Raw genomic sequence first — 72089 nt, forward strand, 5'->3', positions numbered from 1 at the left:
AAAACCAGTTAGTATACCTTTGGCTAGCCATTTCAAATTAAGTAAGGGGGAGTGTCCCAAGACTCAGGAAGAAATGGCTCATATGTCTAAAGTTCCATATACATCAGTAGTTGGAAGCTTAATGTATGCAATGGTCTGCACAAGGCCTGATATTGCACATGCAGTGGGAGTTGTAAGCAAGTACATGAACAATCTAAGAAAAGAACATTGGATGGCATTGAAGTGGATTCTCAGGTATTTGAGAGGTACCACAAATCAAGCATTATGCTTTGGTGGTTCAAACATTGCTCTACAGGGATATGTTGATGCGAATATGGCGGGTGATAGAGATAATAGGAGGAGCACAACAGGGTATGTGTTTACTGTAGGTAGAACAACTGTCAGTTGGGTCTCAAAATGGCAAAGTTTTTCTCTATAGGGATATCTTGATGCAGATATGGCGGGTGATAAAGATAATAGGAGGAGCACAACAGGGTATGTGTTTACTGCAGGTGGAACAATTGTCAGTTGGGTCTCAAAACTGCAAAGTGTTGTTGCACTCTCAACAACAGAAGCAGAGTATGTTACTGCTACAGAGGCTAGTAAAGAAATGATTTGGTTACAAAGGTTTCTGGATGAATTGGGTAAGAAGCAGGAGTTGGGAAAGTTATACAGTGACAGCCAGAGTGCCATACATCTTGCAAAGAACTCTGCATTTCATTCCAAGACTAAACATATACAGCTCAAGTACCATTTCATATGGTCAGCATTGAAGGATGGATAGTTGAAGCTGGAAAAGATACACACTAACCAAAATCCTGCAGATATGTTAACAAAAGTTGTAACCAAGGAGAAACTGAGAATTTGCTCAATTTCAATTGGTCTTCAAGTATGATGAAGAAGATGAGAAACAGCCAAGTCCAAAGTGGAGTCATTGTCTAGCAAATGAAGCAGCGGTGGGGTTGCTATAATCAGTCTCCAAGTGGGAGATTATTAGGTGTAGAGCCTGATTATCTTCTGTATTCAAAGGTATCGCCGCATTGGACCCCAGTTCTTAATGGGGCGGCAACGCCGGTCGTAAAATATTCGCTGCAAGGGGGGTCCCGGGGGGGCGGCTGCGACCTTTGGGAGCGCACCCCCCCCCCCCCCCCTCTCGGCGGGGGGATCGGGGGAAGCGCCCCGAAGCTAAGAATAAAATAAAACTGCCTTGTAAAATGTTGTAATTTCATAGTCAATCTAGGCCATTCATTAGGCAGAGATCTAATGGTAGAAGTTATGTTTAATTTAGGGTGTTTTTCCCTAGAAGGCAACCCTTCACTATATATGAGGGAATTGTATTGCGTCTATATGTATCTGTATTCTAAGTGAGGAAGAGAGAGGAGATTGAGAGCAAAGAGGGAATTACAGTAGATCTGCTATAGGTTGTATCTCTTCAGTTTGCTGGATAATATAAAAAGAAGGATTGGTTGTTTCTCCATGGACATAGCCAAAACTGGGTGAACCACGTATATCTGTGTCTCTTTTGTTTTATGCGTTTTCTATGTTTATATTTCTGCAATATTTTATGTGTTCCATTGCTCTATAATATATAATTCTCTAACAATTATTGGTAGTATCCTGCTGGTGGAGATTCCTAGTAGCATCCTAATAGATAGAGGGTGGTATCTTAATCTCCCCATCGGTAACAAATTCTTCTTCTTCTAGATTCGAGAATGTTCAGCATACGAGTAGGAACAATCAAGAGATAAGAAGGAATAAGAAAGGGATAGATCAAGATGTACATTGATGATTTGTGATGATGAGATACTTGAGGTGGTCATGGCATGATGACTACATGACAGATATGATCAAGGATGATACGTGATGACACTTGAAGACACAAAAATGGCATATTGATTGATGGACAGATATTGGCAGGTGGAATTCTCCCTAGTTGAGAGGGAGTGTTAATTTTTGCAACTACAGTTAAATTCCAATTTTGATAGCTTAGATGAGCAAGATGATGATTGAATTAGATTCCTCTTTTTGGGAGGACCAAAATTGACCTAAATATCACCTAATTTGGACAAGCGAAAGTTTGTTTTTGAATTTATTTATTCACTCATGTATATTGGGTTAGGTCGGCGCTAAGCACATGTTAAATTGGACAAGTTGGCCTCAACCCCAAGTGGACCATCATGAAATCCTATAAATAGAAGAGACCTCAAACTCATTTGGACACATTGGATCAATCCATCTTCTCTTCTCTTATTTTCTTAGTTTGCACAGGTTTGACAGAGGAAAGCTCACGTAAAGGGTCTGAAAGTACAGGGTCGAAGCTCGCACTGATCTAGGGTTTTCTGGATCTCAGATGTTGGCATGTAACTAAGTATTTTCTTCTTTGGATGTTGGCATAGTATTGTTCTGACAGCATCCAAGGATCCTTAGATGTTGGCACAGAGTGTTTATGGGAGCATCCGGGAGGCTAGGGCTTCCACTTCTCAGTTTGGTCCCCGAACACACGCATAGTATGGTCCTAAGAGAATATGGGCTGCCATAGGTGCTCGTACAGAAGCCTTATGAGATCATCCAGGGTTTGAGGTAGATTTGAGTTTGTTTAACCCCAGACGCCCTCGTCCAGTTCACCTGGGAGAATCTAGATCTGTTCCAGATGCAGTCTTCCATTTCTACAGAGAGCGTCCAAAATTGCAACAGATGCTCACAAAACCCCTCCTCCCTACGTCCGAGACTCAAAGATGAGATTTTAGTATTCCGAAGATTTTTCTCAGTGACAAAAGTTTTCATCATAGTAACAACAGTATCCAGTAGTTGACTATAGGTAGTGACAACACACTACAATCCTTAGAATCAAGGTTGCGATTATAAGCATGATTAGATCTGTTTCATGGATATCATAGTTATTTTTTTTCATAGATAAAGTTATGGATAATTGTATTCTCTTTTGTTAAATCAATTGATGACAAACTAAGAAGATGAATATTTGCAAGGGTTTTCCCCATAGTGGGTTTTTCCCTAGTCTCAGACCAATCCTGGTGTCTTTATGTGTGTGCATGCTTTTCTTCTATTGTTCCCTTATGCTCAGTTGCATTGATGATGATGATTTTGTTCTTTCTATATAATTGCATATGTTGATGAATAATGGTGTAGATCTAAATAATGTGATGATGATATGGGGTGAACTTAATGTATTAATGAAGAAATGCAATTATCAAAGCAAAGAACAATGTAGCCCTATGAAAAATTAACATGGGTGAACTCGGTCAAGTACTTTGGTATTGTGTCGCCCTTCTCCATTTTGATTTTTTGAGCTTGCCCTTCAGTGCCAGCTTCCTGTAGTCACTGTTGTTTTGAAATAAGTATGTCAAGGCCTTCCACATTGCATATGGAGTCTCCTTACCATGGAGGTTCGAGACAATATGATCTTGAACTCCTTCTAGGATAATCCTTCTCGCCTTTGCAACACATTTTCTCCACTCTACCAGATCTTGAGCATCAGTTGCTAGAGGCTTAGGAATATATTTGTCTATGAATTCCTTAAGCTCATTGTCTTCCAAAAATGCTTCCATCCTGTCCTGACAAGAAATATAGTTTGAACTACCCTCAAGGGCATATTCGAGTCTTAATCCATAGAACGACATCTTGCTGACTCTAAAGAGTGATATTGCAAATTTGATTTCACTTGCAAAAGAAAAACTTGTATTCTCCTCTTCTAGAGTGATTTATGCTCTGATACCATGTAGAAATTCCTTATAGATTCAAACTGCTAATTGTAATTTACTAAAACAATAGACTTGAATCTACTCTACTCATCAACAGAAACAATTAAACAATCGTGAAAGCACGAAGCATACAAGAGAAATAATTCAATCAACACATTACACAATTATTTCTTAGGGAAAGCCACAGCTAAAAACCCCTGCTATCTTTATATTGTGTTAGTCAAAAAATATGAGAAGATTACAATGCTTTTCTCAAGCTCGATAAACCTTTAAACTATCTATATCTGTCTCACAACTTCCTAGACAAGCCTAGGCCAATACTTAACCAATTTTCTACTTTCCCAAGTCTCTATTTCCTTGCATTGTTTCCTTGGGAATTGTCCCCTATTAATTAGGGAAATTCCTCAACTGTAATTGTGCAATCCTCATAGGCTTTCCTCTGACTGCATGCACAACCTGTACAATTCAGATGATTATGCAATTGATAGAAGTTAACTTAGTTAACTATTACAAGTTTTCATGTGATGTGGAATCACAATTTTATTCCTAATTTAATTCAAGGACAAAATTAAATTAGGATTTTCTTGTTGCATTTTCAACATCCTTTTCTCTTATTTTCATTTATTTATTGTATTAAATTGCCATTTATTTCTCTTTTCCTCTTGCCAATGGCAATGCCAACTTCCATAGTCAATAAATAAATAATTAACCACAAGTGATTCCCAATGTAATGTTTTTCCCTTCATTTAGCTTGGAATATGTGTCCCGTGATCTTGGTTTTATTTATTTACATGGAAACTTAGCCTGAGGTTGTTACAATATTGTTAGAAAGGTATCGATGGGCTCTACACAATCATGTACTTTATAGAATCATTTGAGCATCATAAGTACATCAAAATCTCAATTAACGTGAAGTACCTTTAACTTCACTTGATGAGAACTTGTAAGAGATATATTTTCCATATTTCTTCATAAAGAGTCTTACTACTATCTTAGGCATAATGAATGATACTTCTATTGTCTCATACAACCCATGTGACATCAATGACATCTTTTTGTCATCAATGACAACAGTATGTGCAACAATTATTGTATGCCAAATGCATTCCATAGCCACATCATTTAATTTCATAGTCTATAACACTAATACTATGGCAAGATTACTAATCCCAAGTACAAGGGGCCTATAATAGATTTCTATACCTTTCTATAGGAATGCATTTAGACATATGGCACTAGTTATTCAATACACACAAAAGCAAGCTTGTATCATTCCTTCTATAAGATACAAGACATGAAACCTTAACATAAAACATCATGGTAAATGCATTATCGTATATGATTTGAATTATTCATAACACACATTAACAAACTAATGGAATCAGTTCTTTGATGTTCGAAAAATGATCAAACTCTAGCAAGGTGCATCATACTAATCAAATGCATAAGCATCAAGGAAAAGAACTTCTTTATTTTAGGTATACAAATGTTCCACCCAACCATAGGTTCTCTTGCACTTATCCTTTCCACTAGAAAGTAGGATATCTCAATGAGGTCAATCTATTTTACGGCTACAAATTTCAAACCCAAGGGTCTCACTAGTAGGTTTTCTAGCACCCTACCTACTTTCCCCTCACAACATAAAGAGAAGGCCTTCCTTTTATGTGACATAGTCCCTTAGAATTATCTTTGTCCATGTTCTTTAGTGTGTGGATAAAGGGCCCAATTATTATTTATTAACACCAACATCACCTTTCTATATGGTTTTCATGGCTTCCTTGCTTCGTTGTTCTATCCCATACTGTGGTAAACTTCTTGAATTTCAACCATGGTTGCTCTATTTTCATACAAACTAGTAACCTTCTCCAGGATTCATTCTTTGTCTGAGCTTCACTCTATCTTTGTTCCTCTTCCTCATAATCCACTTCTCTTTTCTCTCAAATCCACTCCTCTTTCTCAATGCATAATGTGCACATATTTATTGAAAATTCCCATGGGTGTTTTCTCATCCAAGAGGCTCTGCACCCTCTTTTTATCCAGACACTTATATCCTTACTTAACCTTACATACAAAATCAATATCTTGGCCATTGGGATCAACCTAGGAAGGATTCACTCTTCCTTCCATCTAGTCACATGCATGAATCATTGCCTCCACAACCATTTGTGTCCATGCAAGATTCAACCTAGCTACCTCTAATTTCCTTCCACCACACACATGGGAATTCCAAGTTTAATGAATGAGTGCATCCATCCCCTAGTCTACCAACGGAAAGGAGGGTAAAAATAGGTTTGACCCATATTCTTAAAATTCCCATCAAGAATTATATCATCCCCATGCTTCCATTATTGTGGAATGTGTACTCTCTCACCAACTTCTTACAAGAAAGTACTCAACCCATTGTTCCATAACTAGGTGATGTGCCTCTCCCACTGACCTCATTCAATAATTTATTTTGATGATTCAATGGAGGATTTGATGGTAAATGACAAAATTATTTTAGTAAATGGCATAGGGTTACTAGGCATGTATAATTTCCCTACTCCCGCACTCTTCCCCTCTTGTACTATGGTAGCCCCATTTTTCATGTCTTGTTGTTGTAGTGTCTTCTTGTTGTAGTCAACCTTGGTTATTTTATTAGATGCATAATGTGAAACAATTACAATATTCACATAGCCATGGTATATCTTCATCATAATGTAAAATAAAGCATAATAAATCAAATATCCATGCTAAAACATAACCAACATTTAAACATAATAAAATACAATTAATCATAAGGATTGAAACTAGGGACATTACATTGAGCATATATGCGTTTGTGTGTGTATCATGATATATTACAAGTCAAATATTAGCTCATTAAGCTATCTTGAGTGATTAAGTGCTTTGAAATTCATGCAAGAGATCTAGAGGTCAATCCAATAGGATTTATTTTGCATTATTTGTATGATTTTCCATTTGGATCATTTTATTAATAAAAAAAATATTTTTTCTTCATTCTTTCAAGTAAGTTTCTAAATCAACCTGAACAAATTGCTAATATAGGAATCAACAAAAACATACATATTAACACAAAATTAATGCTAGTTACTTTGGAATTCTATTCCCAAGGATTTTACATTTTCCCAAACATATTTGTTAAGGGTGGTCTTAGGTTAATGAGCCTTTATTGGGCTCACTCGATATTTGGTTTGACATGCTTGCTAATCCTCCCTTAGGGGATGTTTTCAATGTTCCTTCCTTAATATTTGGGGTATTACTAGTGTGGATGTTAATGGAGATTTCTCTCATAATGTCAAGATCTCTTTATGGATCCTAAAGGCTAAATCCCTTAAGGGGTTCAATCTTTGCTTTCACGGTGGGAAGATCATTTAATACCAACATTACTAGAGGTGAAGTGATCCCCTATTTTTTCCACCTTCTTCATTTACTTTTGATGAGTTAGATATTTTCTAGGGATGTCTAGTTCACCTCACTAGTTTGGATCATTTTCCCCACTTTACTCAATCCTTCAATTTTTAATGGTCATGCTTCCATCAGGTGGTATGACTCTCTACAAATTTGACATGGGAAAGAAGCTCTCTCATATAATAGTTTTGATTGAGTCCACTAGCATATACACCCTTCTAGTATAAATCTATTAGTGGGTCCTTTATGTATATCTATTTATATGCACTTTGAGTTAAAAAGAACCCTCTTCATATTTTCTACAATCGTATTAAAAGTTGAATAACGAGATTCCCAATCTTGGCAAGTACCTTATCCTCCCAAAATGTCACAAGGAAGCCTAATAATCTTAATGATACAAGGATTGAAGATATTGATGTCATTCTAGGGCTAATATTAAGTATCTAATAGGAGAAGAAAAATATCTTATGTTCCCTAGAAGTAAGGCCCTTATTTTATATTTTTCACTTCTTAATTTCAATAGAGAAAAGCGTTGAAAAAAATCCCCTTTCAATGAACATAACCTTGGGCTTAATACTTTATGTTTCTTTAATCCACTCCATGAATGCATATGTTGATAGCCAAAGTCCATTAAACTTGTGAAATAGTGCTTCTTTTAACCAATGTGCATCAAGTCTCAAAATAAGGAAAATGGATTGTGATTATGAGTGTTACTCCCTCCTTGTCCACTATAAAGGTCTAAGAATTACCAATGCCCTAAGAGTTGGATCTTGTTCCAAATTCCCCTAAGGGCCACAACTATGGCTTCTTTGAGAATGCTTAAGTGATATAAGCCTTAACAACATGCTTGGAGGTTGACACCACTAAGGACTACAAGGATTATGGGTTCACTCAAAGGCACCTAGATCAAGACCCCCTTTTGTAAAAACTAGAGGGAAACCTCTACATGCTATATTTCTCAAAATCATTCAATTGCATAAAGAGTTAAGATCCTTAATGTTGGTCAAAATATAGATCAAGCGATTGATGTTCATGCACCATCTTCAAGTATATCTCAAGTTGGAATCATAGAGGCTAAGATTAGGAACCATAGCCAAACTTAGTAAGAGAAAGCATCATCTCTTCATATTCCTTTATTAAAATTATGGTCATAGCCATTCTCTAGTCTTAAAGATGATGAAGGGGTGTCATCTGATCCACTTATGTGTGCATAGGTCATGATATCATTTAATATAATCCCTCTAGGTGTAACTACACATTTTACCACTACCTCCAAGTTCCCCCATGAAAACCTCAAGGATTAGACACTCTCATGAGAATTGAGCCTTGGTCACCAATGAGAAACTCCTCATTCCTCACCAACGGATCCAACCCCTTTGGACCCAAATTATGGCCATAACTATAATGATGAGTGTCTATGGTCAAAGACATTATTCTTGGATGATGAGAGGGTGGAATTTGATCCACTTTTGTGTGCCTAAATCATGAGATCAATTAATACAATCCCTTTCGTTGTAACCACATGTCTAAGTACTACTTCTAAAGTTTTTATGGAAACCTCTAGGCATTACGGGAATTTTGAGGTCTAAAATGGGACTCCTAAGAAAAATGTACAACCAAAAGAAACCTCATAAGAACCAATAGGATTCAAGATGATTATATTAACCATGGGGGATGATTCACCATTTTTGGGGTAAAAAAATAAAAATAATAAAACTACTTTTTCTACTGGTATTTTCAACCTATCTCCCTAGGATTTTAATCAAATTTCAAGTAGGAGTACTCATTGGATGCAAAATTTAATCCATCATCTAAGGAGTACCCATGTTGTATACTTTCAATGGACCCTACTACACGAAAAATGAGAAATACATGAAAAAATGTGATTACAATAACGTTTTTCTTGTATTTCTCATTTTTCGTATAGTAAGGTCCATCGAAAGTATGCAACATGGGTAATCCTTGGATGAGGAATCAAATTTTTCATCCAACGAGTGTTTCCACTTGAAATTTGAGTAAACCCATAGGGAAATAAACTGAAAAACGAGTCGAATTTTTTTTATTTTTCTTTTTTTTCCTCATGATGTAATCTAATCTTATTTTATTATTTTCACTATTATTTTATAATTTATTTAGGAGATCCATTTTAAACCTCAAAATTCCCCTAATAGATTAAACACTCTTATGGAAATTAAACCTTGACCATTAGTTGAAAACTTATCATTACTAATGAATCTAACCTTATTTAATCATATTTACACGTTACTATCTAGTTTATTTTTTTATACATTTATATATCAATTTACATGAATATAATTATAATTTATTGTTATTACTAATACATTTTCACTAAATATATATAAATAAGAATACAAATCTAAATCAAACACAACTTAAAGTCTCAAATTTAAGCTACCATCATGAAGTGTGGATATGATTCTCTACTCAGGACTATTATCCATAGTTGGCTTGAGTAAATGTCAATGATCATGATCGAGAATCTGATTAATTCTACAATGGTTTAAGATAGTGTCCTACAATTGTTAAAGGTTAATATAAAAAAATAAATAACTTTTTAAAATTAAGTATTCAATTTTTATTTTAAAAAATGATGATATATTTTTTATTATATATATATATTACAAATATATAAAATACATATTAATTATATATTTCTTGAATTACTACCAAACTCATAAAACTAAATTAATTCAAAATATAAACCTTCATGTTAAGAGACAAAATTGGTAAATATCATAGCATTGAATTTTGGAACCACTTCTTTAAATGGAGTCTCTTAATCAAAGGATTTCAGAATCTTTCATACGAATGTGGTATTAATTCTTACATTACAAGTCAATTCGACGCAAAATATAATGATTCATTATTAAAACGTAATTATGTTTATAATAATACTTCAATCAATCATTTGTGTCGAGGGAACTCCTAATCTAAATTCTCTTCATAGCGATACATTCTTACATCTGTCATACTAATCTTGGATTAATGCTTATATAACAAGTCAATGGGAGCATACAAGGTAATAATTAATTATCAAAATATAATTATGTTTGTGTAAACAAGAATTATAATAATACTTTAATTATATTTATGTGAACTAGAATTATAATAATAATTTAATCACTTTTTTATATATTAGTGTTGTGACTGGAGAAAACATTATAAAATAAAATAAGGCACTGAAAAAGTTGTTGGTAAAGGAATTAAATATTAATAAGTAGTTGTGAATTACTTTATTTTGTAATCGTTATATTGAAGGTGAGTTTATAATAGGTAAAATGTTATGGTATAATTATAAGTTGTTATATGTTTAGTATAGAAAATGTTTGTGAATATAAAGAAGTATGGCTTGTAAGTTGTAGTCGATGGGTTACTACCGTGCTACTATAATGTACAAATTTTCTCTATGTGCTTTATCTCTTATTTTTTTTTGGTTATTTTTCTAAACTATGGAACAAATGCACTTAAAAGAATGAAACCCTTTTTCATTTTTCATGTCATGTTGTTGTAGTCAACCTTGGTTATTTTACTAGATGCATAATGTGAAACAATTACAATATTCACATAGCCATGGTATATCTTCATCATAATGTAAAATAAAGCATAATAAATACAATATCCATGCTAAAACATAACCAACATTTAAACATAATCAAACACAATTAATCATAGGGATTAAAACTAGGGACATTACATTGAGTGTGTGTGTGTGTGCGCGCGCGCGTGTGTGTGTGTGTCATGAGATAGTACAAGTCAAATATTAGCTCGGTAATCTATCTTGAGTGATTGAGTGCTTTGAGCTTCATGCAGGAAATCTAGAGGTCAATCCAATAGGATTTATTTTGAGTTATTTGTATCATTTCCCATGTGGATCATTTTATTAATAAAAAAGTGTGTTTTCTTCATTTTTTCAAGTAAGTTCCTAAATCAACCTAAACAAATTGCTAATATAGGAATAAAAAAAACATACATATTAACACAAAATTAATGCTAGTTACTTTGGAATTGTATTCCCAAGGATTTTACATTTTCCAAAACAAATTTGTTAAGGGTGGTATTAGGTTCATGAGCCTTTATTGGGCTCACTCGATATTTGGCTTGACATGCTTACTACTCCTCCCTTAGGGGATGTTTTTAATGTTCCTTCCCTAATATTTGGGGTATTACTAGTGTGGATGTTAATGTAGAAATTCTCACTGTAGATTAATCTGATTATGCAATGTACTAAAGCAAAATACTTAATCTACTTCTACAATCAAACTTGCGGAAGCTTAATCGATTTTGAGCAAGATTAAACAAAACACATATAACAGAGAAGAAGAATCAATCACACATGAAACACAGAAGAATACTCTAGGGAAAGCCTCAGCTAAAAACCACACTATCTGTATTATTATACAAGTGGAAATATCTCAGGATTACACAAAGCTTTATCTCTCACAGCTATCCAGTTCTCAATACAATCCCTCTCACTACTCATAGACAGACTAGACAACTCATATGCCTTTCCCTTTGTCCTCGAAGCCTCTTATTTCCTTGCGTTGTTTTCCCTGGGTGTTCCTGTTGTAACCTTGTGTGATACTAGTCTCACACACTGCTCCAACACATTGTAAAACTGTGCAAATCTCAAGGAATAACTTCTACATGCAAGAGATTTTCTTATAGGAAAATTCTAGCAACTGATAGTATGTTGTCCTTGCCTTTAATCTCAACTGGGCCTTTGTTTGAACTAACATGCATGCATTATTTATGAGAGAATATTCAGTTATCTGGAGTACACTAGTTTCATGCATGCATGCATTATTTATGAGAGAATATTCAGTTATCTGGAGTACACTAGTTTCATGCATGCATGCATTAACTGACTAAACTCATAATCAGTTCCACAAACCATTTGGAACTAATCTAACTGGACTTAACTTAGTTAACTGAGCTAACTAATTACAACTCATCCTTATCTCCTTAATTAAGGGATAACTTCCTCAATCAAAGGGATAATTGTTGCATGACTTCACAAAGACTTCATGTTTGAATTTCTCCAACTAATTAACTCAAGATGAATTAATTAATTATTTTTCAAACAACTAGTGAGACTAAATTCGAATTTTAATTCAAGGACAAATTAAAATTGGAATATCCTGAAATGCTATCTTTAGCAATGCTATTTTTAGCATTTCTTGTTGCTATTTTCAACACTCCCTCTCAACAAGAAAGGGATTATCTGCCACCCTGATCCTGTCTCTATGGAACTCGAATTTACACTTTGACAATACCTTAGTAAAAATGTCAACATCTTGTTCCTCGGTCAAAACCTACTGCAACAACATGATCCTCCTCACCACGCAGTCTCTGAGATGATGATACCTACTGTCAATGTGCTTGGATCTGTCATGAAATACTGGATTCTCAGAGAGTTTGATACAACTCTGATTATCACAATAGATCACAGTTGGATCCATCCTCTAATCAAACAAACCAACTAGAATTTTCCGCATCCAAATGGCCTCACATGTTGCCTGACTTGCAGCCATGTATTCAGCCTCTGCTGAGCTGAGTGAAACCGACCTCTGTTTCCTGCTGTACCAAGAAACTGCAGTTGACCCAAGGTTGAAAATTCCTCCTGATGTGCTCTTCCAATCTGATGGACTCCCTGCCCAATATACATCTGTGAAGCCTTGTAGCTTCACTCCCTCTGACCGTCTGTACCATAATCCATACTGAGATGTGCCTCTGAGGTATCTCAAAACATGCTTCGCTGCCTTCCAAAACAGCTTCATAGGCTAAACCATAGCTTGACTCAGCTGGTTCACCGCATAGCACGAATATGTTCGCGTGTTCACTAAGTACATCAGTGAACCCACAAGTTGTCGATACACAGTAGCCTCTAATACTTCTCTTGAAGTAGCATCTTCCTTCCTCCAATTACCTACAAGAGGAGTCTGCATGGGCTTACACTTCTCCATGTGGAATCTCTTGAGTATATCATTGGCATACTTGCCTTGAGACACAAACAACTCCCCATCATTTTGCCACACTTCCATACCTAGAAAGTAGTGCATGAGACCCATGTCTTTCGTCTCGAACTCTCTTCCAAGGTACTCCTTGCAAGACATGATGAACTGATCATCACCTGTTAATATCATATCATCAACATAAAGAACAATGATCAACTTCTTACCTTCTACCATGATGTGGTACAGGTTCACATCTACTTCACTCTTTGTGAAGCCCAACCTGGTGAAGTAGTTGTCGATCCTGGTGTACCAAGCACGAGGTGCTTGCTTCAGCCCATACAAAGCTCTCTTGAGTCAGCACACATGTGACTCACGATCGAAGGTCTCAAAACCTTCCGGCTGCTCTATGTACACCTCTTCCTCAATCTTGCCATTGAGGAATGCAGTCTTCACATCCATCTGATGGATCTTCCAACCCATCTGTGCTGATAGTGCCAACATCAATCTGATAGATGAGTACCTTACTACAGGAGCAAAAGTCTCATCATAATCGATCCCCTCGACCTGTGAGAAACCATGGGCAATAAATCTTGCCTTATGTTTCTCCACACTACCATCAGCAGCTTACTTTACCTTGTAAAGCCAACGGGAACTCACAACTGACTTGTCCTCGGGTCTTGGAACAACATCCCAAACACTATTCCGAACTATGGAGTCATACTTCTCCACCATAGCATCAGCCCAAATCGGATGTTGCACTGCTTCCTCAAAGGAAGATGGCTCGGTCTCAACACATTCCCCAACAAGGGCCATGTATTCAGTGTACCTATCAGGTGACCCCCTCTACCTGCGCTGAGAAGATGGTTCTCCCACATTCTCTCTCACATCCGACAACAATCTGTTAGCTTCTCTCGTGTGCTTCCGCCCATCTCTGGAAGACTCTACTTGAGTGGATGTCTCCACTCCTAGAACCTCTGCATGTGGCTACTCCACATCAGTCTGAGGCTCCTCCTCCTTAGGAACCAAAATTTCCTCCACAGCCTGTAGTTGGAGCTCCCTCTCAAGGGAAACTCGCATGGCCTTTTTCTCATCAAACTTAAGATCTCTGCAAACCACTGTCCTCCGACTAGTAGGCAAATACACCCGATAGTTGTGGGGTGTATCAGTGTACCCCACAAGTATCCCCAACTCAGCTGTCGGCTCAAGTTTCTTCCGGGCATCCTTGGTCACATGGCAATATACCGATGAGCCAAAGATCCTGAAGTGACCCACATCTGGTCTCTTCTTGGAGAAAGCTTCCTTTGGTGTCTTCATCCCAAGTATGTGATGTGGGCTTCTATTCTACAAATAGACCGCTATGTTGCATGCCTCAGCCCACAAATGAAGTGGTAGGCCTTGGTCATGCAGCATCGCCTGAGCTGCCCCCACAATTGTTCTGTTCTTCCTCTCAGCCACCCCATTCTGTTGTGGCTTATAAGGTGCTGTCAACTCCCATTTAATTCCTTCTATTGCACAGAACTCCTTAAACTCTTGAGAGACATACTCTCCACCGTTGTTGCTCCTCAAGGCCTTGATCTTCTTTCCTGATTCTTTCTCAACCAAAGCTTTGAACTCACAAAACTTTGAGAAGGTTTGATATTTCTTCTGCATGAAATAGATCCAGCATTTACGAGAAAAATCATCTATGAAAATCACATAATACCTTTGTTTCATGATGGAGGCTGTCGATAATGGTCCACACACATCTGCATGAACTCGCTCCAAGATTGCGTCAACTTGACTGTCTCGATCATGAAAGGAAGACTTCGCATACTTTCCCAAGGTACAAACTTTACATGTGTCCACTTGCTCAAGTTTACCTTTGGGAAGTCCGGTAGAAATCTGTTGCATATCTTCAAGGCCCCATGATGCAAGTGGCCCAACCTTTTATGCCATAACTCGCCAATGTCTTGGCTTTGCACCAATTCTTCTTTCGAACTCAATGCAACACAATCATCTACCTCCAACTTGTAGAGATTCTTCACTCGAATCCCAATCCTCTTGGTCTAACCTGTGGCTATGTGTCTCAGGAACGCCTTTCCTTTACTGAAGACTACATCATAACCTTTGTCTTCCAACATCGCAACCGATACGAGGTTCTTCTTCAATCCAGGCACATACTTTACATCAGTTAGGGTGAGAGGAGCTCCATGCTCCCTTTGAAACACAACCATGCCTTCACCTGAAACACGGTACTTTCCATCATCGCCCATCTCTATGCGCATCTTGAGGTCTTTCTCCTCCAAGGTACTGAATAAACTCTTATCACCGATCATGTGGAATGAGGCTCCACTGTCTAGGTACCAAACACAACCCACCATCAATGAAACCATACATGCGATGAGGGTAAAATCCAATTCGAACTGAGAGGCCAGTGCCTCACCTTCTAATCCTTTGGAGGATCCCTTCTTGGATTTCTTCAATGGAAAATTAGTTTCATAATGGCCCACCTCATGACAATTAAAGCATCTCACTTTAGATTTGTCAATCTTCTTCCCACCATGAGAAGAACTCGATTTGGAATGGGAAGCCTTCCCTTTCCCTTTCCTTGCCTTACTGGCTAAGGCTATATTTTCTTCATCATCATGCTTAGATGAAGAACCATCTCTGGTGCTCCTCCTGATCTCCTCCTGCATCAGATCCGACCACAGTCGTTCCCAATCCGATAGTTTCTCTCTTCCATTCACTAAGTCCTGGTAGTTATGCCAGCTCTTAGGAAGACCGAGGAGAGCAAGACTCACCATATCATCATCGGCTGTCATTATTCCTACACTTCCAAGCTCATCTCTGCAGGTGGTGAGCTTGTTCAGATATGTAGAAATAGTGTCTCCCTTTTCACACTTGATTTTCCAAAGCTTGTCCTTGAGCGCCAGCTTCCTTTGGTCGTTGTTGTTCTGATATAGGTCCTTCAATGTATTCCACATTAAAAATAGAGTCTCCTTCCCATGGAGACTTGAGACAATGTTGTCTTGAACTCCCTCCAGAAGAATCCTCCTCGCCTTCACCATACACTTCTTCCATTTTGCCAATTCTTAGGCATTAGCTGTTAGTGGCTTGGTGGTGGGCTCCAGTATTGTAGCAATAATGCTACAAGTCCTAGAACTCGCTTCTTTAATTTTATCAACCCGGTAGTTCGTAACAAACTTGGAAGCGACGGTGCTGTATGCACAAGTACTAGCTCTTGCCGCAGTTGTCACTTGGTCAGCTGGCACAAGTCCACTAGGAGCTTAAGCCAACTTCTATGAGCTCTTAGAAGAAGCTTTTTAATTGATGGATGAAAGCTAACTCGAAGGAAGCTAATCTAATTGCAAAAAGAAACTGAAAGCCAAAAAGAAACGCAAACCCTAGCAAACCCTAATTCTACCAGCTAGTCCTACTGACGAAAAGGAGAGCATGCAAACTACTGAAAGAGATGCCATTACTTCTAGGAAGGTAAAATGCATGTGTCTAAGTTATCACTATCTAAAGAAAACATCTTTTTGTATTTTTGATTAAGTTATTAGAATTATCATGCATGTGCTTTTAACTAGCTTTTCACTGTGCAGAGGTGGATCAAGGAGGAGAAGCGCTTGGGAAAGGTTGGGAAGGTTCAGAGAGGGTCTAAAGGGTCCCTAACACCCTTCCAGAGAGTCTCACAAAGTTTGGCTGCCAAGAAACCGTGTTTATGAGCTTCTGCAGGAAGTCTGCAGGGGTTCTACAGGATGTTCAGGATTTCTACAGGATGTTCTGAAAAGAGGATTTTGGAGAATGGATGGAGGGAAAAAGGTAGAGGAACGAGTATGGAGGTGAAATAGGGGTGTAGGGGAGTTCAAGACTTGGAGGATGGAGTTGACGAGAAGGTGTAGATGGTGAGATTTGTTCAAGGAGGGATGAAACAATGTTGCACAAGAAGATGAGAATCATGGCAAAGTAAGCGAATGAGGCAAATGTAAGGCAAGGTTTATAAGTGAAGGATGAAGCGGGTAGGTTGGATGGAGTATGGGGAGGTAAGGAAGGATAACAGGTACTCTGCAAGTGGTTTTTCAAACTGAACAAACAAAGACATGCAAGAAAACAAGGATCTAGTTATGCTACCCTAATATGATCTAGCTAACAGTAACAAGAATGGACACCAGCTTTATTTGCAAGGAAACCATGTAAAACACGAACAGTCCAAAAGATCTGAATGCATGACTAAATCCTACCACTCTATTCCAAACATAAAAAGCTACTTTAACCATCAAAAGAAATCTAAATAACGAAGAAAGATCTAAATCTAGATAGCAGATTTTATTTTAAGAACGCAGCAAAACACATAAAGATAAACAAAGGAGGTACTGGGCGCTTGAGATGGGCCCAACCCCAAGAGCTACAGCCTCCAAAGAGAGATTTAGAGCTGGTGCAAAGCTGGATTCATCTTTATTGATCAAGAAATGAAGATTTACATCAAAACTGTCCACAAGAAGGACTTGAAAATGAGCTGAAAGCAAAGCTAATCTATTGCATAAAAATCGAACTACAAACTAGCTAACTATTGGCTACAAAATGTCTAACCACTAGCTACTATCTACTGGCTAACTAGCTAACATCCACTGGCTAACCAAAAATCAGGCCCTAAGCCTTCTTATTTATACAATTTGAGGACCCAACAGTCCTCCTAAAATTTAGGGACTCGGCTGCCCAAGACTTGTAGTTAACAGCAGTCCTACTTGACTTGCTTGGCTGCCCTTGTGTTGATTGATTTGGTGGCCTTTGAACTTCGAGCTGATGTTGGAGAATTCGAGGTAAGGGCCCATAAATGAAGGGGACACCTTCCTACAAATCCTCTCCCTTGTTCTCCCACGAATTTGGCTGCCAAGTGCTCATTAAGACCTTCAATTTTGTCTCCAAGTTGACCAAAAAGGCTACACAAAGCACCCATTAGACTTGTTGGCATAATGACTAACCAAATTCACTCTATTAGCATAAATATAATCAAAAACATGCAATAAACTAATGAGAATGGTGGATTAAGTCAAATTAGGAGGTTGAATGAGCCCAAATAATTGTCCATTTTTGGGGCTCATCATCACCCCCCTACTGAAAGTGTTGCTCATCCTCTGAGCAACCAATCTCTCTACTCATCTTTGATGGCCCTGGTGGCCTCCTTGTCATGCCAAGCTTCAAATCCCTCCGATTTCTCCTTTTGCTGCCCCTTTTTCCAAACTTCCTGTAGAAACAGTTCTCTGTCTTCCTGTAGAAACAGACATCACCACTATATCCTGCTTGGATGTGGGTGATTTTCCTTTCAGCTTGGCTGTGGCTACCTTAGAGGTGCCCTCACTGACGTGGACTTGTTCAGTCCTTTCCATTCTACTCTGTAGTCTTTTCTCCCTGGGTGTTAGTGTGGTTTTGTCCCCCTCTGTTTTGGCAGCTTGGTTTAATGCCAGTGTTCCAATCACTGATGTTGTTGGATACATCTGTAGGGTTGTGCTTTTCTGGCTTGTCACCAACTTGTCATCATTTGCCTTGCCCCAAAAATATCTACACCGAATGCTTTAGCCTTGCTTGCAAAATAATCGAATGAAGTAGTTGCAGCACCTGCCTTGACTTGGGCAGCGAGTTCAGTGGCTTCAGCTTCTTTTTCTGCAAGCCTTTTTGCTTCTGCTTCAAGTTGTTTAGCAAGCTCCTGTTTTTTTTTGCGTGAATTTTCTGCAGCTATGCGCTCTTCTTCTTCAGCTTTGGCTTTCGCTTGGGCCTCGGCGAAAACTTCCTTTCTTCCATCTGTTGGAATGGCACTTAAAAGCTCATAAACTGGCAGAGAAGGTGCAGAAGGGCTGGCTGCAACATCAATAGTCTTGTTCTCTGAGATGGAAGTGTTTGCGAAAACCTCAGCTACCACAGATGCAACTTGTGTCTTTGAAACCTTAAACCATGGAATGCAATGCTGAATTTGCATTGATTACTTTGTTGTTTACGTCTGCACTTCCTTCCGCCTTAAGAACAAGGTTGCAGTCTTTCTCTGAAATAAAATCATCTGTGGAACTGGCCTTCAGGATAGTGTAACTTAATCCCATTTCCACAATTCTTTCAGTAAGCTTTGATAATGATATTTTTGATTTTCCAAACAAGTTGCTGAAAAATGAAGAGATTCCATCAAGAACATTTGAAGACCCTCCATCAGATTCGTAAACACAACAATATGATTCACATTTGCTAGCTTGGCTTCTTCAATAACGTTCAAAGCATCAGTTGTAGTAACTTTGGAACTAGGGCCATCCTCTGTGGGTCCTATTGATACCACTGCTTTACTGGCATTTCCGATGGCTTTAGCTGTGGATTCAATATCCTAAAAACTGAATTCTACTGCATTAAGACGCTTGGCATCCTCTGCAGCAATTATCTTTCTCGGGACTCCAAATTTGTCGAAGAAAAATCCATTTTCTCTGCTTTTGAAAGCTGTGTCGTACTTCCTGTAGAAGACCCACCCGTTTTCTGTAGAACGCCCTTGCATAGGTGGGTTTTTTTTTTTAAAATGGCCGAGAAAGCTTGGTGGAGGATGACAAGTTAATAGATTGTGGGAGCAGAGGACGCGTACTTCGGCTAAGAACATTGCAGGTGCAAATGAATCAGCGGGTGGTGAGAGTCAGCCGAGCCTGTTTTTCAATTACAGCGTGATTCGTGGTGAGGAAGTGAAGTGGCCAGGCATACGTGGCCACATGCAGACTGCAGTGCTATCATGAACTGCATGTTCTCTTCTGGATCAGTTGCACTAGAGTTCAAACGGCCAACACTTCCTGTTTTTTTAAATTTTCACGTGAGTCAACTGTCCACGTGTACTGCGTGACTGTCGACTGAGTTCTAGAGAAGACAATCAGCTTAACCTTGATAATTCGTGGCTTAATCCCACCATTCCATTAATTCATGCAGTTTTTAAATTAAATTTATGCAATAGAAGAATGAGTTTCAGTCACATACCTCGAAGTTGAATGGCTGTCGTGAGCTGCTGTGGCCTGTCATTGCTGCATGCATTGGTTTTTCTGATTGCATGTGGCTTGGCTGCTAATTTTTGGTTGTTTTCCTTGTGCAGGTGTCCTCTAGCCAGATGCATGCTGCAGGAGTCCATTTCCACGCTCAGATCTGCACGTTCAAGCTGCTGCTGCTGCATTGTCACAGAACCAGAACTTGTTTTCGCCATTGCTCCCAAACGGTAAACCGGATTGATCTGAAACTTGTTGAGCATGTTCCTATCATCATTATGCATCTCCCATAGCAAAATCGTGATCAATGGATGCACGGATTTCGAGAAAAATGGAAAATAGCTGAAGATTTCAGAGATCGATTTCTCGGAAACTGTGCATCGGAATCGGCTGAAACTGCCTGGGTAGGTTACTATCACTCACATGCATATTCCCATGAAACAGGTTTTGAAACAGATGCACGGATATGGAGAAAATGCAAACATGGCTGATGGTAATGGAGGCTGATTTCTTGGAAACCGTGCACCGGAACGGCATGAAACTGCTCAGGCATGTTGTCATCACCCTTGTACAATTCGCCATAAAACGGTTTGTCCAATGGATGCATGGTTTTCAAGTTATGGAAAAAACAAATTTTGTCCTATGTGTTTTTGCTTCAAGGCACTTTGCATTTTTGTTGCATCGTATGAAAAAATGAATTTTGGCTGTGATGCAGGTATGGAGATGATGGAGGAGGAGTTGGAAGATTGCATGAGGACTTCTGAACCCTTGAGGAAGCTACCATGTTCGCCAAACCACTTTTTGAAATCCATGTCTAGTTTCCCACAATTTCTACAGGAAGTTCCTGTAGAAGCATAATGAGAAGCACAATGAGGTGGAAAAAATGATGGAGAAAGGCAAGGGATGGACACACAAGTGCTTGTAGGCCTAATCAATAGATTCCCACCATCAGATTCCATTTTAGACTTGAATTTGGTTCGTCCAAAGGTTCTACAGGATGTTTCCTGTAGAAATACAGAGCTTCCTGTAGAAGGCACAAGAAAAATTCCTTTAACCTTGATTTGAGTGCTCCTCCTGTCATGAAACGTCCTTCTTGCAACCTGCAATTAGCCAATGGAATTAGTTTTATTTTTCTTTTTCTTTTTCTCTTTTGTTTTTTTTTGAAAAACAACTAGGGCACCTCATGGAGGTTTTCACCCTAATTGCCTGCCTTGGGCGCCTCCAAGGGAGGTTTTCACCCAAAGATCTTATTGCCTTTTTATTTTCTCTTCTTTCCAACCCATTGACCGCCTCATGGAGGTTTTCAATCAATGAGCCAATCTAAGGCGCCTCCGAGGAGGTTTTCACCTTAAATTTTTATTTTTTTCATCTTATTTTCATTTTTTCTCTTTTTTCTTTTTTTTTTTCTTCTACCCTACCCTACTTGAAAAACAAAATCATTTTCAAGTATAAGAATACTTCCAATGGAGCCATGTGCACATCGAGATTAGAGACAAGATGATGTGAAGGCTCGAAATGCATGCTTTGACAGGTATCTAGATCTCAGAGACCAAATGATCTGACCTTGAAGGGATCAAACATAGCTGAGGAAGAGAGTACCGCTGCAACTTAGTGACCGTCTGAAACCATATCTCAATATAGCTCTGATATCCTTGGTTCTTTTGCTGATCTGGATCATTCTTCATGTCACTTTCTATCATGACTTTCTCATCTTCCTCTTTTTGCTGATCTTTCTCTTGAATCCATGGAATATTTGATGGTAACCATGAGGGATCGTTCTTTATCTCTGCTTCTGATGTCTTCTCTTCATCAAGTGCAGCCCATGGTTCTTTGATCTCCTCTTTTGAATCTTCTTTTGCTGGATGTGATCCTTCAATGCTTTCAAGATGATCTCTTTTTTGCAATGCTTTTCCTGAGCTATGGTGAAGATCATTGAGCTCAAGAGGAGTCATTTGCACATGTTGTGCCTCAGCTTTGCAATTGGGTTGAGCTACTCCATTGTATGGCTTGGAAACGGTGGTATGGGTAGTTGAGTGGAGGTGTGAAATTGAGATGGAGACATTGTGGTTGGGTAGGCATTTGGGGTTGCCTTGGTGGAGGAGGAGGCGATGGTTGTGGATGAGCAGGTGGTGTAGGAAAATGAGCGGGATGAGAGTTGTACTGGGGCCTCCACTCCTGATAAGGTGCATTCCACTGAGGTTGTGGCTAAGCATAAGAGTGAAATGAATGAGCAACTGGTTGGGCATAATATGGATCTGTGAAGGAACAAGGAGAATATGACCAAGGAGGAGGTGTAGACCAGGAAGGATGAGCAAGGGGACCCTAAGAAGGCATGAAAGTGGCTTGATAGGGGTCATAATAGGTCTCGGATGTCCCTTGCACTTCCTGCTGATAAGATCTAGGTTCATGTGGCCTCCTTTGGTTCATATAATAGAGTGATTCAGTGGCTCCTTTAACTCTTTGATATGCAACTTTAAGTCCAGGCAAGGAAGGGCACTAATTCGTAGGATGGTATTCTTCACAGACAAAACACACTTCTAGGGAGTGCATTGGACATTCGTTCCTAGGATGCTTTCTAGTGCACCTAGGACAAAAGATTACCAAAGCCCTCTTAGCTTCCTCTTGCTTCTTTTGGATCCACAGGGTATCCAATTGCATGGAAAGAAACTGCCTCATATCACTCTTGAAATCTTCTATCTGATCTTCAAATTCATTTTTGGATAAGGTACTGCTCCCAACATTTCTGCTTGTAGCCATTTGCTCCAGAGGAATGTTTTCTTCTTCTTCTCCCCTAGAGGTTCTTCAGATATGTCTTGATGTCCACCCAGGGGTTCTTTAATCATAGCCATCGAAGAAGAGAGAATGTTGGGTGTGTGAAGCAGTGGGGGTGTTGTGCAATCATTTTTCTAACTTATCTCTACTCCTACAAGGCATGAAATGAATTTTTTTGGTTGATTTTTTTCTTTTTTCTACTTCTACCTGCAAAACTGAAATAGATTGAACTGCAACTAACTATCTTGCTAAAATGAAAATGCGGAATTGAAATGAAAGCAGGAAAGGACTAATCTATTTTGCTCAAATGAAATTGCAGGAATGAAATGCTAGGCTACGCTTGCAGAATTGAAATGCTAATCTACGCTTGCAGAAATGAAATTGCAGAATTGAAATGCTAATCTATGAAAGCGGGAAATGCTAATCTACTTTTGCATAAACGAAATTGCATAATGGAAATGAAATAAACTACTTAGCAGAAGATTGCAGTGGAAAATAGAAGAAAAGCAGCAATCACCAATACTCTGACGCTTCCCCGGCAACGGCGCCAAAAAGATGGTGGGCTCCAGTATTGTAGCAATAATGCTACAACTCCTAGAACTCCCTTCTTTAATTTTATCAACCCGGTAGTTCGTAACAAACTTGGAAGCGACGGTGCTGTATGCACAAGTACTAGCTCTTGTCGCAGCTGTCACTTGGTCAGCTGGCACAAGTCCACTAGGAGCTTAAGCCAACTTCTATGAGCTCTTAGAAGAAGCTTTTTAATTGATGGATGAAATCTAACTCGAAGGAAGCTAATCTAATTGCAAAAAGAAACTGAAAGCCAAAAAGAAACGCAAACCCTAATTCTACCAGCTAGTCCTACTGACGCAAAGGAGAGCATGCAAACTACTGAAAGAGATGCCATTACTTCTAGGAAGGTAAAATGCATGTGTCTAAGTTATCACTATCTGAAGAAAACATCTTTTTGTATTTTTGATTAAGTTATTAGAATTATCATGCATGTGCTTTTAACTAGCTTTTCACTGTGCAGAGGTGGATCAAGGAGGAGAAGCGCTTGGGAAAGGTTGGGAAGGTTCAGAGAGGGTCTAAAGGGTCCCTAACACCCTTCCAGAGAGTCTCACAAAGTTTGGCTGCCAAGAAACCGTGTTTATGAGCTTCTACAGGAAGTCTGCAGGGGTTCTACAGGATGTTCAGAGATTTCTACAGGATGTTCTGAAAAGAGGATTTTGGAGAATGGATGGAGGGAAAAAGGTGGAGGAACGAGTATGGAGGTGAAATAGGGGTGTAGGGGAGTTCAAGACTTGGAGGATGGAGTTGACGAGAAGGTGTAGATGGTGAGATTTGTTCAAGGAGGGATGAAACGATGTTGCACAAGAAGATGAGAATCATGGCAAAGTAAGCGAATGAGGCAAATGTAAGGTAAGGTTTATAAGTGAAGGATGAAGCAGGTAGGTTGGATGGAGTATGGGCAGGTAAGGAAGGATAACAGGTACTCTGCAAGTGGTTTTTCAAACTGAACAAACAAAGACATGCAAGAAAACAAGGATCTAGTTATGCTACCCTAATATGATCTAGCTAACAGTAACAAGAATGGACAACAACTTTATTTGCAAGGAAACCATGTAAAACACGTGAGCAAGAACAGTCCAAAAGATCTGAATGCATGACTAAATCCTACCACTCTATTCCAAACATAAAAAGCTACTTTAACCATCAAAAGAAATCTAAATAACAAAGAAAGGTCTAAATCTAGATAGCGGATTTTATTTTAAGAACGCAGCAAAACACATAAAGATAAACAAAGGAGGTACTGGGCGCTTGAGATGGGCCTAACCCCAAGAGCTACAGCCTCCAAAGAGAGATTTAGAGCTGGTGCAAAGCTGGATTCATCTTTATTGATCAAGAAATGAAGAGTTACATCAAAACTGTCCACAAGAAGGACTTGAAAATGAGCTGAAAGCAAAGCTAATCTATTGCATAAAAATCGAACTACAAACTAGCTAACTATTGGCTACAAAATGTCTAACCACTAGCTACTATCTACTGGCTAACTAGCTAACATCCACTGGCTAACCAAAAATCAGGCCCTAAGCCTTCTTATTTATACAATTTGAGGACCCAACAGTCCTCCTAAAATTTAGGGACTCGGCTGCCCAAGACTTGTAGTTAACAGCAGTCCTACTTGACTTGCTTGGCTGCCCTTGTGTTGATTGATTTGGTGGCCTTTGAACTCCGAGCTGATGGTGGAGAATTCGAGGTAAGGGCCCATAAATGAAGGGGACACCTTCCTACAAATCCTCTCCCTTGGTCTCCCACGAATTTGGCTGCCAAGTGCTCATTAAGACCTTCAATTTTGTCTCCAAGTTGACCAAAAAGGCTACACAAAGCACCCATTAGACTTGTTGGCATAGTGACTAACCAAATTCACTCTATTAGCATAAATATAATAAAAAACATGCAATAAACTAATGAGAATGGTGGATTAAGTCAAATTAGGAGGTTGAATGAGCTCAAATAATTGTCCATTTTTGGGGCTCATCACTTGGGGATTTCTTGATCAATGAAATCATTCAAACCATTGTCTTCTAATATCGCTTCCATGCAATCCTTCCATGCTATGTAATTTGAGCTTCCATCCAGTGCATACTCGAGTCTCAAGCCATTGAATGCTATTGGAGAACTTAGAGGTGTGATAAGAATTCGATTTTGTACCTGCAATCAAGAACTTCAAACTTCGAATTTTCCCTTCTCAGTATGCTATTCACAACTCTGATCACCTTTGCTCTGATACCATGTAGAAATTCTCACTATAGATTAATCTGATTATGCAATGTACTAAACAAAAATACTTAGTCTACTTCTACAATCAAACTTGTGAAAGCTTAATCAATTTTGAGCAAGACCAAATAGAACACATATAACAGAGAAGAAGAATCAATCGCGCATGAAACACAGAAGAATACTTTGGGGAAAGCCTCAGCTAAAAACCCCACTATCTATATTATCATACAAGTGGAAATATCTCAAGATTACACAAAGTTTTAGCTCTCACAGTTATCTAGCTCTCAGTACAATCTCTCTCACTACTCATAGACAAACTAGACAACTCATATGCCTTTCCCTCTGTCCTCCAAGGCTCCTATTTCCTTGCACTGTTTTCCCTGGGTGTTCCCGCTGTAACCTTGTGTGACACTGGTCTCACACACTACTCCAATACACTGTAAAACTGCGCAAATCTCAAGGAATACCTTCTACATGCAAGAGATTTTCTTATATGAAAATTCTAGCAACTGATAGTACACTATCCCTGCCTTTAATCCCAACTGGGCCTTTTTTTGAACTGACATGCATGAGTTGTTTATGAGAGAATATTCAGTTATCTAGAGTACACTAGTTTCATGCATGCATGCATTAACTGGCTGAACTCACAATCAGTTCCACAAATTGTTTGGAACTAATCTAACTGGACTTAACTCAATTAACTGAGCTAACTAATTACAACTCAAATGCAACTCATCATTATCTCCTTAATTAAGGGATAACTTCCTCAATCAAAGGGATAAATGTTGCATGACTTCACAAAGACTTCATGTTTGAATTTCTCCAACTAATTAACTCAAGATGAATTAATTAATTATTTTTCAAACAGATGGTGAGACTAAATTCGAATTTTAATTCTCAATTTTAATTCAAGGACAAATTAAAATTGGAATATCCTGAAATGCTATCTTTAGCAATGCTATTTTTAGCATTTCTTGTTGCAATTTTCAATAGTTAATGGAGCTTTCGCTCATAATGTGAAGATCTTTTATGGATCCTAAAGGATAAATCCCTTAAGGGGTTCAATCTTTGATTTCACGGTGGGAAGTTCATTTACTACCAACATTACTAGCGGTGAAGTGATCGCATATTTAATACCCTATTTTTTTCACCTTCTTCATTTCCTTTTGATGAGCTAGAGATTTTCTAGGGATGTCTAGCTCACCTCACTAGTTTGGATCATTTTCCCCACTTTACTCAATCCTTCAATTTGTAATCGTTAAGCTTCCATCAGGTGGCATGGCTCTCTACAAATTTGACATGGGAAAGAAGCTCTCTCAAATTATAGTTTTGATAGAGTCCACTAGGATATATCCCCTTCTAGTATAAATACATTAGTGGGTCCTTTATGTATATATATTTATATGCACTTTTAGTAAAAAAGAACCCTCTTCATATTTTCTCCAATCATATTAAAAGTTGAATAAGGACATTCCCAATCTTGGAAAGTACCTTATCCTCCCAAAATGTCACAAGGGAGTTTAATAATCTTAATGATACAAGGATTGAAGATATTGATGTCATTCTAGGGCTAATATTAAGTATCCAATAGGAGAGGAAAAATACCTTCGATTCCCTAGAAGTAAGGCCCTTATTTTATAATTTTTTACTTCTCAGTTTCAACAGAGAAAAGTGTTGAGAGAAATCCCCTTTCAATGAACATAACCTTGGGCTTAATGCTCTATGTTTCTTTAATCCACTCCATGAATGCATATGTTGATAGCCAAATTCCATTAAACTTGTGAAATAGTTCTTCTTTTGACCAATGGTGCATCAGGTCGCAAAATAAGGCAATTGGAATGTGATTATGAGTGTTACTCCCTCCTTGTCCACTATAAAGGTCTAAGAATTTCCAATGCCATAAGAGTTGGATCTTGTTCCAAATCCCACTAAGGGCCACAATTATGGCTTCTTTGAGACTGCTTGAGTGACATAAGCCTTAACGGCATGCTTGGAGGTTGACACCACAAAGGACAACAAGGATTATGGGTTCACTCAAAGGCACCTAGATCAAGACCCCCTTTTGTAAAAACTAGAGGGAAACCTCTACATGCTTTATTTCTCAAAATCCTTCAATTGCATAGCGAGTTAAGATCCTTAATGTTGGTCAAAATATAGATCAAGCGATTGATGTTCATGCAACATCTTCAAGTATATCTCAAGTTGGAATCATAGATGCTAGGATTAGGAACCATAGTCAAACTTAGCAAGAGAAAGCATCATCTCTTCATATTCCTTTATTAAAATTATGGTCATAGCCATTCTCTAGTCTTAAAGATGATTAAGGGGTGTCATCTTATCCATTTATGTGTTCATAGGTCATGATATCATTTAATAGAATCCCTCTAGGTGTAACCACACATTTTACCACTACCTCCAAGTGCCTCCATGAAAACCTCGAGGATTAGACACTCTCATGAGAATTGAGCCTTGGTCACCAATGAAAAACTCCTCATTCCTCACCAACGGACCCAACCCCTTTGGACCCAAATTATGGTCATAACTATAATGATAAGTGTCTATGGTCAAAGACATTATTCTTGGATGATAACAGGGTGAAATTTGATCCACTTCTGTGTGCCTAAATCATGAGATCAATTAATATAAGCTCTTTAGTTGTAACCACATCTCTATGATCTACTTCTAAAGTTTTTCATAGAAACCTCTAGGATTGAACACTCTTATAGAAATTGAACCTTGATCATTAGTAAAAAACTTATCATTCCTACTAATGAATCTAACCTTACTTAATCATATTTACACATTACTATATAGTTTATTTTTGTATATATTTATATATAAATTTACATAAATATAAATATAATTTATTATTATTACTAATGAATTTTAACTAAATATATATAAATATGAATAAAAATCTAAACCAAGCACAACTTAAAGTCTCAAATTTAACCTACCTCATGAAGCGTGCATATGATTCTCTACTCGGGACTATTATCCATAGTTGGCTTAAATAAATTATCATTATTAAGAATCTTATTAATTCTACAATGGTTTAAAATAATATACCATTGTTAAAGGTTAATATAAAAAAATTAAATAAGTCTTTTAAATTAATTATTCAAATTTTATTTTTAAAAATGATGATATATTTTTTCATTTCATATTTATTCAAATAAAAAATTATATATATATATATATATATAATTTATTATTATATTATTATTAATATGTATTTCTCTCTTATATATATATAAAATAAGCTCTTGAATCACTAACAAACTCATAATACTAAATTAATTCAATTTCGAAACACCTTCTTTGAAAGGAGTCTCTTAATCAAAGCATTTCAGAATCTTTCATAGGAATGTGGTATTAATTCTTACATTACAAGCCAATTGGACACAAAATATAATGATTAATTATTAAAATGTAATTATGTTTATAATAAATCAGATTTATAATAATACTTCAATCATTTGTGTCGAGGGAACTCTTAATCTAAATTCTCTTCATAGCGATACATTCTTACAAATATCATACATAATGCTTACATAACAAATCAATGGGGGAGCATACAATGTAATAATTAATTATCAAAATATAATTATGTTTGTGTAAACAAGAATTATAATAATACTTTAATTATATTTATGTGAACCAGAATTATAATAATACTTCAATCACTTCCTTATATATCAGTGTTGTGACTAGAGAACATTATAAAATAAAATAAGGCACCGAAAAGTTGTTGGTAAAGGAATTAAATGTTAACAAGTAGTTGTGAATTACTTCATTTTGTAAACGAGGTGAGTATATAAATGTGAACCAGAATTATAATAATACTTCAATCACTTCCTTATATATCATTGTTGTGACTGGAGAACATTATAAAATAAAATAAGGCACCGGAAAAGTTGTTGGTAAAGGAATTAAATGTTAACAAGTAGTTGTGAATTACTTCATTTTGTAAACGAGGTGAGTATATAATGGGTAAAATTTTATGTTATAATTATAAGTTGTTATATATTTGGTATAGAAAATGTTTGTGAGTATAAGGAAGTATGGTTATAGTTGGTGAGTTACTGCAATGTACAAATTTTTTATGTGCTTTATTTTTTATTTTTTGGCTATTTTTTCTAAGCTATGGAACAAAAGCACTCGAAAGAATGAAATTTTTTTCTTCCTAGTGATCCAGTTATAACACAACTTGATAGCCTATTAGTGGTTAGGTTTGACTACCTCAACTCTTAACCATAGTTACAATATAGACTCTTCCAGAGTCTTCTACATCATAATCATGTAGCTAGCCCCTTTTTCGTGAATAATGGGTGCTAACATGGCATCCTCTCAAATTATGGTGGTGAAAACAAGAATCTCAACTTATGAGTGACATAACTTCTACATACCACTGTGATTGACACAATTGCATCGTTGGAAAGGTCTCTATGTGTAGAATAGGTAAAAAGGGTGTCGCACTAGAGTGACAAAGTTTTACTCCCAAGAAACATCACTTGATGCTTCAAAATGCTCCAAGAAAGTTTCAAACCCCAATTTGTCTAACTAAGTCTCACCCATCAAAATAGTCTTGAGAGTTGATTCCTCCACTTTTATGCTCTAATTATAAATTGTTATATATTTAATATATAGTACCCAAATTTCTAAACAATACTGCATCATAGAGGAATATAATATAATTATAGAATAATTAAGCTAGCAAATATTTGAATTTATATAAATAAATACATAATTGATACAATTGAATTTATATAAATAAATACATAATTGAGATAATTAACTTTTAAGTGGAAAATATGCTTTTAAGATAAATTTAAAAATAAGATTCTTAATCTTTTAAAATAAATTTCAAGAAGATGTCACAGTTTGATGGGATTTTTATGCAGTAAAAAATAGTGAACTTAAAATCTTGTGTGAACTCTGAACGCGATCGAAGACCTAGCTGCCGACCCAGCTCTGTGATCCTGGCCGCAGGCCAGCCTCAGCCCTCTGTGCTGCATTGGAGGACTTCTCAGGCGACGGTGCTCCAAGGAATTTGTCAAAAGACCTACCAACTTGAGAGAGCGGAGAGTTTGGGCTTCCGGGTGCATGCCTGCGCGGCCCCGCGGATGTAGAGTTTCACCAGCAGAGACTCTCCCATGGAATCCAGCGGGGGCCCTGCCCCTCCACTCAACCCGCCTCCGGAGATTTCTGCATTCAAAGCATTGATTGCCGCAAATTCGAAGCGCCCTCCCACGGCTAGTCAGCAGAAGTTTGTCAAGAAACTAGATTCGATCCCTATGGTTGCCCTTCCTGAAGAAGAAACATGCAAAGCTGCTCTGAATCTCGCTAAGAGAGGGTTAATAGGCCAGTTTACGGGCCTCTGGCCATCCCCAAAGTCGGTAGAGGACTGGACTCAAAGAAACTGGTCTCCCTTGATTAAAGAGGGGGTCAAGAGCTATTTTGTGGGCAAAGGATTCTTCGTATTCGTCTTCGAAAACCCGGATGATAGAAGCCTCATCTTCAGAAATGGCCCTTATTTCATGGGACCGCAAGGCCTGTACCTAAACAAATGGTCTCCCGACTTTGATCCCTCCCAGGACGTCCCCTCCGCTGTCCCGGTATGGGTGCGACTTCCCCATTTTCCCCTCCACTGCTGGAACCAAAAAACCTTCCAGATCATTGGTAACGCTCTCGGAAAATACATAGATCAAGCTGCAAGAAAAGATCAGTACTCATGTGCCCGAATCTGTGTAGAAGTTGATCTAGAAGAGGGTTTGCCTGAAGCAATTAAGCTCACTGTTGCTGGGTGGACACACGTCCAGGAACTGGATTACGAACAACTCCCTTTCAAATGCAGACACTGCCACGGTCACGGTCATTTTGCAAAGCACTGCAAGAAAAAGGCAGAGGAGCAAGCAGACAAAATAAACGAGGAACAATGGACAGTAGTCCAAAAAACTGCCCATCAAAAAAAGGGAAATGGCAAAGGGCACACCTCTGGAGCTCCAGGCAGTTCCAAGAACAATCAAGAAAAGGATGCAACCCCGAACGACTCAGAAAAAACTCAGATCAACCCAGCAGGCACGATTCAGGAAAATCAGGAACATATAGAAGTCCCTCCTTCCAACAAAGAAGGGGAAGAAGCTATACAGGTTGAGGCCTCACAAGGTAGCCCCTCCAACCCATCTTATGCTGAAGTAACAAGGAAAAAACCAGTAGATAGTTCGGGTTCTTCAGAGGATGAAGCCTTTGAGCGTCCCTCCAGAAGAGCAGGCAGGAAATCCCACAAAGAATTAAGGGAAGAGGAGGCTGAAAGACTCAAAGTTCAAGGAAGCCAGTCCACCATAGAAATGTCCATTGGAAGAAACACCAGACCAAGGCCTTCAAAGGGAGGCCCTATTCCCCCCCTCAAGTAAATTATGAAGCTCGCCTCTTGGAACTGCAGAGGATTGGGGAACGCCTCCAAAGCTGAAGCAGTCATGGATCTCCTGAAAATAGAACCCTCAGACATCCTCATGCTCCAAGAGATGAAGATAGAAGGCCGAGCGCTTCTAGACATCAGCAAGTCAAAGTGGAAGAAAAGCGCAGGCAAAGCAGTAAGTTCAAGGGGATCTTCTGGAGGGCTGGCAACTCTTTGGACAGAAGATTTATTTTTGCTAAAAAAATCTCATGAAACCCAGCATTGGATCTTCACGGAGCTGACACATTGTGCAAGTAAGCTGACTATCTCTCTATTTAATCTTTATGTCCCTGTCACTTACTCTGAAAAACGAGAATGTTGGACCTCCCTCTCAGCATTTTTAGAACAGCATAATCCAAGTAATATTATCATAGCAGGTGATCTTAATATAGTCCTGAAATCAAAAGAGAAAAGGGGCGGCTCCAACAGCAGAGATCCTATGTTGCCTTTGTGGAAGAACTCTCTCAGCAATGGGATCTATTAGACTTCATTCCCATACGCGGCCTTTACACTTGGTCCAATAACAGATCTGGGCCAGATCATATCTCTGCACGCCTGGATCGATTTCTGGTCCAAGGCTCCCTTATGATGGATAAAAAGATAATCAAAACCAAAATTCTACCTAAGCTGACCTCTGACCACAAGCCGATCCAGCTTCTCCTTGAAGACGAAGAAGATCTAGGCCCTCTACCATTCCGCTTCAGCCCCTTATGGATTGAGAGAGAAGGCTTTATCGACACTGTAAAAGAAGCCTGGGCCAAATCATTCTCAGGGTCCTCAAGTTTTGTGTGGGAGCAAAAACTGAAGGCCACAAAACAAGCTCTGAAGGAGTGGATAAGGAAACCAGTCCCTACTCCAACCAGCATAAGGAAAGAAGCAGTGTATACTTTGGAGACCCTGCAAACTGATATGGAAAGCAAAGAGATTACAACGGATCTTTTGGAACAAGAAATAAAGGCCCAATGCTCAACATATCGATCCTTCCGAAAAGAAGAAGAATATTGGAGAATCAAATCCAGGAGTCTGTGGCTAAAAGCAGGGGATCGGAACACCTCCTTCTTCCACAGACAATATAGAGCCCGACTGTCCAGGAACCACATCTCAGAAATAAAGACAACAGAGGGCCATGTCAGCAAAGGCTTCACCCAAGTCAAAGTTGCTGCGGACAGCCACTTCAGAAATCTTTTTAGTGAGGGAACTCAGGCCTCTGAGGGGGAAATAGCAGAATTCCTCTCGAACATTCCTCATCTAATCAGACCTGAAGACAACGCTGCTCTCACCAGCGAGGTAACAGAGGAGGAAATCATCAAAGTTATCTGGTCCATGGAATCAGATAAGGCTCCGGGCCCAGACGGATTCACGATTCATTTCTATAAAGTCTGCTGGAACATCATCAAAATAGATCTCCAAAAAATGATAAAGGGGTTCATGAGAAAAGCTAAGATCGGTGGAGGAACCAACTCCACTTACCTAGCATTAATCCCCAAAGATTCCAATCCGGAAACATTTGCCAGATTCAGACCCATATCACTTTGTAATGCATCTTATAAAATACTGGCCAAACTGTTAGCAAACAGGATCAAGCCTCTGCTCAAGAGGCTGATCTCCAGTCCCCAAGGTGGCTTCGTGGAAGGCAGGCACATACTCGACAATGTCATTCAAGTCCAGGAGACAATCCACTCCAGCAAAAAGCGAAAAGAGAAAGGTATGTTGATTAAATTAGACATGGCGAACGCGTTTGATAGAGTTAATCGCTCTTTCCTCATCAAGGTTCTCCTCTCCTTCGGCTTCTCTCCCCATTTTGTCCAGCTTATAAATGCTTGCATCGATAACCCATGGATCGCCCCCCTTGTCAATGGTCGTCCCTCTAATTTTTTCCAAGCACGGAGAGGCATCAGGCAGGGATGCCCTCTCTCTCCTTTCCTGTATATCTTAATGGCAGATTCCCTCAGTAGAAAACTCACAGCTGAAAGAATTGCTGGCTCTCTCCCTGGTCTCAAATCCTCCTCAGATGTCATTCCTCTGAATCATGCTCTCTTTGCAGATGACTCACTTCTCCTCGGAGGTGCGTCCCCCAGAATTGCCAAAGTCTTTGATTCGGTCCTAAAAAGCTATTGCAGAGTTTCAGGTGCTCTTGTCAATGAGAGAAAGAGTGAAATCTACAGCTGGAACACAGGTCAACAAGAGCTCATTAACATCTCGAACATTCTGGGGTTCAGAGGTCATGCTAGTTGGGAGCGGATTAAATATCTCGGCCTCCCTATCACAAATGGAGTCAACAGAAGGTCGCTCTGGACAGATATCATTTGTAAAATCAAAACAAAAATAGCAGCATTGGGTGGCTACTGGTTAACCAAAGGAGGAAAAGTCATTTTAATCAAGTCTCAGTTGTCCGCGCTCCCAATCTATCAAGCCGCATTCTTATTGGCCCCCAGAAACGTCATGGAGCAGATATCTAAACTATTAAGGGACTTTTTATGGCAAGGAGGGAAAGGTAATGAAAGCAAGTTGCATTTAGCAAATTGGGACCTGGTTAGATGGCCGATCGCAGAGGGGGGTCTCCAAATTCGAGATCCCTCCCTTGTTAATCTGGCGTTGGGAGGAAAACTCCTCTGGAAAATGGCTCACGAGCCCAACCACCCGACCAGCAACACATTGCTGTCTAAATACGCCCGCAATTCGTCCTACAGAAACCTGCAATTTGATTCCTCTGTCAACAGTACGCATGTCTGGAAACTCTGTTGCAAAAGCAACATTTTTTTTAATAAATCCCTGTACAGAGTGCCGGGCAATGGCAAGCGTATTAATTTGTGGCAGGACAGAATAATGGGGAGCGATCCGTTGGAGGGGAACAAGGATATTGCCGACATCAGAGAATGGCTGATACGCGCAGGCAAAAACAGTCTATACGACCTCTCGGTTTGGGACTGCTGGGGAGAATGGGCCGGTTGGGATTTCAATGGCGTCCCAGATTGGTTAACGCCCCAAAAAAATCTTCTTGTCGAACTGTTGGAAGGCTCCACACCTGAAAACCGCCATATGAGAGACAGCTGGGCTTGGGGACTGTCAGGCACCTATACCGCAGCAGCAGGATACAAAGCTCTTCAGGATCCAAAGAACAGCAGTCACTCTCCGGCCTTCTGGAAGCTAGTCTGGGACAATCTAGCTCTCCCTAAAGTGAATTTCTTTTTCTGGACGCTGGTGCATAACAAACTTCTTACAGGAGACAATCTAGAGAAAAGGAATATTGCAGGGCCTCATAGGTGCGAGCTATGCAGAAGCAACCTTGAAACTGCCCAACACTTATTTCTGGAGTGCAATTTCGCTAAGGAAGTATGGGGGCTCACTCTTTTGGACCTGCAGATTCCAGCCTTCCCTCAAAGCACTGTTGCTGAACTGTTCGCCTCTTGGAGCAATGTCTATCCTCATAGCATCCCCACCAAATCCTTCTGGCGTAAAATTTGGACAGCAATCCCCAAATTTGTTTGCTGGCAGCTATGGTTGGCTCGTAATGACCAAATCTTTAATGGAAATAGACACTCCCCTCTTTAGGTTGCAGTTAAAGCTAAATCATTCCTCTTGGAAGCAGCCCAACAATAGTTCTTCAAAGAAGATCCACTGCTCCTTCCTGAAGAAAGGAGATGGCTTTGCCCCCTTGAGCCTTCTCCTCGTAAGCTCCTCCTCACTCCTCAAACAACAAATCCGGAATGGAGAATAAGAGATCCCGAGGAATTTTTCATAAACTGGTGGAGATCCAAAAAACTCACCACAATCTTCTTTGACGGGGCCTCCAAAGGAAACCCCGGGAACGCTGGTGCTGGAGGGGTCATTTACTCTTCGGATGGGATTTCAAGAGACTGCTTCTACTGGGGTCTAGGCCAGAAAACCAACAACCAGGCAGAGATTTTCGGTCTCCTCAAAGCTTGTCTAATAGCAAGAGAAAAGGGGGTTAAAGACCTCCAAGTCTTTGGAGATTCAGAGATACTAATAAAAAAATTAAACACGGAGGACCTCTTCAACAATGCTAGTCTCAATAAAATTCTGGGCAGATTGAAAAGAGTCCTTCAAGATTTCACCTCCTACAAGTTCTACCACATTCTTAGAAATCTGAATGGCGAAGCGGACCAGATGGCGAACAAAGGATGCTCACTCATGAAAGGGCAGCTACTTATTAACGACGATAACTTCTTTCAAATTCCTTGAAAATGTTGTAACTCAAAAGCTGAATTTGCTGGCTGTTTTCTTTGTAACTGGGGCTGCCTCGGCAAAGACCCCTCCTATCTTTTTCAAATAAATAAAACTCATAACTATTACAGTTAAAAAATAATAAATAAATTTCAAGATAAGATTCTTAGGCCTATGGCAAAGAGGTAGTCCTCTAAAGGTTAAAATGCTCTGAGCTAGAGACCATATGGTTAACAAACAAGTACCATATACGTATGCCCTTGATGAAGAACTTGGTTCGTTGATGTGGATTTAATAATTTATTTTCGATGTAATTTTAGTGTAGTTTAATTTTTATCATCGTGGGTGTAGTTTTAGTAGTTAAGTTTAACTTTTTTTAATTTAAACAAGTACTATGTATCTATGTTCTTTTATGAAGAATTTGAATTTGATTATTTTGTAGGTAGTTTTATGAAGAATTTGAGTTTTGATTATTTTGTATGTAGTTTTAGTTTAGTTTAACTTTTATTATTTTGAACGTAGTTTTAGTTTAATTTAATTTAATAAATATGTAAAAGATAAAGCCAGTGTGTAAAATAAATATATTAAATTGTGAATTGAAAAGCAGTTAGAAAAAGATAAATTTGAATTTTGATTATTTTGCATGTAGGTTTAGTTTAGTTTAATTTTTAATATTTTGAATGTAGTTTTAGTTTAGTTTAATTTAATAAATATGTAAAAGGATAAAGAGAGTGTTTAAAATAAATATATTAAACTTTGAATTGAAAAGTAGTTAGAGAAAGATAAAGAATGAAGAGATATAAAGAGACAAGACTAAATTTGGCTATGTGTATATGTGAAAAGATGGAAAGGGTTATCTTTTTCAACATTTGGTGACAAAAGAAATAAGTAGTACAGTACAATGAACTTGTACTCCAAGCAGAACTTAAAATTTAAATTACAAAATAAATATGATGTTGAGTGTTTGTTTGCAACTTGTTATGATATGTGTGTATTTTTTATGAACATAAATAATGAGTTAGTAAGATAAGAGGTCTCATATACATTTGGATTTAGTAGTATATAACAATTTCCTTAGAGCTAGTAAGCTCTTAAATGAAAGGGTAATACACCTCTAATTTTTAGAAGTTTAAGATCTCAAAATATGATGGTCTCTAAATAGGTAATAATATTGACCTTGAATATCGTAATAAACCAAACAAAATAATGGAAGAGTTCTTTGATTTGAATTTCTATTACATAGATAACATATAAGTTGATGATAAAACATGTGATAACTAGTTTCCATCATAACATTGTATGAATGAACCCTAAACTATCAAAGGTGAAAGTTTGTATAATCAAGGTTGCAATGGGTTCGATTCGTTAAAGCCGTGGACTTTGTAAATTGAGTACAATGATATGTAATAATAAGGATAGAAATATAGATAAATCTATAGGCTTAAATGATCAGGAATCACGAAAGCAATGTTTATGATGAAATTCATAGTCATAATGAAATAAATCTACTAATTCTCAATAACAAAATTCATTATACATGTTTATATTATTGTCCATGCCTCACTGCTCTTCCCTACCTTGATGCTCAAATTCTTTATGACTCTACCCTCTCTCTCAAGGATTGATTTGGACTTATTGACTCAATTCAACTGGAAACAACTTTATTCATTCCTTCATTTTTCTAATTTTCCACCTTCTTTGAAGGCTTCATCTTTATCTTATGTCTCTTCATGTAGGAACAAGCTCAATGGCTTCCTTTGGAACTCTTTAGTTTCAATTTTGGTGTTTTAGCGTCCATTTTGACCTTGTAACTTCTCTTGATTCTTTAAATCGACACATATTCTCTCACCTTCCAACATGACTCTTTATCTTCTTTTAGCATGCCTATTGTCATGCATGCTCACCATGCACACTTTTTTTCATACACTTATGCCGTGTGCCTAATTCCCAATGTGTGCTCTCCTTTGATGTGCTTTCCATCTTTAAGCATGTTCATCATGCACACTTTTGTCTTGCTCCTCTACAATCTTGATGACAATGACATCTCATGTGGTTGCTTTCTTTCTCAGACAATTGTTCACTCCTTCACATGTTCCTAGACTATGCTTTGCATTTTCTCCTTGCAATGACCATGCTTTAACTTTTGTCTATTTGTGTCACAATCACCCATTTTTTCACTTACTTGTGTTGTGCTCACTTGTCGGATGCATGCCACACTCATGGAATGTTAATTCAAAGATGCTCCAACATTGAAAAGAAAGGCTATGAGAGGTTGACCCCTAAGACAACTTCTTGTGATGATATAATTATCCTTAATTTAGTTACATATAATTAGAAAAATAACAATGAAATTTAGGAAAAATAGTGAAATTCAAGTATACAAAAGACATGTTTATAAGCATTCTCCATAATTACTATATAAGTCTTAGAAATGACAAGATGGTAAAAGATTAGAAACATAAATATTTAAAAAGTATAGAATAATCATAATCTTCGGATACTAAAATTTTTATTGATTTTGCTAAATTAAAATATTGAAATTTAAAGAAAATAATATATTTTCACACAAATTAAAATTAATTAATTAAAATAAAATTATTATTATTATAAAATATTACACAATCTCACTTTTATGGTACATAGAATCTCAACCCATTTTCAAAATTTAGTACACAAAATCTCAAATCTATATAGTAACATCAATCGAATGTTGGTTCTCATTCACATAATGAGAAGCAACATGTATTTAGTTGGTAAGGTAGTGGGTGATGGGTGGGTCTAGTCCTTGACTCCACTCAAGTTAGATGAAATGGTGTTATCCTACTTAATTTCTTTAGGCCAACCAATCATGTCTGTTGTTGTTTTCATGTAATGAAGGGTTGATTGTACGTTGAGGGAGTGGGGCCAAGCCTCATGGTAGTTTGTGATATATTTCATGACACTGTAAATTCTTTAATTCCAATGCAAAATAGTTTTATTGACTTTACCATTATTATAGCCATGAAATTCGCTTCCTAATATCACGAGAAAGGTGTGATGTAACTTTGGTTATATGGGCTCTTAATTTAATATGGAAGTCGGTTTGTACACAACGAGACAAGGTGACTTTACTTGTCTACCCATGATTTGAAACTAAAGCTAAGGTGCCATTATTTTTTAATTTTATTTTATAATATAATGTCTTAAATACCAATTTTCGTCTCATGTGGGAGGGGTAGGGTTGGGACTAGTCTTGTTGACTAGGGGGTTGGTGCTTTTTGAATGCCAATTAATATTAGAAAATTCAATGTTGATGTAATATTAGAAATGCTTGGATAGCTTTGGGTGGTGGATGAGCTGGCGTGGGCGACGGGGAGAAAAGGTAAGCCGCGTAGGAACATGGACGGCATTTAATGTTGAATTGGATATTCGTAAATAGTTGGGTACGCGTACGTACAAAGTTCGAACTCGTGACCTGTCGCCATTCAAAGCAAGCGAACATCGCATTTATTTTGATTTCGGGCTGTCACTGCCCGAGATTCGAACCCGAACCTTCTACTACTTTCGCTTATTCAATGCTCCTTTGAAATTCAAGAATTTCTTAAAAATTTAGGGATTTTGTAAAAATGTTTTTATTTTTGGGTCGAAATTTGATGGTATAATTTTCTTAAAAGATTGTAATTTTTTGTTATTTAAATTATAGTTTTCTTTTTCGATTTATTATTTAATTTTTTTTTATATAATTTAAATTTATAATTTCAATAGATTTATTAAAAATCTTTAAAATTATTTTATTATATAAATTTCGCAATTTAAACTTGCAATTCCAATAAATCACAATCTGTGAAAATTACAGTGTCCATTTTGACAACTGTATTTGAGAATCAATTTAACGATAAAATTTCCTGGCGTCCCTCCTTCCAGCAAGTACTTGCGTACCGACTGGGGAATCTTAATGCATGATGGAGGACTTTGACTAGCGGCCATCGGGAATGACAAAATTGTCAATGTGGATATTGGTGGCGCTGCGGTGGGCAGGTAACGGATGAAATCAGCGGTGAAAACGGGGTTTAGCTTAGCGGAGGTGTCGCTTCATGGAATTAACCAACCAGAGGTGGGGCCTGTTTGACGATCATGGTGATATCGAAAATTATTACGGGGTGGCCTTTATTAATCATGTCTCCAACTTTGGAGGACTTTGGTCGATCTCGTCATGAATGGAGAATTGATTGGACTATGGGCCCCTGCTAACGGCAAGGACGGTGGGCCGTTTCTCCCTCTACATTTAGTGGTGTTAGGGATGCCACCACATACAGTAACGCCCCTCCATCAAATTCTCATTAATGTTGTTTGAAAATTGTGGTTTTTATTAATAAAAGAAAAATTATGGTACAAAGATAATACAAGGGTGGAAGGACATGTGTTTTTTCTAAAGGACAAAAGAAAAGCATCTAGGCATATAAACTACTTGATTTTGCAGTTGGAGAGACTGGAAGTGGTTTATACAACTAACTTTATTCTATTTATTGGATTCTTTTTATTTTTGAGAAAATTTGATACTTATTTGCTGAGGAATAAGTTAATAAGTGGGCACATTCAATTTTTTGAATTTATTTAAAAAGAAAAATATATTAATAATTATTATTCTTTTGAAAAAATTTGATACTTATGTGTGGAGGAACAAGTTAATAAGAGGGCATATTTAATTTTTTAAGGTGTTTTTTTTTTAATTGTGGTTGTTTTATTATTTGGGAATTTTTTTTTTTTTTTTAAATATATTCTTTTCATTTTAAAGGTAATAGTTTGGTATTGTGAAATGATCTAAAAAAATTAACCCAAAGTTTTATGGTTGAAGTTTGGATTAATGAAGTGGATTAAGTTAATAAGTCAATGAAATTAATTTTTCATGAGTATTTTATCGTTTTTTTTTTAAATCTAATAAATAAATAAATTCAAATTTTTTTAGGTGTGTTTTATTGTTTTTGTTTTTCATTTGTTGAGAATTTTTTTTATCCTAATTCACTTATTTTTTAGAAAGTCTAAATTTTTTGTCATTTTAAAATGAGCCAAAATCTTTTAAGACAAAGTCTCATGGTCAAAGTTTAAGTTAATTAAGTGGAACTATAACTTCCAACAAAACTCTTGTTAAGTTTGGGGGAATTGTCACTAGAAAGACAATGGATTTGTTTACTTATCAAATTACTCTATTTAGAGATATAAGTCTATAATCAAAATGCCAAATAAGCACATTCGATGAGGTACCCATGGTATTTGTAGAGATTCATTCCATTACATTGTATGTAGAGTTATTGTGGTGCATGTGCATTGTGCGTAGAGGGATGTGGGAGGTCAAGCCACAAAATAACTACCTATGTATATGATTTCTTAATAAAAAATTGTCAAATTATGTCATTCCATTTACAACCATGTTATTCGTAGAAATTTAGCCCACAAAGTTGTTTATGGAGCTATGACAGTTCATAGGACCATAGAGATTGGTGGTGGGAGGGCTCAAGACCACCTACTTGTGGATATGGGTCCTTACCCAAACTTTCATATCAGGTCCCCTAATAAAATACCCATATTATGGGTAGAAATTCAACCCAACAAAGTACCATGCCATTGGTAGAAAATTCAACCCATGTTGTTGTATGTAGAGTTGTGGCGATGCACAAGGAGTTTCGAGGTTAACTTCCTCGAGATATAGATCCTTAACCAAAATGTTAGACTGGGGCATTCAATGAGGCCCTCATGCCATTTGATAGAAATTCAACCCATGGCATTATAAATGGTGTTGTAGTAATGCATGGGTATTATTGAGGGATTGAGTATCCCATGGATCCTTAAGGATTTCTTTGAGTTGTTACTTTGTGTGTTTGTGGAAGCTTTGTTACAATGCCATTTTCTATTCTATACAAGCTTAACCAAAATGTCAATCTTAGTCACTCAACAAGGTCCCCACATCATTAGTTATAAATTCAACCTGTGGTGATGTATATGGAGTTGTAGCAACACATGCACTTAAAAGGGACTGAACTTACTTCCTTGTAGGTATGGGCATTAACCCAAATGTGAAATTGAGAGATTCAAAAACATCCCCATGTCATTGGGTAGGAATTCAACCCATGACATTGTATGTGGAGTTATAACAATGCATAATCATTACAAGAGAATGGAACTTGAGACCAATGGATATGGGTAAAAAACCTAACACCAAAAGTTCACAATTTTGTTAATTTTCCATTCTTTTACTTAAGAAGGATTTGCAAAATCTCTTGAAGATAAAATTATTTCACTTGCAAAATAACATATAGCTTCTAGAGATTATCTGAAGCCCTAATAATTTTGAATAAACTACCAAACATTTACTATAATTGACATATGATTCATCAAGGCTTTTCAAGTTAAAGGATAAGTATGGAGCCTTCTAAGCATTGGTCACCAACATCATTGCAGAAATTTGTCCCATGGAGTTGTATGTGGAGTTGCAACAAGCCATAGGGAAAGGTGGGATCAAATTCAACACCAACTACTTATGAATATGAGTCCTTAACCAAAGTGCCAGGGAGATAACACAATACCATATAAAATAACATTGTAATGGAGCTTCCACAAAACACTCAAAATAAAAAGTTAAAGAAATTGTCAAATACCTAGAAAATGGAAAGTGACGAATTAACATCACTTAGCAATGCATTATTCCATAAAAAATTATTGTAATGTGCATGGTGTTGAGCATCACATGTAAAGTGTCAACAATGGTAAGCATTCTTAATAGTCACAAATATTGTATCAAATAGTTTTTTCCACTACACAATATGAGGAAGAATCTTTTGGAAAAACTATTTCAAGCTTGATGCTTGTTAGACAGAATCTCTTAGTATATCAATTACTAAAGCATTTATCTGTTTATACACAATTCAACTTTGCTTCTGCATGTGAGATACTCCATCATATGTTCAACATGTCGTGAAATAATTGTGGTGTAAACACAAACTAGGATAATCATATAAGCTTGCAAACCTAAACAAGTTTACCATGTTCAACCATCAAAACCCCAAAACCACTAAACATTGAGAACATCATGATCCAAACTCACATGAAAGATTAGATACATTTTCCATTTTATGATGTCCTAGTTTGAAAAATATTTCAAACAAAAAATTCTTTACAAATTAATTTCTTAAAAAATATTTACCTTCATAAATATGGCAAATCTCAACATATTTGTAACCCAAATTAAATCCCAAACAATATCAAAGGCACAATCTAACTTATAGATGAAATGTCATTTTTCAGCAGAATCGATGATACAATTTCAATCAAAATTGTGATTTTTTGATGTTTAAAATACATTTGTGAATGGATAAATAATTTAAAACCCTAAAAAACCACTAAAATTCTATATATTAAACAACTTAAACTCAAGCTTTTGAAAATCTCTTCCCAATTTTAATTAACTCAACCCAAAAAAATCTTTAAAAATATTTCATCTATTAATTAAACTAACATCGAATTTTTTTATAAACCCATTACCAAATGATCATAGAAATAACTCTTTTCAACGCTTCCTAAATCCTTTGTGACACCAATAAACTATCAATATTAAAGTCATCCAACATAATAATATCATTTGGACATTGCCCTCTAGACGATCCATTTTGAACATGGTCAAATATAAACAAATCAAATTAATTTAAATACAACTTAGTAACGCACTTTATCCTTTTTAACATTAACAATTAAGCAATATAATATTAATTTTGCATTTTCCAAAATAAAGATGGGCAGTGACTTACGGTGAATGACCTTTTGAAAGTGGAAAGCATATCGCAGTAGTGGAGTGGCCTTTGACAACGTCTATTCTTCTTATATCAAATGATAATTACTAATTTGAAAGAAGAGAGACGGGCTTAAAAAAATAATTTTTTAAAATTTATTATAATTTAGTGATTAACCATTAATAAGGATAACTATTAGTCATTAATTTTTTTTAAGAGGTAATGCACTGTGTTAAATATTAAAAAAATATTTAAAATAATTTAGGGATAATTTTTTGTGTAATTAAATTATAGATAAAAAAATAATTAAAAGTGTAATCTAATTTATAGATGAAATGATTTTTTCGCTATTATTTTTTCGGTTAATCTTAATTAAAATCAAAGAGATTTTTAAAACCTTGAGTTTAAATGGTTTAATTTGCATAATTCAAGTGCTTCAGGGGTTTTCAAGGGTGCTGAAATTATTTATGAATTCAAAAATGTATTTTAAACAACAATTTTTTTTGAAATTGTGTTGCATGATTTTGGTGAATTCCGGTGAAAAGGGCTATTTTGTCTATAAGTTAGACTAAGCCATAATTAAATGGAGTTGTCTTTAGTGCGACTTTTTGGACTTTGGTGAGGTGAAATCTTCATTTGTGTTACTGAAAAACCCTTGGGACACTTCGATTGTGTAGGGTTACCTGTCAAATTTATGATTTCAATAAATTCCTGCTCGATTTTAAAGAAATTAGAAGTCCAAAAAAAAATTAGATCTAAAAAACCTATCCCCAAAAGCTTCCAAAAAGTCTACTAAAGACAACTTGTAATTAAATTATATATGGATTCAACACCTTGAAAAAACCCTAGGGCACTTCGATTGTGCAGGGATTACCCATAAAATTTATGATTTCAATAAATTCCTACCGGATTTTAAAGAAATTAGACCGGAAAAGCTTCCAAAAAATAGCACTAAAGACAACTAGTAATTAAATTATATAATAAAAGAGAGATAAAAAGATTCTTTACATTGTAGAAAGAGAAACTCCTAATTAATCAAAAATAATAATTAAAATAAGCATAATCTAATTAATAAATAAGATGTTTTTTTTTGAATTTTTTTGTTAATTTTAATTGAAATTCCACAATTTTTTTTTTTTTTTTTTTTTTAAATTGGATTTAAGTTATTTAATTTACCGAATTTTAGTGTCCTTACGATTTCTTAAAATGTTGAATTCATTTATACATTATAAAACATATTTTAAATGACAAAAAATCACAATTTAACATATTTTAAATAAAAAATTACAATTTTTTTGAAATTGTATCCGTGTGAAAATTTATTTCATCTATTAATTAAACTTTACCATTAAAATGACCCTTTAAATTTAAATTATGGTTTTAAAAAAATAAATATCTTTTATAATTATCATTGAAACTCCCTCCTATAAAATTATATTTCTTAATAATATTTAATATTAATTCTGTACATTAACCCGAACATTACGTGGATTACACGTTAGCCTTTTACCTATTTTTAATGGTTAACAATTTACTTAAAGATAATATATAAATGTTATAACTTTTCTTGGAAAAATTATTTATCCACGTAAGTCGGGCCTAAATCGGAGTTAAAATAAATCTACGCTAATATAGCCGCAGAGACAGCAACGCCACACCGTAATACATGTGGGGGTCAACACAGTCAGCCCCTGATATTCGCTCACTGTTCGAAACACACGCAAGTCGGGTGTGAAAGTTCAATGAGAGATGATGGAGCTTCAGGTTGACTGATACTATGACGAATAAGGCTTTAAATTAAAGCTATTCTGGGGCTATTGCTCAGACAGACCAACTGACAGGAACTCTGTGCAGATAAAGGCTGGCAGGTGGTATTCAAAAATCTGGCGATAACTCAGGGAATTGAGAGGATATTGGGCGGTTCGCTGACCGTTAGAGGCCGGAGCTCGCTGCTGTACTCGCCTCGATCTCTCGCAGTGCAGAGGCAGTCAGCAATGGCTATGGCTGTATTTCGAAAATAGAGAAAATTTCGGAAATATATTCTAGTACTGAGAACAACAACAAGGGCGTTCAGAGGGTTTGGTTTTTTCCGTCAAGATCGCAGGGATTTTGAGCGATGGGCGATGCGGACAATCACAGGCGATCTTCTGTTAACAGCGCCAGCAGAGTTTGCTTCTCCTTCGCGGCATATGCCAAGAATGTAATCGATCACCTGCGCAGGTGCCAGGTTCCAATCGCACGGGGCCTCACGGATGAAGAATTCGGAAGGATCGAGGCCACTTTCGGCTTCGCATTCCCGCCGGATTTGAGATCGATTCTCCGGGAGGGGCTCCCAGTGGGAGTCGGGTTCCCAAACTGGAGATCGGGAGCCACGCAGCAGCTGAGAATGATGATGGATCTCCCCATGGCGGGGCTCTCCTACGAGGTCTCCAAGGGGAGATTCTGGTGGAAGGATTGGGGTTCGCAGCCTTACAGCAGCGACGAGGCTTTGCGAGTGGCGAAGACTTTTTTCTCCAAGGCTCCAATTATGGTGCCTATTTACAGCCATTGCTACATTCCCTGTTCTCCAAATCTGGCCGGGAACCCCGTGTTCTTTATTTACCAGAAGGATATTTATTATTGTGGCTATGATGTGGCGGATTTCTTCGAGCGGGAAGCCTTTGTGCCTCACAACTTCAAGCCTCCGGCGGATCCGGAGACCGAATCGGAGGAAATTGCAAGTGTCAGCGAATTGATCAAGGAAGTCGATAGGAAGAAGCAGAAATTTGCCATTTCAGACAACGGAATGGAGGAAAAATGGGAGGAATTCAAGAAGAATCCTGAAAAGTGGGGGAAGAGATCTTTGCCGAAGATTTGTACGAAGAAAAAGGAGATTCCTGGCAGGAAATCAGTGAGCGAGGATAGGGTTATTGAACGTCCTGAGCCTCTGATAAAAAGCGCAGGCAATTCGCCTAGGAACGGGCAGGCTATTATTTCAAGATACAGGTACTTCCATGAGAAACCGCTCTCAACAAATGTGCTCAACAGGTTCACGATTCAAGCCCCGCCCTGGGTTGCCAAGGCGGCCCGGAAAATCGATTTCTGGAGTGACCTCGTAGAAAAGAAACAGGTATTGAACATCGCACCTCCGGAAGGGCTTTTCTCCTCTGTTAAAGTCGATGTCGACCTCGCAAATTCAGCAAAGAAACAAGCAAGCTTTGATGAAAAAACTCTCCCGGAGGCCCGGAATTGCTTCAGCAGAAAATGGCTGGCAGGTTATTTAGGAGACATCGGCTCCAGGCTAAGGAATGGCGGTTGGAAAGAAGATGAGATCTCTGATATGATAAATACCCCGGCTTCTTGTTTTCAGAAAGGCTCGGACAGCCAGAATCTTGTGGAAAGCTTAGCATTTCATGTCGATTTGCTCTCCGTTTCTCTCAGAAAAGCCGGCTGGAGTGCCAAAGAAGTGTTCGAATCGCTGGATTTTGATTCAAAGGAAAGGAAGATCCCGCCTCAGCTGGCCGCAAAAATTGGCCTAATTGCAGAGTATTTGGCCAAAGCTTAAAGACAAATATCCAGAGGTCCCAGACCGCAAAAATTAGCCTAATTGCAGAGTATTTGGCCAAAGCTTAAAGAAAAATATCCAGAGGTCCCAGACTGTTTGTAAATATGAGATATTAATTAATTTTTGAAGGCGTTTTGGGATGTAATATAAATTTATTGTTAGAAATCTGTAAACCGAATCCTTCTCTTGGATTAAGGGTTTTAAATTTTGAAAAGGAAGTTTGCCTGCGTTTTCCTTCTCTCCGGTTTCTCTATATCTATTTCAGGAAAATCTGTCCTCGCCTGACATTATCGTTCAGAATGCTGGAAAATCAAGCAGATCTCTGCCATTTTTTGCTTTCAAGATTCTCACTGTTTTCATTCATCTCCTTACATCACGAACAAACAGCTGGCCGAAATGGGATTGGCAAGGTATTCGTACAGTGTACAGCCATTAGTCTTCGAACGGTGAAATTAAATCCAAATTCATTACAGGCCTCAATGAAATTTTCTGGTTTTGACGTAATCATTTCCGATTCCATTAAACTCAACAAACCTTTGTATCAGAGATCAACGACTCAAATGTACAGGAAACCTTAAAATATTTAGCAAAAAATTGGGATTTTAATTTTTCTATTCTTTTCATGAAAGAACTGTGAGTTGATTAGGAAAGCTCCAACGCAAATGAATGAATGACCATTTTTGTCATTTTGTTAGCTGATTTTTTATACCGAGAAGGGGCCCACTTATGTCGATATTTTCCGTTGCCAGCATTTAATGTAGATGTTAGCTAGCATTATTTGCACGCCAACTTTAATTTGCAGATCAGTTTAGTCGTCGTTAGTTGTCTTTACTCGATAGAGACAAATTACTAATATTCATCGATTAGGAATTTAAAGTATTTGTTTTATTATTAAAATCTATTTGCTTTAGTGAATCTATCTGATTTAAAATTTAATAAGATTTTCGGTCGATTTAAAAAATATTATTTTAAACACAATTTCATTATATACGAAATTAATTGTTGAACTTTTATGCGCGTAAAAAGGTTTTGGTAAATCTTTGAGAAATATTAAATAATAAATTTAAAATATTTCTAAGTTTCCATGGGTGTATTTTAATCCCATTAAATGGTTAAGGGAAAGCATTTCGTTATCTTTAATAATATAAAAGAACAGATATTGATTATAGAAATGAAGATTATAAGGTATTTGATGATGCTTATGATAGATTTTTCTATGGGGTTGGGAAAAAAATATAAATTATAATTATGCGTTTTTTTAAGTATTATTTTTAAAATTTAATTTATTCTAATTTTATGACGGAATTTTTTTAAACTCTAAATAGGATCCTGAAAAGCTATTATTACTTTGCTCAAAATGCATAGGGAAGTCTGTTCAATGATATTCTGAAGTTTATAAGAAGTGTAGGCATCATTGATGATTTTCAGTTTAAGAAGTGTAAAGATTATTTGAAAATTTGAAGATTTGGATTATAAGAAAATTGGTTTCTTTTTCAAATTATAATTTCTTAAGTTTAATTTGTTTGTATTTTTATTTTTATAATTTTATTTTAGGCATCATTGATGATTTTCAGTTTAATAAGTGTAAAGATTATTTAAAAATTTGAAGATTTGGATTATAAGAAAATTGGTTTCTTTTTTCAAATTATAATTTCTTAAGTTTAATTTGCTTGTACTTCTATTTTTATAATTTTAGTAAAAATATGATGGTCAAAATTTTATATGTAAAAAATTATAATTTTGGAAAAGATTATAATTTTGTTAGTAAATCTTTTCTTCTTTAACTGTTTTTTTAATACGACTCTATTATAAAAGACATCATTACCTTGATTAATATGTATATGAAAATGGACTTTTGAGTCTTTATTGGCATAATACACTATGAGAATCATGGATAATCTTAAGACTATAATACATAGTGGAGACTTTGATGTCCTAAAGGATTTTAGGATAAGAATATAGGTATTTTTCTTCAATCATAGTTCTTTTGTTTACATCTTTATTTTCATAATCTTAGTTGAGATATGACTAACAAATGTCTTTCTTCAATCATAGTTCTTTTGTTTACATCTTTATTTTCATAATCTTAGTTGAGATATGACTAACAAATGTCTTAACAAATGTCTTAGTTATTTACACTTTTAGGAAAGATTGATACAATGTTGGAATAGGTATCATCATCTTAATAACCAAAATGTATGTGAAAGTCAACTTGAGAGAAAGTCTTTTTGATCATGCCATGATACACTATGGGACCTTTCATGACCTCAAGGTTACAACACAATTTGGTGACCATAAATGATATAAGGGCTTGGATTACAAGTGTATTGGCATTTTCTTAAGTTAGTTTCTAGAGTTTTAATATGTTTGCATTTTTATTTTTATGATCTTAGTCCTAAATTTCCTAATTATATGTGGAAAACTAGTAATTTTATTTAAATTTGATTATGTCCATGCCTAAAAAAGTTTCTAGAGTTTTAATTTGTTTGCATTTTTATTTTTATGATCTTAGTCCTAAATTTCCTAATTATATGTGGAAAACTACTAATTTCATTAGTAATTTTTTTAAAATTTGATTATGTCTATCTCTAAAAATGTATTATCTCCTTGACCAAAAATGTATGTGGATGTAGATTTGAGAGACTATTTTATATTTCATGATACACTATGTGGACCATTAATGATATAAAGGCTTTGATACACTGTGAGCACAATTGATCATTTTCTCAAGTCAAAGCATAAAATTTGATTTGTTTATATTTATATTTTTATAATTTTATTCGAGGTATCACTACTAAATTGTTTAATTTATATATAGAAATTCAAGATTTTAAAATAAATTTATAATTTCTTCAATTATTTTTCTTAAAATTTAATTATAACTAAATAAAAAAAAAAACCATCACTTTCCATGTATATAAAAGCTTATTTATCATCACCTTACACGTATACAAAATTTCATTTATAACCACCTTAAATGTATATGAAAGTTCATTTAAAAATTAGTCTTATTAATCATGTCTGATATACTTTGGAATCGTCATCATCATATGAAATTTTGGATTAAAAAATATAACTTTTGTCATGATTTACTATGGAACCATTATCAACAATATGAAGATTTGGATTGATACATAGCTAAAACTCTATCCAAAACCCCCATTTTTGGCTAAAGTATGGTTGGCACAAGGATGGCTAGTTTTGACTTAGAAACTGGGGGTTAAGGAGGACATCATCTTGGAGAATAAAGATAATATTAAAAATACTATTACTCCCAAATTTAAGGGAAAATAAAGCTAAGGTATTATAAGGAGGTGATCAACCCCACTCTCACTAACCAAAATTATCTCTCTATCTTAACCAGTGCTAAGAAGAAAATGAACATTGCAAAAATAAGAACTAACTCCCATGAGATGTGAAGTGAAACCGAATGTTGGGTGTGTGTTATATTCTTTCAACAACTAGCCCCAATAGTGAAGCCAGGGTTAGCTACGGGGTCCAGGGCAGTGCCCTGGGGAATTTTTTTTTGGACCCTATATTAAGTGGGCGGACCTACCTATGGTTTTGTGCGTGGTTTTTGCACATAGTTTTGTGCATGATGGCTTTCTGCCCATTGTGTTTTGTAGATCCAGTTACGGGAACTACAGTTATGTTCTAATTGAGGGTTAATGGATTGGGGTTTATGGATGCTTTGGCATGTATATATATGCATTGTAACATTGAAAGGAATATAATGAAAAATCAATCTAGTAGCCCCAGTTTTGGGATCCAAGGGAAAATATCTATGTATATCTATTTTATGTTTTATGCTCTCACCATTGTTTATTTTCTGTTTTTAGAATTCGAATGTAAGTAAATTCTGTACGGGGTTAAACCTACATTTGGTATCATAGTTGTTTTGGCTTCAAGGAGACACATGTGTTGTTGAGGGGTTTTTCTCGGGCCTGTGGTAGACCCTGTTCAGTGGGAGATCCACAGGATCGATTCTTGTGGTGAAAGAAGATGGAAAGCAGTGGAAAAATAGAGATCGAGAAATTTAACGGTCAGAGTTTTGAGTTGTGGAAACTCAAGATGGAGGATCTGCTAGTGGATAAAGATCATTGGATTGTGATAGATCCGGGTACTAAACCAATGACAATGTCAGTTGAACACTGGGCGAAGTTGGATCAGAAGGTAAAGAGCACAATACGGTTGTATATCTCAGATTCAGTATTATTAAATGTATCAGGAGAAGCTTCGGCGAAGGCTTTGTGGGACAAGTTAGGGACTTTGTACCAATCTAAGTCTCTGGTGAATAAACTGTTCCTACAGAAAAAGCTATATAACCTGAGGATGAAGGATGGAGACTTGGTGACAGAGCATTTGAACGCCTTTAATACTGTGGTAAGCTAGTTGTTATCTGTTGATATAAAAATTTTAGATGAAGATAAGTGCATCATTTTGTTGTGTCCTTTACCAGATTCGTGGGATAGTCTGGTTGTTGCAATAGGTAGCAATGTGACTGTCTTGCAATTTGATGAAATAGTCTTATCCTTGCTATCGGAGGAGATGAGACGAAAAAATACAGAGGGTCAAAACGATGATGCCTTGTCTGTATGAGGATGGTCCCAGAACATAAACAAAAATAAATCCTCGAGTGGGAGATCTAAATCTCCAGGAAAACCTGTAAAGGTGTGCTGGAAATGTGGAAAGGAAGGGCACTTCAAAAGGATTGTAGATCTAAATCTCCTGAGAAAGGAAAGGGATTTGATGATGCTCCTTCTATAGAGGTGAAAACCACCTCAGATGAAGGCGGGGATGTGTACTTGGGTTCTTCTTCAAGTACACGCGTAGATCATGAGGCATGGTTCATTGACTCAGGTGCATCCTTTCACTTCACTCCCCACAGGGAGTGGTTCTGTGAGTATGATAAATATGATGGTGGTGATGTCTTCTTAGGGGATGACAGGAAGGCTAGAATTGTTGGTCTCAGAAAAGTCAAGTTGAAGTTGCAAGGTGGAAAGATTAGAACACTTTCGAGTGTTCTGCATATTCCTGCATTGGCCAAAAATCTTATTGTTGTAAGCAAGTTGGATGATACAGGTGTAAAAACAGTGTTCAAGAAAGCTACCTACAAGATGGTTCGGGGAGCACTGGTATTGATGTGGGGAGTTCGGATTGGAACTCTGTACAAGTTTCAGGGTAGCACTGTTATTGATGGCTTCAACAGTTCTGTGGTTCTTGAAAGTGGAGCAAAAAATCTAGTGGTCTCTGGAGAAAAGACCATGTTATGGCATAAAAGGCTTGGACATATTGGAGAGAAGGGCCTTCGAATACTTCATGGTAATGGTATGGTAGAATGTATGTCTAATTGCTCTCTGGATTTTGATTTCTGTGAAAATTGTGTATATGGGTAGAAGAATCGGATGAGTTTCCTCTTTGGTGCTAAGAGGGTGAAACATATATTAAATCTTTTGCACAATGATGTGTTTGGACCTGTGTTAGTTCCATCACTGTGTAAGTCTATGTACTATGTATCATTTATAGATGACTTCTCAAGGAATACATGGATATATTTCCTCAGGAAGAAATCTGAAGTCTTTGACAGGTTTAAAGAATTTAAGGCTCTGGTGGAAAACTAGACAGAGAAGAAGATAAAGGTGCTGAGAACAGATAACGGTGGAGAGTTTTGTAAGAAGGAATTTGAAGAGTTATGTAAGAAGTGTGATATAGCACAACAAAAGAATACTCCATACACACCTCAGAAAAATGGAGTTGCAGAAAGAATGAATAGAACGTTGATGGAAAATGCAAGAAGCATGCTCAGTGATGCTAGGTTATGACAGGAATTTTGGGCAGAGGCGGCAGAGAATGCATGTTACCTGGTCAACAGATCACCTTCATCAGTGTCGGAGGATAAGACTCCACAAGAGGTATGGACTGGTAAGAAACCCTCTCTTTCACATTTGATTGTATTTAGATGTGATGCATACGTACATGTTCCAAAGGAAGAAAGAACCAAGTCGGATAGTAAATCTAAAAGGTGCATCTTTATTGGGTATAAGGATGGTTAAAGAGGTTATAAGCTTTGGAACCTAGAAACAAAGAAGATTGTGTACAACCGCAATGTGGTGTTTAGAGAGGTGAAAGATGTTATTAAACATGAATTCCTACGAAAGGAACCTGAGAAGATATAGTTTAAGCTAATGGAGGAGGAATCAAACTCTACAACAGAAGAGGAATCAAAAGATGAAGAGCCACAAACTCTAGCTGTGAGAAGATCAGTTCGAGAAAGAAGATAGCTAGAAAGGTATAGTCCAACTACTTTCTGTTCAAAGTTTTCTTTATCTATTACTGATGATGATCCCAGAATTGTCAGGGAAGCAATAGATTCAGAGGATGGCAAACTTTGGAAAGAGGACATGTTTGATGAAATAGAATATTTGCACAAAAATGAGGCTTGGGATATGGTGCAGTTGTCGGCTAGAAGGAAACCCATTGGCAGAAAATGGGAGTTTAAGAAGAAGGCGGATGTAGAAGGCAAGGTGGAGAAATACAAAGCTCGGTTGATAGCAAAAGGTTATTCCCAGGTGTCGGGAATTGATTTTGGTGATATTTTTTCTCCTATCACCAAGGTAGCTTCTATTAGATTACTTTTATCTATTGCTGCTACTTTTGATTTTGAGGTAGAGCAGATGGATGTGAAGACATCATTTTTTCACGGGGATTTGGAAGAAGAGATCTACGTGAAACAACCTGAAGGATTTGCGGTGAAGGGTAAGAAAGAACTGGTATGCAGGTTAAAAAAGTCTTTGTATGGGTTAAAACAATCACCAAGGATGTGGTATCAGAAATTTGATACATATATACGAGGACTTGGCTTCACTAGAAGCAAAGCAAATCATTGTGTGTATTTTAAATTAATTGGTGACCATGTTATTTATTTGGTCTTGTATGTGGATGATATGTTGTTGATTGGAAATAACAAAGAAATTATCCAGGAATTGAAGACCCAATTGTCCTCCAAATTCGACATGAAATATCTTGGTGTTGCAAACTATATTTTGGGCATGGAAATTAAACAAGATTGGACAAAGAGGAAGCTCTGGTTAAACTAGAGGAAGTATGTCGAGTCAATACTGTAGAGGTTTAATATGCAGGATAGTAAACCAATCAAGGTTCCTATTCCTATAGGTGTAAAGTTATCTGCTGAACAATGTCCCAAGACACAAGAAGAGGAAGAGGACATGTCCCGTGTTCCATATGCAAGTGTATTCGGTATCCTGATGTATGCAATGGTCTGTACTAGACCAAACATTGCACATGCAATGGGAGTATTGAGAAGGTTTATATCAAAACCAGGGAAGGAACATTGGATAGCAGTGAAGCGGGTTTTCAGGTATATGCGTGGCACTAGTGATTATGGTCTGTGCTACCAAGGAAGACCGGGATTTGACAGAGTTTTAGACATTCGTGGCTTTGTTGATGCAGATTGGGCTGGAGATATGGATTAGAGAAGATCTACAAGTGAGTATGTGCTTAACCTATTTGGAGGTGCAGTCAGTTGGATGAGTAAGAGACAGTCTGTAATGGCACTTTCAACTACATAGCTAGAATACATGGCAACCACTCATGTAAGCAAGGAAGAAGTTTGGTTGCAGAGATTGTGTTCAAGTATGGGGTTAGTACAACGAGCTATAAGGATAGACTACGATAGCCAAAGTGCAATTTTATTGGCAAAGAACCCTGCTTATCATTAAAAAACAAAGCACATTGATGTTTGATGCAGGAGCATTTGGCTCAGAAATATCATTGTATTTTAGTAGACATAGGGGGTCTTGTGTTTTCAAGGAAGTTGGTTTCCTATGTATCAAATTAATGTAATTATTAAGGTTTTGAGTGATTTTAATGAGAGAAGCTAGAATAGGGATTAATTAAGTATTGTGAGGCATATTTGTAAATGTTCTCGAATGTTGGAGAACATGAGAGATTTAGGCTAGTTAAGATTCCATAGGGATTGAGAGATTTGGGAATCAATTGTAAATCTTAGATTAGGAATTAGTTGATGATTTTGTGGATTAGAGAGGATCCTTAGAGATAAAGAAGAGATTTTAGGATTTTGTTGAGAAGGTTATGGATCTAAACCAAGAATTGGTTATAGAATCCTTTTGTATAAATGTAAGCCTAAAAGGCATAGAAGAGGGTTAGCTAGCTAGGAATTAGTTCGAGAGTTAGATAGGTTTGATTGTAAGCCTACGGGAAGGAAAGGGAAAAGGCCACTGATAAGAAAATCAGGCCAGAGAGAGACAGAGACTCATGATGTAATTATTTGTTTATATATACACAGAGATTTCGATTCCTGAGTGTGTGATGTGTGTTGATTGATGGAATTATAGATTGTGTGTGAATTAGAAGTAATTCTGCATAACATAGGGTTGCAGGTGTGCAGAACCAGAGATCAAGTGTAGGGAAGAGTGTATCAGGTTTACACGTAGACAGTGTTGGAGGAAACCTTTAATGTTACAGTGAAGGTATATTGTAAGGTTCTTAAAACCTAAGGAGTTACGTAGCAGAAGCATAAAAGAGTGAAGGAATAAAGAATGAAGCTGAAGATCGAATCAGAATAATTGAAGACTAGAAGGCGAGAACAAAGACACAGGCGAAAACCCGAAAAAATGGACTATTATACAGTATAGACAAAAGAAAGTAAAGGCACGAAGAAATGAAGTAAACGTGCACAGGAGCTATTGGATCAGTCAGATCAACGGGCGAGATTGTGTGCAATAGACGGATAAGATCTTATCGCACAAATAAAGTAAGAAGTTGAGCGGCGAAGATTAAGCCACGTGTTAGCAGAAGGACGGAACGATTTTCATAAGCGGGAAGTTGTTTCTCACGCGCCCTCAAAGTTGTAAGCGATATTCCAAAATCGGACACGATAAGGTTTTATGCAACGAAATTAAACCCTTGTTGAATTCTGACCATCAGGACCATCCGTTGGGTGATTGATCGGATGCATATTGCTTCCGAAAGTGTGCACTGGTTAATTTGGAATTTGGACGCGATGAGGTTTTATACAACGAGCTTAAAACCTTATTGAGTTCCGATAATCGTGACCGTTCAATGGTTGATTGATTGGACGGTAATCGCACTCAAATGTGCGCATAGGTTAACACGCTGGGCAAACCCAATGAGTTATTCAAAGAAGTTTAACTTCTTTGAGTTCCAGCGGGTGAATGGGTTAAAGTTGGAGATCGCGCGATAGCCGTTGATCTGAAGGAAGAAATCAACGGTGCAGATTTGAAGTGAAAGGTTGAGCATCGATATATGTGCCAAGGTCATGGAATGGCAGAAAGGTTTATGTGTAATTTCTATTATATGGAATTATAATAGAAATAAAGTGGAATATACGTATTATGGTTTAAGTCGAGTTTAACCGAAGACTAATGAAGGGTATGGTTAATATGCGCGGGTGATTACCGAAGGGTTAAATTATAAGGAATAAGAATTAACTAAAGGTTATGAAGGGTCGTATAAGGTTCCGCTAAAGAGTTATTAAAGTTTAGACTTTGGAGAGCCAAATGAAATATTTCCGCTTAAGGAATTAAACTTTGATAAAGTGGGTTTTTATCAGATACTATATTTCCGCTTGTTAAACCTTGATTTGTGAAGGTTTCCCTAAGTATGGAATTTTAGAATTCCTGGGACATGTATATGACATGCATTTTATATGCATACTGTGGGTATTGTCAGCTTAGGCTGCCATCAATGTTCAGTATCACTTTGTAAGGGATATGGTTGAGGAAAAAAAGGAGTTGCTAGTAAAGGTGGACATTTTGAAGAATACTATAGATGCACTGAAAAAGTTTTTGAGCATTGAGAAGTTCTCTTGGTGTAGATAAATAATGGGCGTTGCAGGGCTGAACCAATGACTAAGCTCTCATGTGGAAAGAAAACAACAAATGGGAGAATGTTGGGTGTGTGTTATATTCTTTCCACGACTAGCCCGAGTAATGAAGTCGAGGGGTTAGAGGGGGGGAACTAAGCCTCCCTTCGTTGCCTCGGGCACAGCGGGGGGGTCACAGGGGGTTTTGAGGGGGGCGGTAGCCCCCCTCTATAGGGTCCAGGGCAGCGCCCTAGGGAAATTTCTTTTGGACCCTATATTAGGTGGGCATACCTACATATGGTTTTGTGTGTGGTTTTTGCACATGGTTTATGGCATGATGGTTTTCTTCCCATGGTATTTTGTATATTTGTTCAAGTGAACTATGGTTATGTTTTAATCCAGGGTTAATGGATGCTTTAGCATGTATATATATGTATTGTAACATTAAAAGGAATATAATGAAAAATTAATCTGGTAGTCCCTATTTTGGGATCCAAGGGAAAATTTATATGTATATCTATTTTATGTTTTATGCTCTCACCATTGTTTATTTTCTGTTTTTAGAATTCGTATACAGGTAATTTCTGTACAGGGTTAAACCTACAATCTATTCCCAAAACACCTTGGGGTGAAATAATCTATAAACTATGTGGTACTAAGAGAGTTGCAGATGAAAAACACTTTCTCTTGGATTTCCATGCTCTGAGTCATATCCATTATCATTTCAAAAACATCTACCATACTACCACACTCCTTGACTTGTTATATTAGCAAAACTATAGTGATCTAGGAACATTTATTTCCCTCCTCTTTAATCATAAAAGTAAAATATCAAAAAGTCTCAATTAATCTATTTTTTTCTTAAGGTTCAATACACTTCATTGGTCTCAATAGACGTTAATCATCATCATCATCATCACATTATTTATAGACAAACAACTTATTTGAATATTTCTTATTTATTTCTCTAAATAAAAATAAAAAATTATAACATATAAAACTCAAAGAATGGTAATCAATAGAGAACAAATCCTTAGAGATAACTCCAAAAATGTGTATAAAAAAATTGGGACTCAAATCTTCAACCTTTCTTCCAAATATTATAATGTAGATGTCAGAGTATTATCTTTTTTCCCATATAATAGTAGTAATGATTACAACCATTCAAATCTCACTAATAAATCTCTTGAAATTTAACTATGATAATGTTGAAATATGTATCATCATCTTCATAACCAAAATGTATGTGAAAGTCAACTTGAGAGAAAGTCTTTTTGATCATGTCATGATACATTATGGGACCTTTCATGAACTCAAGGGTACAACACACTTTGGGGACCATTAATGATATGAGGACTTGGATTACAAGTGTATTGGCATTTTCCTCAAGTCATAGTTTCTAGAGTTTTAATTTGTTTGTATTTTTATTTTTATGAACTTAGTCTCAATTTTCCTAATTATAACTGGAAAACTACTAATTTCATTAGTAAATTTTTTAAAATTTGATTATGGCTATGTTTAAAAATGTATCATCTCCTTGACCAAAATGTATGTGGATGTAGATTTGAGAGACTATTTTATCTTTCATGATACACTATGGGGCCCATTGATGATATAAAGGCTTTGATACACAGTGAACACAATTGATCCTTTTCCCAAGTCAAAGTCTAAAATTGGATTTGTTTATATCTATATTTCTATAATTTTATTCAAGGTATCACTACTAAACCTTTTAATTTATATATAGAAATTCAAGATTTTAAAATAAAATTATAATTTCTTCAAATTTTTTTCTTAAAATTTAACTATAACTAAATAAGAAAAGCCATCACTTTCAATGTATATAAAAGCTTATTTATCATCACCTTACACAAAATAAAATTTCATTTATCACCACCTTAAATGTATATGAAAGTTCATTTAAAAATCAATCTTATTAATCATATCTGATATACTTTGGAACTATCATCATCAACAACAATATGAAAATTTGGATTTAAAAATATAACTTTTGTCATGATATAATTTGGAACCATTATCAACGATATGAAGATTTGGATTGATACATAGCTAAAAATCTGTCCAAAACCCCAATTTTTAGTTGAAGTATGGTTGGCACAAGGATGCCTAGTTTTGATTTAGAAATTGAGGATTAAGGAGGACATCATCTTGGAGAATAAAGATAATATTGAAAATACTATTACTTCCAAATTTAAGAGAAAATAAAGCTAAGGTATTATAAGGAGTTGATCAACCCCACTCTCACTAACCAAAATTATCTCTCTGTCTTGACTAATGCTAAGAAGAAAATGAACATTGCAAAAATAAGAACTAACTCCCATGAGCTGCGAAGTGAAACTGGGCATTGGTCTATTCCAAAAACACCTTGATATGAAATTATCTGTCAGCTATGTGATACTAAGAGGGTTGAAGATGAAAAACACTTTCTCTTGGATTTCCAAGCTCTGACTCACATCCATTCTCATTTCCAAAACATCTGCCATACTACCACACTCCTTGACTTGTTATGTCAACAAAACTATAGTGATATAGGAATGTTTCTTCTCCTCCTCTTTAATCATAAAAGTTAAATATAAAAAAGTCTCAATTAATTAATTTATTTATTAAGGTTCAATAAACTTCATTGGTCTCAATAAATGTTAATCATCATCATCATTACATTATTTATAAAAAAACAACCTATTTTAATATATCTTAATTATTGCTATAAATAAAAATTAAAAATTATAACATAGCAAACTCAAAAAATGGTAATCAATAGAGAACAAATCCTTAGAGATAACTCCAAAAATGTCTTAAAAAACAAATTGAGACTCAAATCTTCAACCTTTCTTCCAAATATTATAATGTAGATGTTGGTTTAATATTTTTTTCCCGTATAAAAGTAGTAATGATTACAACCATTCAAATAAACTAATTTTCAGTTTTAAAATTAAAGGAAATAAATATATATTGTTTTGTAATATAATAACATAACTATTCAATAACATAATAAATACTTTATAAAGTTTAAATTATAAAATAATTTAAACTTGGAATTAATACAAAATTGAAATGTGGAATCATTTCATTTTCTAAACCATATTAACAAAATTAAACTTATGATACCTTTATTAACATTTCAAAATATGTAAAGTGGAGAGGGGTGAGGGAAATTTTTTCCCCAAGAATCAAGAAGAATATATGAATGTTTGGGGTTTAGGTCAAACTTCCAACAACATTGCTAAAGTTTGTGTCTTATATCAAGGTTTGATGCAAATTGTGAATCTGGGAATTACAGGTGGTCATTTTAAGTGATTCTTTTAATATAATTCACTATTTATATTCAAGATCTCTCCCGTCAAATACAAAGTTAGTCCTATTTTCAAGTGGATTTATCACTTGTATCAGTTTGCCCCCAAGAAGAAATGTCTCCATGTTCTTAGATTAAACAACTCCAAGGTTGATCACATGGCTAATTTGGGGTCAAGACTAAATCAAGGTGAACTTTGGTTGCAGGGACTGTTAATTTTCCACTATTCTATGTTGTTACAATCACTTTAACCAAATTCTTATCTTTAATTAGCAATCTTTCAAAACAATTTAATCTTCCAATGATCAATAGTAATTGTAGATAGAACAATAAATGCAATGAACAATAAGAGACACCAGATTTGGTCAAAGAGAAAGTAAAATCCCACTCATTATCGCAATATATCATTGTCATGTCTAGGACCTACTCAAACAACTCTCCAAAGAGCTTCCTCAACCAAACTACCTCACATCTAGCCATTAGCAACAATATACTCTACCTATTCCATACTTAAAGCCAATGACTTTTTTTTCTTTCTCATCCAAGATATCATGGTAGATCCCAAGCTAAAACAACATCTAGATGTGCTCTTGTCAACAACATTTCCATCCTAATCAACATCGGTGTATCCATTTAGTCTCACATATCTAGAAGTGTATCTTAGACCAAGATTGATCGGTCCATGTAGATATCTCAGAATGTGTTTAGTAGCAACCCAATGTGCATGGAGGGGTTTGGCCATGAATTGACTCAAAGTGTTCACTACAAACCATATATCAGGATGGGTGTTCACAAGGAGCACCAATGCCCTAATCAATTGACAATACTCGGAATGGTTATCCAAATCGGGTCCAACAACCTCTCTGCATAACTTCTTGAAATTCATCTCCATTGAGGTATCCAAGGATTTGCATTTTTTCATCCCAAATCTCTCCAATAGCTTCAAGAAATATTTTCCTTAAGAAAGGAAAATCTCTCCAAGTCTCTACCAAACTTCTAATCCCAGAAAGTAATGCATCATGCCAAGATCCTTCACCTTGAACTCAAAGGAAAACTCCCTGTTACACCCTATCATCAGAGGCTCACTACCTATCAAGAATAGATCGTCAATATATAAAACCAAAATCAAAGGCATACCTTAAACCACCTTGAAATAGAGGTTGGAGTCAGCACTACTTCTTGTGAATCTAAGCTTCATTAGATAACTATAAATGTGGGCATATTGAGCTTAAGAAGCTTACTTCAAACCATATAATGCTTGTTCAACCTACAAACATGAGTCTCCATATCATTTACTTCAAATCCCTGAGGCTGCTTAACATATACTTCTTCCTGTAGCATGCCATGAAGAAATTCCGTCTTTACATGCATCTGGTGAAGGGTCCATCCTTGACTAGCAACAAGGGAAAAAATTGATCTAATAGTGGTATAGCAAGAAAATGACACAAATATGTCATCATAATCTTCTCCCTCTTTTTGGGAGAATCCTCTAGCCACAAACCTTTCCTTGTACTTTTCAATGCTTCCATCTACTCCATGTTTGATTTTGTACAACCATTTTGAGGTCATGATGAACTTTCCTTTAGGTCTTGAAATAATATCCCATACATCATTCTTCATAATGGATTTGTATTCTTTGGTCATAACATCCTTCCAAACCTATTCTTTCACTACTTCCTCAAATGTGGAGGGCTCAACCTGGATCATAGTGCTCATTGCTACAACATATCCTTGATATTGGCACAACCTTTTGATTTCTCTAAAGGTTCTTTTGGCAAGAACAAATCTCTCAGCAATTTGTAAAGTATCACAAACCCATAATGGTCTCTTCCTAGTAGGGGATCACTTGGAGGAGAATCTAGGGGGTCCATAGGCTCCATGGGATAATCAATAATGTCCTTATCATATTTTGGCATAGAAGGACCTTCTAATATGTCCATCATATTTATTTGGAGGATGAAGATCTATCACTTTTCCAAGAGAAACATCTTCATCAAAGGTTACATCCCTGCTAAAATCGATCTTCCTTTGGCCAAATACATATATATTCTAAATGCTTTAGAATTTTCTCAATACACAAAAAATGTACCTTTTTTCTAGTAGCTTCCAACTTATTCCTCTTATCCTTCGGCACATGAAAGTATACGGGGCAACCAAATATCCTGAGATGACCAATTTTAGGCTTCACACCTGTAAAAATTTCTTCGAAAGTCTTGTTTTCCAAAGCGTGACAAGGAACCATATTTTATACATAGACCATTGTATTTGTTGCTCCACCCTAAAGGAACTTTGGAAACTTTTGATCATGCAACATGGCTCAGTAAGCTTCCACAATCGACCCATTCTTTCTTTCAACCACTCCATTTTGTTAAGGATTGTAGGGTAAGATGGTTTCCTTCTTAATACCTTCCTTCTTGCAAAAGTCAATGAACCCATTTGAAATGTACTCTCCACCATTGTTAGACCTGAAGACATTAATTTTCTACCCTATTTGATTCTTTATCAGTGCCTTGAAGTCTTCGAACATATAAAAATCCTCGTCCTTGTGCTTCAAATAGTAAATCCATGTCTTCTTGGAGAAGTCATTAGTGAATGTGATATAATTGAGATGGCCACCAAGAGAATGCACTGGCATGGGCCCACAAGGATCAATATGAATGAGTTGAAGAATATCATTTGTCTTATTCCTATTAGAGGGGAATGGTCCCCTTGTCTTCTTTCCACTAGCGCATCTTGGGAAAATTCCATCATGCCTTGCTTGAACATCAGGGATCCCAAAGACTAGTTTGTTCAACTTTGGTAGGGCATCATAATGTAGATGTGCTAATCTATAATGCCATAACTCACTTTGGTGGTTGGAGTCATGGACCATTTCCAGTAGAGGTCTCCCCTTAACTTTATAAATTCGTTCAACTCTAGATCCCAATGTGAAATCATTCCTAATGAGAGATTCCTTAGGCTAAGTGAGGATTTTTCCCTTTATCAAAGCTACTCTCATGCCCTTGTCTTCCAAAGAAGAAATGTATGCTAGGTTCTTCTTTAGTTTTGAGACATACATTACATCATGAAGAAGGACGAATTCCTCATAGTACAAACCAAATTTGATAGAACCAAATCCTTTTACTAGATATGTAGAGTTATCCCCAAGAACGATCTTCAAACATGTCTCCCTCTCATCCAGATTTGAGAGGACTTCCTTGTATCCAGAGAAGTGTTTAGAAGCCCCACTATGTACCAACCAGTTATCATGCGAATCCATAAGAGAATAACTATAAAGAGCATAAATAAGAATATATTCAGATTGACTAGTAACTAAATTACTTTCATACTAGGAATTTCTTGCTTTCTTTTGAGGATGATGGCCTTCTTCATAATCATTCGGAGTGTCCCTTCTCCTCCTATCATCCCTTCTTCTATCACATTCTCTTCTTCTATCGTCTCTTCCTCTTTGATCATCTCTTATTCTATTATTGAACTTACTATTATCGAAGCCATGGTTGTTGTTGTACCTTGATCTCAGATCATTCATCTTTTCCCGACAATCTTGAGCATAATGGTAAAACTTGTGGCAATTGTAACATTCAATCCTTGACATATATTTATCTCTCCTCATTCTCCTATTGGAACCCATGGGTGTTGGTGAAAACTTCATTTTATTAGATGGATCTCCTTTACCTTTCCTTTTCTTATCTTGAGTGGCAAATGAAGAAGGCTCTCCAACTTCATGCTTTTGGATTTTACCTCTATCAATCATCCTGGTATCCTCTTGAGTGGATTTACCAACGAGCTCATACATGACTGGAATGCATTATTGTTTTTTAGAGTAGTAATGAAGGTTTCCAAAAAAAGAGGAAGACCTCGAAGAGTTATCAATACCAACACCCTATCAGATTCTTGCACTCCTGTAACTTGCAACTAGCCCCTTAAACGAGATCCCCTCATGATATATGATTGCATAGATTTTGCCTTGTTCATGTTTATCTCTTTGAGTTGATCCTTCAAAGAGAGGATGTGATTCAAGTTGTTAACCTCATACATCTTGACCATCTTTTCATACATATCCTTAGATGCCTTCAAGTTACCAACATAAACAAACAAATGATCTTGTAAACCATCAATGATAATTTTCTTAGCTTTGAGATCACCTTTATTGTACCTAGATTTTATGACAACAAAAGCATTCATTGGAGGCTTAGGTACCTTTGCTTGCACTGCTCCAAAACATTATTGTCATCTAGTATAACTTCCAACATGACCTTCCAAGCAAAAAAGTTAAATGAGTCACCCAACTTCTCATTCTCCTTGAAGTAGGAAGTAGACATCTTTACCAAACCAAATAGGCTCCTTCAGCTTCTTTCAAGAATGATTTCTCTTGTCTTCTTGGGCTTTGCTCTTCACCTTAATTTTGATACCATGTTAATTTTCCAGTGTAGCCCAATTATTATCTTTAATTAGCAATCTTTCAAAACAATTGAATCTTCCAATGATCAATAATAATTGTAGTTAGAACATTAAATGCAATGAAAAATGATAGACAAATAAGAGACATCAAATTTGGTCAAATACCATGGAAAAACCCCACTAGGGGAAAACCCTTTCAAATTATTTTTCTTATTATATTCTTAAAAAATGTTCAACAAAGAGAGAGTACAATGTTCCAATTCATTAATCACAAGGCTATCGAGCAAAATCAACCAAATAATATCCAAGAGATGAGCCTATCTAAGTTTCCAAGCCTGAGGTCAATGGTCAAAATGGCCTAAGTCCCAGCTACACGGAGCTAGTGGTCATGCATGTGGCTGCAACACTCCAGCAATAGGGAGCACCCTGTATGCAAGCAACTACAACCGAAATTTCCCTGTTCCAACCTTGCGACTACAAAAGAAAATCCTAATCCACACTTGCGAGCTCAAACCCAACAATTTCAGACCTCTATGAGCCAATCTCCTGAAATCAACTTTAGACCCGTGCGACTAAACCAAAGAATAGAGAAGAAGAAGATGCTTGATGATGATGATGTCCAAATGAGGTTCACTTGACTTGTATTTATAGGCTTCCAAGAGTGTGCAATTTGTCTTTTGGGTCGACTTGTCCTTTTGTGCACGTATGGGTTTCCATATTAAAAACATATTTTTCCTCAACCAAATTAAATTCTTCAAAGGGATAGGAGGGATCTTTCTTGATGAGAAAGGTTGTCCAAAGGAGGGAATTCGTCCTCGAGCTACAAAATTAATAGGGGCAAACAACGTATGTCCCACTTACTTAATGGTTAATTAGGAGACTTGGAAATCAAAATGGAGGAATAATTACTCATGGTTTAATGTAACATTTCGATGCTTTCTAAATTTGGGTTTTTGTTAGATTAAGATTGAAAAATGTACAAGTGGAATACTATAGATATGGTGGCATTTTGTTCAAAAGATTCAAGGTTAGAACACTAAAGATAGTCATTGATACATACCCCATTCTAACCATGTCCATTAGTTTCAACTTGCTTTTGTAAATCATGTATCTAAATTAAACATTAACTCAATATATTTTATTATAATAACTATTCTCAATTCTTGTTTAAAAAAATAACATTTCAAAACATATGAGCTCTCTATATACTCAAATGACAACTCATTCTAGAGCTTACAAAATTGTTTGAATAATAAAATGACCCAAAAAATAAAACTAAAGAGAAACACTGAATAAAAGCAAGAAGCATTAAAATAAGAAAGACAAGTTCTCTCGGGGAGAACCATTAACAAACTCATAAGGTATGAGGGACCCCTCCATGAGGGTTAATGTATCTTTTGAAAGTTCGTTAATTTTAACTTAAGATCCCTATAACCATTCCAAATTGTTGATAAGGCTTTGCATTAAGGATGGGAGGCACACCGCCAACACTTTAAGGTTATTGTTGGCCTAATAAACACCACCTACACTTTAAATATTCCAAAATCTAAACTTTCCAAATCCAAACCTTTTAACACAGTGCAATAGCATCACAGGGCAACAATTCCATCTTTATATTGGAATTCATGTCTGAAAAATATCACTAATAACAAAAATGTGAAACTTCCACCCAACACCCAGAAGGGTATCAAAATATCTCCAAAAGACATCCTAATCCAATGAGGGCATAACTAGCTAATAAAACTTGGATTTGTTAACCTCCAATAATTGAACTAAATTCTAGTATAACTTTACAGTCAATAATTGAATTAAATTTTAGTATTACTTTACAGTCAAAATAATCGTCATAATAAAAGCAAAATTAGAAAATAAAAACAAAATAATTGATGCAAATAAGTTTGACTGACTATTTCGTAATAATCTTTGATGTAATTTTTATTTTTTTATAATATACTTATATTTTTAATGGAAGGCTTATATTATTATAAGTTTGAACACCATTGTGTCTCTGTTGTATATAATTTTTGACTAAGTCATTAATATCTCTCCCGTTTGACAGTGAATGTTTCTCACATTTTGTAAGAGCTCATGCAAATAAACTTGATTAACTATTCTGTAAGAGTTATATTTATATGATAATTTAATTTATTTTTATTTTTTATTTATTATAAAGTTGAAAGTATTATTATATTTTATTTATAAGTTTTTTATTTAAATTATTTTTTTACTATGGGGCCCATTGATGATATAAAGGCTTTGATACACAGTGAGCACAATTGAATCATCCTTTTCCCAAGTCAAAGTCTAAAATTTGATTTGTTTATATTTATATTTTTATAATTTTATTCAAGGTATCACTACTAAATCGTTTAATTTATATATAGAAATTCAAGATTTTAAAATAAATTTATAATTTCTTCAATTATTTTTCTTAAAATTTAACTACAACTAAAAAAAAAAAAAAAACCATCACTTTCAATGTATATAAAAGCTTATTTATCATCACCTTACACGTATATAAAATTTCATTTATCACCACCTTAAATGTATATGAAAGTTCATTTAAAAATTAGTCTTATTAATCATGTCTGATATACTTTGGAATCGTCGTCATCAACAACAATATGAAATTTTGGATTAAAAAATATAACTTTTGTCATGATTTACTATGGAACCATTATCAACAATATGAAGATTTGGATTGATACATAGCTAAAACTCTATCCAAAACCCCTGTTTTTGGTTAAAGTATGGTTGGCATAAGGATGGCCAGTTTTGACTTAGAAACTGGGGGTTAAGGAGGACATCATCTTGGGGAATAAAGATAATATTAAAAATACTATTACTCTCAAGTTTAAGGGAAAATAAAGCTAAGGTATTATAAGGAGGTGATCAACCCCACTCTCACTAACCAAAATTATCTCTGTCTTAACCAGTGTTAAGAAGAAAATGAACATTGCAAAAATAAGAACTAACTCCCATGAGCTGCGAAGTGAAACCGAATGTTGGGTGTGTGTTATATTCTTTCCATGACTAGCCCCAGTAGTGAAACCAGGGTTAGCTACGGGGTCCAGGGCAGCTCCCTAGGGAATTTTTTTTGGACCCTATATTAAGTGGGCGGACCTACCTATGGTTTTGTGCGTGGTTTTTGCACATGGTTTTGTGCATAATGGTTTTCTACCCATTGTATTTTGTAGATCCGGTCAAGGGAACTACGGTTATGTTCTAATCAAGGGTTAATGGATTGGGGTTTATGGATGCTTTGGCATGTATATATATGCATTGTAACATTGAATGGAATATAAAGAAAAATCAATCTGGTAGTCCCAGTTTTGGGATCCAAGGGAAAATTTCTATGTATATCTATTTTATGTTTTATGCTCTCGCCATTGTTTATTTTTTGTTTTTAGAATTCGTATGTAGGTAATTTCTGTACGGGGTTAAACCTACATTTGGTATCAGAGTTGTTTCGGCTTCAAGGAGACCCCTGCATTGTTGAGGGGTTTTTCTCGGGCCTGTGGTAGACCCTGTTCAGTGGGAGATCCGCGGGATCGATTCTTGTGGTGAAAGAAGATGGAAAGTAGTGGAAAGACAAAGATCGAGAAATTTAATGGTCAGAGTTTTGAGTTGTGGAAACTCAAGATGGAGGATCTGCTAGTGGATAAAGATCATTGGATCGCGATAGATCTGGGTACTAAACCAACGACAATGTCAGCTGAAGATTGGGCGAAGTTGGATCAGAAGGCAAAGAGCACAATACGGTTGTATATCTCAGATTCAATATTATTGAATGTATCAGGAAAAGCTTCGACGAAGGCTTTGTGGGACAAGTTAGGGACTTTGTACCAATCTAAGTCTCCGGTGAGTAAACTGTTCATACGGAAAAAGCTATATAACCTAAGGATGAAGGATGGAGACTTGGTGACAGAGCATCTGAACGCCTTTAATACTGTGGTAAGCTAGTTGTTATCTGTTGATATAAAAATTTCAGATGAAGATAAGTGCATCATTTTGTTGTGTTCTCTACCAGATTCGTGGGATAGTCTGGTTGTTGCAATAGGTAGCAATGTGATTGCCTTGCAGTTTGATGAAATAGTCTCATCCTTGCTATCGGAGGAGATGAGACGAAAAAATGCAAAGGGCTAGAATGGTGATGCCTTATCTGTATGAGGACGGTCCTAGAACATAAACAAAAATAAATCCTTGAGTGGGAGATCTAAATATAGAGGGAGATCTAAATCTCCAGGAAAACCTGTAAAGGTGTGCTAGAAATGCGGAAATGAAGGGCACTTCAAAAAGGATTGTAGATCTAAATCTCTTGAGAAAGGAAAGGGATTTGATGATGCTCCTTCTGCAGAGGTGAAAACCACCTTAGATGAAGGTGGGGATGTGTACTTGGGTTCTTCTTCAAGTACATGTGTAGATCATGAGGCATGGTTCATTGACTCAGGTGCATCCTTTCACTTCACTCCCCACAGGGAGTGGTTCTGTGAGTATGATAAATATGATGGTGGTGATGTCTTCTTAGGGGATGACAGGAAGGCTAGAATTGTCGGTCGTGGAAAAGTCAAGTTGAAGTTGCAAGGTGGAAAGATTAGAACACTTTCGAGTGTTCTTCATATTCCTGCATTGGCCAGAAATCTTATTGTTGTAAGCAAGTTGGATGATACAGGTGTAAAAACAGTGTTCAAGAAAGATACCTACAAGATGGTTCGGGGAGCACTGGTATTGATGTGGGGAGTTCGGATTGGAACTCTGTACAAGCTTCAGGGTAGCACTGTAATTGATGGCTTCAACAGTTCTGTGGTTTCTGAAAGTGGAGCAGAAAATGTAGTGGTCTCTGAAGAAAAGACCATGTTTTGGCATAAAAGGCTTGGACATATTGAAGAGAAGCGCCTTCGAATACTTCATGGTAATGGTATGGTAGAAGGTATGTCTAATTGCTCTCTGGATTTTGATTTCTGTGAAAATTGTGTATATTGGAAGCAGAATCGGGTGAGTTTCCCCTTTGGTGCTAAGAGGGTGAAACATATATTAGAGCTTTTGCACAATGATGTGTTTGGACCTGTGTCAATTCCATCATTGTGTAAGTCGGTGTACTATGTATCATTTATAGATGACTTCTCAAGGAATACATGGATATATTTCCTTAGGAAGAAATATGAAGTCTTTGACAAGTTTAAAGAATTTAAGGCTTTGGTGGAAAACTAGACAGAGAAGAAGATAAAGGTGATGAGAACAGATAACAGTGGAGAGTTTTGTAAGAAGGAATTTGAAGAGTTATGTAAGAAGTGTGGTATAGCACGACAGAAGACTCCATACACACCTCAGAAAAATGGAGTTACAGAAAGAACGAACAGGACGTTGATGGAAAAGACAAGAAGCATGCTCAGTGATGCTAGGTTATGACAGGAATTCTGGGAAGAGGCGGTGAAAAATGCATGTTACCTGGTCAATAGATCACCTTCATCAGTGTCGGAGGATAAGAATCCACAAGAGGTATGGATTGGTAAGAAACCCTCTCTTTCACATCTGATTGTAATTGGATGTGATGCATATGTACATTTTTCAAAGGAGAAAAGAACCAAGTTGGATAGTAAATCTGAAAGGTGCATCTTTATTGGGTATAAGGATGGTTTAAAAGGTTATAAGCTTTGGAACCTAGAAACAAAGAAGGTTGTGTACAACCGCGATGTGGTGTTTAGAGAGGCTAAAGATGTTATTAAACATGAATTCCTAACAAAAGAACCTAAGAAGATAGAGTTTAAGCTAATGGAGGAGGAATCAGAGTCTATAGCAGAAGAGGAATCAAAAGATGAAGAGCCACAAACTCCAGCTGTGAGAAGATCAGTTTGAGAAAGAAGGCAGCTAGAAAGGTATAGTCCAACTACTTTCTGTTCAAAATTTTCTTTATCTATTATTGATGATGATCCCAGAATTGTCAGGGAAGGAATAGATTCAGAGGATGGTAAACTTTGGAAAGAGGACATGTTTGATGAAATAAAATATTTGCACAAAAATGAGGCTTGGGATATGGTGGAGTTGTCGGCTAGAAGGAAACCCATTGGCAGAAAATGGGAGTTTAAGAAGAAGACGAATGTAGAAGGCACGATGGAGAAATACAAAGCTCAATTGGTAGCAAAAGGTTATTCCCAGGTGTCAGGAATTGATTTTGGTGATATTTTTTCTCATGTCGCCAAGGTAGCTTCTATTAGATTACTTTTATCTATTGTTGCTGCTTTTGATTTTGAGGTAGAGCAGATGGATGTGAAGACATCATTTCTTCACGGGGAGCTGGAAGAAGAGATCTACATGAAACAACCTGAAGGATTTGCGGTGAAGGGTAAGAAAGAACTGGTATGCATGTTAAAAAAGTCTTTGTATGGGTTAAAACAATCACCAAGGATGTGGTATCAGAAATTTGATACATATATACGAGGACTTGGCTTCACCATAAGAAAAGTAGATCATTGTGTGTATTTTAAATTAATTGGTGGCCATGTTATTTATTTCATCTTGTATGTGGATGATATGTTGCTGATTGGAAATAACAAAGAAATTATCCAGGAATTGAAGACCCAATTGTCCTCCATATTCGACATGAAATATCTTGGTGTTGCAAACTATATTTTGGGAATGGAAATTAAACAAGATCAGAAAAAGAGGAAGCTCTGGTTAAACCAGAGGAAGCATGTCGAGACAATACCGTAGAGGTTTAATATGCAGGATAGTAAACCAGTCAAGGTTCCTATTCCTATAGGTGTATAGTTATCTGCTGAACAATCTCCCAAGACACAAGAAGAGGAAGAGGACATGTCCCATGTTCCATATGCAAGTGTATTCGGTATCCTGATGTATGCAATGGTCTGTACTAGACCAGACATTGCACATGCAATGGGAGTATTGAGAAGGTTTATATCAAAACCAGGGAAGGAGCATTGGAT

The 72089-nt window shown here is 36.6% G+C and overlaps 1 protein-coding gene and 1 pseudogene across 2 annotated transcripts; one reads left to right on the forward strand and one right to left on the reverse strand.

Moving 5' to 3' along the window:
- Positions 1 to 18587: 18587 nt before the first annotated feature.
- LOC149259402 (protein PLASTID TRANSCRIPTIONALLY ACTIVE 16, chloroplastic pseudogene) lies at positions 18588 to 19595 on the reverse strand (annotated as a pseudogene). Its single transcript, XR_016265449.1, has 2 exons — positions 19048 to 19595; positions 18588 to 19007 (listed from the first exon to the last, which is right to left on the reverse strand). The product of XR_016265449.1 is annotated as a protein PLASTID TRANSCRIPTIONALLY ACTIVE 16, chloroplastic pseudogene (transcript).
- Positions 19596 to 46138: 26543 nt separating this feature from the next.
- LOC149259403 (uncharacterized) lies at positions 46139 to 47566 on the forward strand. The gene has a single exon (XM_089454100.1). The coding sequence runs from the start codon at positions 46139 to 46141 to the stop codon at positions 47564 to 47566; it is 1428 nt and encodes a 475-aa protein (XP_089310226.1).
- The last annotated feature ends 24523 nt before the right edge of the window (positions 47567 to 72089 follow it).

Source organism: Pinus tabuliformis, chromosome 6, assembly GCF_031772625.1.
Source record: "Pinus tabuliformis cultivar Carrire ecotype Pingquan chromosome 6, CPIR1, whole genome shotgun sequence".
Taxonomy (NCBI): Eukaryota; Viridiplantae; Streptophyta; class Pinopsida; order Pinales; family Pinaceae; genus Pinus; species Pinus tabuliformis.

Coding starts and splice junctions, on each gene's coding strand:
- LOC149259403 (XM_089454100.1), top strand. CDS start 46,139: ATGGGCGATGCGGACAATCACAGGCGATCTTCTGTTAACAGCGCCAGC.